The 72,089-nt window shown below is 51.0% G+C and overlaps 2 protein-coding genes across 5 annotated transcripts in view; both read right to left on the reverse strand.

Annotated features, from left to right (window-relative positions):
• Positions 1–18,646: 18,646 nt before the first annotated feature.
• On the reverse strand, positions 18,647–43,049 carry SLC7A5 (solute carrier family 7 member 5). Its single transcript, XM_073554924.1, has 10 exons — positions 42,278–43,049; positions 36,893–37,018; positions 30,801–30,906; positions 30,675–30,719; positions 30,439–30,562; positions 30,099–30,202; positions 25,625–25,721; positions 24,538–24,687; positions 21,605–21,782; positions 18,647–21,161 (listed from the first exon to the last, which is right to left on the reverse strand). Exons 1-10 carry the CDS (start codon positions 42,795–42,797, stop codon positions 21,106–21,108), a joined length of 1,506 nt encoding a protein of 501 aa, XP_073411025.1. The 5' UTR covers positions 42,798–43,049; the 3' UTR covers positions 18,647–21,105.
• Positions 43,050–54,025: 10,976 nt separating this feature from the next.
• Positions 54,026–72,089, reverse strand: part of CA5A (carbonic anhydrase 5A) — a 42,373-nt gene continuing 24,309 nt past the window's right edge. The window contains exons 1-7 of one of the 4 annotated variants that reach the window (XM_073554925.1): positions 71,881–72,089; positions 68,509–68,706; positions 59,514–59,632; positions 59,217–59,312; positions 59,077–59,139; positions 58,269–58,424; positions 54,026–57,022 (exon numbers count right to left, since the gene is read on the reverse strand). The exon at positions 71,881–72,089 is cut by the window's right edge and continues 56 nt beyond it. In XM_073554925.1, the coding sequence (XP_073411026.1) occupies positions 56,855–57,022; positions 58,269–58,424; positions 59,077–59,139; positions 59,217–59,312; positions 59,514–59,632; positions 68,509–68,706; positions 71,881–72,049 (969 nt within the window). In that variant the 5' untranslated portion in view covers positions 72,050–72,089 and the 3' untranslated portion in view covers positions 54,026–56,854. Of the gene's footprint in view, positions 57,023–58,268; positions 58,425–59,076; positions 59,140–59,216; positions 59,313–59,513; positions 59,633–68,508; positions 68,707–69,296; positions 69,692–71,880 lie in introns of those variants that run through there. The other 3 variants (XM_073554926.1, XM_073554928.1, XM_073554927.1) reach the window with 3 other exon arrangements.

Below are 72,089 nucleotides of genomic sequence, written 5' to 3' on the forward strand. Positions count from 1 at the left end.
TACTACCGGTGGGAGGAGGGTGTGTGCCCCTTCACCGCCGCCGGGAAGAGGGTGTGTGCCCCTTTACTACCGGTGGGAGGAGGGTGTGTGCCCCTTCACCGCCGCCGGGAAGAGGGTGTGTGCCCCTTTACTACTGGTGGGAGGAGGGTGTGTGCCCCTTCACCGCCGCCGGGAGGAGGGTGTGTGCCCCTTCACCGCCGACGGCAGGAGGGTATGTGCCCCTTCGCCGCTGCCGGGAGGCGGGTGTGTGTCCCTTCGCCGCCGCCGGGTGGAGGGTAAGCGCCCCTTCACTGCCGGTGAGAGGAGGGTGAGCGCCCCTTCGCCGCTGCTGAGTGGAGGGTAAGCGCCCCTTCGCTGCCGGTGGGAGGAGGGTGTGTGCCCTTTCATCGATGCTGGGAGGAGGGTGAGCCCCCTTCACCGATGCCTGGTGGAGGGTAAGCGCCCCTTCACTGCCAGTGGGAGGAGGGTAAGCGCCCTTTCATCGATGCTGGGAGGAGGGTGAGCCCCCTTCACCGATGCTGGGAGGAGGGTGAGCGCCCGTTCAATGCCGGTGGGATGAGGCTAAGCGCCCCATTCATCACTGCTGGGAGGAGGGTGAGTGCCCCTTCACTGCCACCAGGAGGAAGGTGAGCACCCCTTCACGTTCCCCGGGAGGAGGGTGTGCACCCCTTCACTGCCAGCGGGAGGAGGGTGAAGGCCCCTTCACTACCGCCGAGAGGAGGGTGAGCGTCCCTTTACCACCGCCGAGAGAAGGGTAAGCACCCCTTCACCGCTGCTGACAGGAGGGTGAGAGCCCCTTCACGTTCCCCGGGAGGAGGGTGTGTGCCCCTTTATCGCCGCCGGGAGGAAGGTGTGTGCCCCTTCATCGTGGCTGGGAGGAGTGTAAGTGCCCCTTCACCTCCGCTGAAAGGAGAGTATGCATACCTTCGCCGCCAGGAGGAGGGTGTGTGGTGCTTCGTTGCCACCGGGAGAAGGTTGTGTGCCCCTTCACTGCCGCCGGGAGGAGGGTGAGCACCCCTTGACCGCCGCCGGGAGGAGGGTGAGCGCCACTTCACCACCAACGTGAGGCGGGTGAGTGCCATTTCACCACCACCGGGAGGAGGGTGAGTGCCCCTTGACCGCCGCCAGGAGGAGGGTGTGTGCCCCTTTATCGCCGCCGGAAGAGGTGTGCCCCTTCATCGCGGCTGGGAGGAGTGTAAGTGCCCCTTCACCTCCGCTGAAAGGAGAGTATGCATACCTTCGCCGCCGGGAGGAGGGTGAGCGTCACTTCACCACCACCGGGAGGAGGGTGTGTGCCCCTTCACCGCTGCTAGGAGGAGGGTGTGTGCCCCTTCACCGCCGCCGCGTATCACAGTCCTAAACTGACTTGAGGAATCATCCTACTGACGCATCTGGTGTAAAACACATCAGCGCACACTGAGGGAGGGTTATGGAAAGAGGTACAAAATTGTGTAAACCTATTAAATTGGCCAAATTGTTGTGAATCTGGAGAAGCGATCTTTTAATATGTTTTCATAGGGGCTTCTGAGGAGATTGTGACATGTCATGGAGAAAATAAATCCATGCACCCTCATCCGTGACATTTCATTGTGCAGACAGGAGGTCATCCTGAAAGAACACATCTGCTGCAAAAGCACAACACGTGAACATAACTTGCAGTATATATACACAGGGTATCAGGATTATTCCTAGGAACGCTCGATTCACCATTATCTTGCCGTCTAATCAGTCTGCTGATCACCAGATGAACAAGCGAAACGCTCGGTCATCAGCTGAGTGGATCTTTTTAGTTTTCCCATAATATTGTTGTCTGCAGCGCCTCATCCTATGTAAGCATGTGCTGCCGAGAACTATGTTAGCCTGTAATCACTGAACCATCAATTACAGATCTGAAGCCTGGTCATCCTATCAGGGCCGGCGTCAACACCCAGTCAAGTGTCGGGGCCCACTCGCCGTCCAGGACACCGGTGCACTGTGGGGGCCCGGATCCCCCATGCTTACTTAGGGCCCCGATGCTTGCCATACTTACCTCTCCCCGTTTCTCCACTGTGGCATCTTCTGACAGTGATGTTGCAGGTCAGAGGACGCGATGACGTGACTAGTCTTCACTCTGCCTGAGCGATCACAGTTCAGAGAGCCTGAAAACAGCGATGCTGAGGAGTCTGGAGCAGAGCAGCGGCCGCGAGGAGAGGTGAGTATTTCATTTTTTTAATGTTTGGAGCATCATATGGGGCTTATTATATACTGGAGCACAATATATGGGGCCCATCATACACTGGAGAATCACATGGGACCCATTAGATATGTAGCGTTATATGGTGATTATATATTGGGCCCGTTCTGTTTGGGGAAATATTTGGGGCTCATTATTCTGTATGGAGAAATATATGGGACCCATCATATACTATATGGAGCAATATATGTGGCTCATTATTCTGTATGAAGCAATATATAAGGCTTATAATTCTGTATGGAGCATTATATTGGGCTCATTATTCTGTATGGACGACTATTTGGTGCCCATAATAATATATTGAGCATTATATGGGGCCCATTATACTGTATGGAGCAGTATATGGGGCTCATTATTCTGTATGGAGCAATATATTGGGCTCATTATTCTGCATGCAGCAATATATAAGGGCTCATTATTCTGTATGGAGCACTATGTGGTGCCCATAATACTGTATGGAGCAATATATGGGGGCACATTATACTGTATGGAGCATTATATGAGGCCCATTATACTGTATGGAGCATTATATGGGGCTCATTATTCTGTATAGAGCATTATATGGGGCTCATTATTCTGTATAAAGCAATATATAGGGCTCATTATTGTATATGGAGCATTATATGGGGTCCATTATTTTGTATGAAGCAATATATAGGGCTCATTATACTGTATGGAGCATTATATGGGGTCCATTATTTTGTATGGAGCAATATATGGGGCTTATTCTGTATGGAGCAATGTGTGGTGCCCATAATACTGTATAGAGCATTATATAGAGCTCATTATAGTATATGGAACCCTATGTGGTGCCCACAATACTGTATTGCACATTATATGGGGCTCATTATTCTGTATGGGGCATTATATGGGGCTCATTATTCTGTATGGATGACTATGCGGTGCCCATAATAATATATGGAGCATTATATGGGGCCCATTGTACTGTATGGCGCAATATATGGGGCTCATTATACTGTATGGAGCATTATAGGGGGCTCATTATTCTGTATGGAACATTACAGGGGGCTCATTATTCTGTATGGAGCATTAGAGGGGGCTCATTATTCTGTATTGAGCAATATATATTAGGCTCATTATTCTGTATGGAGCAAAATATGAGGCCCATTATACTGTATGGGGCATTATAGGGACTCAGTATTCTGTATGAAGCAATATATGGGGCTCATTATACTGTATGAAGCAATATATGGGGCTCATTATTCTGTATGGAGCATTATATGGGGCTTAGTATACTGTATGGAGCATTATATGGGGCTCATTATTCTGTATGGAGCATTATATGGGGCTTAGTATGCTGTATAGAGCATTATATGGGGTCCATTATTCTGTATGGAGCAATATATGGGGCTCATTATTCTGTATGGAGCATTATATGGGGTCCATTATACTGTATGGAAGACTATACTATCCAGGGTTTTTTTTACCTATTTTATAATGTACAATAGATATCACTCTTGTAATGTAAGAAGTGAAATCTTTGCATTGTACTATACCTAGATTTCTTTGCCGTATCTGTCCATCAGGAATTGTGGTATGTGTTGAAGGGGCCCAGTGAGACTTTTGTCTGGGGCCCATGAAAACCTGTAGTCGGCCCTGTATGCCATACTCAATGAACGATAACAGATCTGAAGTCGGGTCATCCTATGTAAATGTGCTGCCGAGAAGTGTGGTAACCTATACTCATTGAACCATCGATTAGAGAGCTGCAGTGCCTTATCCCATGTAAGCATGTGCTGGCGAGGACTATGGTAGCCTATGCATACTAAATCAACGATCTGAAGCCGGATCGTCCTGTGTAGACAGGCCATTGAACAAAGCCGGACTCTATAAATGCACTTCAAGCGTCACTAGATAAAAGCGGATCTTCTGCACATGGCATTCATTTATTATACAATCATCTCATTAGCGCCTCCAGGTGGAATGTGGCGCTTATCTGTCAGAAATGTGCAAGAATGTGACCCAGAATTATTACCGTCAGCTCTGGAAGCCATCAGCACTTTACATGGGTGTAAACAGTGAGCAAAATCTGCTGTGTGCAGCTATGAGGGAAGCGATGTTGGAGGCAGCGGGTGATAAGAGGTGCAGGGAGGCAGAGATGCTGGGGTGCAGGGGTTGCAGTTCATAGAGCCCTTAGTGCTAAAGTTGAGCAAAAAAATTTGAAGGATCTTGAGTCCAGCGGCTACAAACTATCTTGTGTCAGGAATGGCGCTGTGGCAGCCACAGGTATTAGGAAGTTTGCAGTCCTGTGATTTGGCAGCCACTGACTACTGATGTTGCTGGGGCCACAGTGAGCAACTTGTGTAGGCTAAACCTGTTCTCGTGGCTGCAGCGTCTTCAGATTTGTCTCCACTGAGCACATCGGCGACGTCATTGGTCGGTGATTACACAGGAGCTGCCGGCAGCGTCTCCAGTCTTGTCTCCATTGTTGACGCTATTGGGTCATTGCTTAGTGAGTACACAGAAGTTGTGTCAGTGTCTCCGGACTTGTTTCCATTAGGTCATTGGTCGATGATTACACAGGAGCTGCCGTCAGCGTCTCCGGTCTTGTCTCCATTGTTGACACCATTGGGTCATTGCTCAGTGAGTACACAGGAGCTGCGGCAGCGTCTCCGGACTTGTTTCCATTAGGTCATTGGTCAGTGAGTACACAGGAGCTGCGGCAGCGTCTCCGGACTTGTTTCCATTAGGTCATTGGTCAGTGAGTACACAGGAGCTGCGGCAGCGTCTCCGGACTTGTTTCCATTAGGTCATTGGTCAGTGAGTACACAGGAGCTGCGGCAGCGTCTCCGGACTTGTTTCCATTAGGTCATTGGTCAGTGAGTACATAGGAGCTGCAGCAGCCTCTCTGAACTTGTCTCCATTGGGGACGTCATTGGTCGGTGATTACACAGGAGCTGCCGTCAGCATCTCCGGTCTTGTCTCCATTGTTGACACCATTAGGTCATTGGTCAGTGAGTACACAGGAGCTGCGGCAGCCTCTCCAGGACTTGTCTCCATTGGGGACGTCATTGGTCGATGATTACACAGGAGCCGCTGGCATTGGATTTAGATGATTTGCCCAAGTGCATTCAGCAGCAGACGACCATTAATTACTGCACTGACTGCAGCCAAGGCCGGAGATGCCGGGATGTCTCCATCCGGTGATTTCCAGAATTGCACGACTTTTCCTTTTTGTTGTTGCAATTTCATTAGTGAGAAATGTAAACGGTGACTGCGAGAGTGGGAAGGGGCAGAGCGCACAGTGCTACAGAGCATTGCTCTCTGGAGACCAGTGCTGCGAGGTTGTGCTGTGCCATACAGACTGCTGGGCCGTACAGACTGCTGGGCCGTACAGACTGCTCTGAAGTGATGAATGTGCAATAGTCACAGGTGTAATGTCTGTTTCTATATAGGAGAAGTTGGCGCCATATAAATAAAGATGATTATATCCCTGTGTGCGGATGCCCCCGGCCAGTGACACATATGTGACTCATGGTGCTGTCTCTGGGTGCAGACACCTGTACAGGTAGGTCATGGAAGTGCTGCTCGTACACGGCTGGTGTGGCGGCATCAGACTTCTGCTATAATACTGCAGTAACATTGGGAAATAATCTGTCCTACAAGAAATTAGACGTGGGGACAGATCCCCCGGCTCCTCACCCCTGACCGGAGATCTCTGGATTCTTTGTGAGCCGCTGATGGCAGAGACTGCGCCAGTTCAGGCCATCATCTCGCAGCACTGAGTATCCCGCAGATATCACACCCAGCATATCCATACTACTGTCCCCATCATCTGGCAGCACCGTCCACTGTCTCCTCAGCAGAATTTACATTGTTTGGTCACAGATGTCACTTTTCAGCCATTTCTACTACAGGTAAAACATCTTGCAACATTCAGGTTGTACCATTGTATCCCAGGAATCTCACACCTTGCAACAAATTATTCCGGGCCAGTAAGTCTGTGTTCATACGTTGCATTTTTGCTGCAGGTTTTTTTTTTTTCATGCAAAGTTTAAGCTGCTTACAAAAAGTAGGTTTTGCTGTTTTTCTTAGTTTTTGGTGCGTTTTTAATGCTGCCTTTTTGTCGGGCTAGATTAGTCTCTTGTGCATGCTGATAAAAAAAACAAATCTCATTCAACTTCATCAAGTTTTTGGCACCAAAAACGCCCCAAAACCTGACACCTGGGTTTTTTGCATAGTTTCTGCAGCGTTCATAGCCAAAGCGCCCTTATACTGCTCTTGCGCAGGGGCCCTTCTCTGTCTGTGACCGTCTCCACCTGACCAGTGGCCATCCCACGAGTTCTATATCCACGTCCCTGACACCGCTGTATCCCTTGGTGGTTACTTGTGACCTAAGGCTGTCTCGCTAATTTACCGTCACCACACCCCATCTTCAAGTCTCAGCCCGGACACTAATCTCTCCTGTTACTGAATTCAAGGATTTAATAAAAGATGGGAACTTTATAATGTAAGGATTAAAGGACCATAAACTATAACCACAGGGCGTAAAGATGCTGCAGCTACAAGGCTCGTTCTGTCTGCGGCTCCAGTCACAACTGGAAATACATTCCTGGTATTAATGAGCACTAATCGCACTGGTGACACTGCCGGAGACATGGGGGAAAGCGTCACTGGCTGTGTGATGTGTGGGATTATGCCAGAACTGTGAATATGTCAGTCTCTACATACTTTATAGACTACATATACAGCAGAAATACAGTCACCATTACAGTCTATGGCCCACCATTCTTACACTGCTTGTCACCCTGAAAACATCATCCACACCATCACACATAGTGGTGACAGCATCATGCTGTGGGGAGACTTGTCTTCAGCAGGGGCAGGGAAGATGGCCAGAGTTGATGGGAAGATGGACGGATTTAAATGCAGGGCAATCCTGGAGGAAAACCTGTAAGAGTATGTGCCCACGATTAGGAAGACGCTGCATTCTACATTAGAAGCAGCGAGTGGCGGTGGTGTATCGTCCTCCCGGCCCCTCCCATCAGTTCCTGGATCATTTTGCCACTTGGCTTCCACATTTTCTCTCCTGTGACATCCCTACCCTCATCATGGGTGATTTCAACATCCCCATTGCTCTTCCCCTCTCACCATCTGCCACTCACCTTTTATCTCTAACCTCCTCATTTGGCCTTTCGCAGCTTACTAATTCTCCAACGCATGAAGACGGGAACTCCCTCGACTTGGTCTTCTCTCGGCTTTGTGCAGTGGATGATTTTGCAAACTCCCCTCTCCCGCTCTCTGACCACAATCTTCTTTCATTCTCTATCAAGAACTGCCAGGCTGCTCAGGTCACCCCCACTGTCCAGACTTATAGAAACATACAGGCCATTAACACCCAGAAACTTATGAAGAACTTGCAGTCTTCATTGGCCCCTATCTCCTCCCTCTCCTGTCCTGATTCTGCATTGAAGCATTACAATGAAACACTTCAAAGTGCCCTGGATGAATTTGCACCCCCTATAAATAGAACACCACAACGCAGACGGCGACAACCCTGGCACACGGTGCAAACACGTTTCCTGCAGCGGTGCTCCAGGTGCGCCGAACGTCTGTGGAGAAAATCCAATCTACCCGAAGATTTCATCCATTTTAAGTTTATGCTTAGAACATACAACACTGCCCTTCACCTCTCCAAACAAACCTATTTCAACACCCTCATCACCTCACTGTCCAATAACCCGAAACGTCTCTTTGACACTTTTCATTCTCTACTTAATCCAAGAGTACAGGCCCCAACCACGGAGCTCCGAGCTGACGATCTGGCCAATTACTTCAAAGAAAAAATTGACCAGATCCGACAGGAAATTATCTCCCAATCCCCTCATACCATGCACTGTCCTCCCTCCCCCACTGCATCTAACTCACTCTCTGATTTTGAACCAGTCACAGAAGTAGTAAGCAGGCTCCTTGCATCTTCTCGCCCAACTACTTGCACCAGTGACCCATTTCCGTCACAGCTCCTTCAGTCCCTTTCCCCTGCTGTCACCCCTCACCTAACTAAAATATTTAACCTCTCTCTCTCTTCTGGTATTTTTCCCTTCTCATTTAAGCATGCCATCATACATCCACTACTTAAAAAACCATCCCTCGACCAAAACTGTGCCGCTAACTATAGACCTGTCTCTAATCTTCCCTTCATCTCTAAACTCCTGGAACGCCTGGTCCACTCCCGTCTTATCCGCTATCTCAGAAAACTCTCTTCTCGACCCTCTCCAATCCGGTTTCCGCTCTTTACACTCCACTGAAACTGCCCTCACTAAAGTCTCTAATGATCTGCTAACAGCTAAATCAAATGGTCATTACTCCATGCTAATTCTCTTGGATCTCTCTGCAGCATTCGACACTGTGGATCATCAGCTCCTTCTCACTATGCTCCGTTCCATTGGCCTCAAGGTCACTGTTCTCTCCTGGTTCTCCTATCTCTCCGACCGCTCCTTTACTGTATCTTTTGCCAGTTCCTCCTCCTCTCATCTTCCCCTTACTGTTGGGGTCCCCCAAGGATCGGTTCTAGGCCCCCTCCTCTTCTCCTTGTACACTGCCCCTATTGGTCAAACAATCAGTAGATTTGGTTTCCAGTCCCATCTCTATGCTGATGACACCCAATTATACGCTTCTTCTCCTGACATCACGCCAGCCTTTCTAGAAAACACCGGCGATTGTCTAAACGCTGTGTCTAATATCATGTCCTCACTATATCTGAAACTGAACCTGTCAAAGACTGAACTCCTGGTGTTTCCTCCCTCTACTAATGTACCTATACCCGACATTGCCATTTCTGTGTGTGGTTCCACTATTACTCCCCAGCAACAGGCCCGCTGTCTTGGGGTCATACTTGATTCCGAGCTTTCCTTTGCCCCCCACATTCGATCACTGGCTCGCTCCTGTCATCTGCACCTCAAAAACATTTCTAGAATTCGACCTTTTCTTACCTTTGACTCTGCAAAAACTCTTACTGTTTCTCTTATTCATTCTCGTCTCGACTATTGTAACTCTCTTCTAATCGGTCTCCCTCTTACCAAACTCTCCCCTCTCCAATCTGTCTTGAATGCTGCAGCCAGGATCATATTCCTCACCAATCGTTACACCGATGCCTCTACCTTGTGCCAGTCATTACACTGGCTACCCATCCACTCCAGAATTCAGTATAAACTTATTACCCTCACCCACAAAGCCCTCCATAGCTCAGCACCACCCTACATCTCCTCCCTTGTTTCAGTATACCACCCTACCCGCGCCCTCCGTTCTGCTGATGACCTGAGGTTAGCATCCTCAATAGTCAGAACCTCCCACTCCCGTCTCCAAGACTTTACACGTGCCGCGCCAATTCTTTGGAATGCACTTCCCAGGTCAATACGATTAGTCCCCAGTCCCCACAATTTTAAGCGTGTCCTGAAAACGCATTTATTCAGACTGGCCTACCGCCTCAACACATTAACCTAATCTATCCCTGGGTGGCACAGCCAAAAGTTTTACCATAACCAGATTTCCCGCATCATGTTCCCACATGCTTTATGCATCCATTAGCCCTCTGTGTCTGTACTGTTACACACTTAACATTATGACTGGTCCATACAATCAGGGCAACTGTTACCACCCACCTTTCGTGTCTCCCTCTTTCCTCATAGACTGTAAGCTTGCGAGCAGGGCCCTCATTCCTCTTGTTATTTGTTATAATCTACTGTATGTGATTATTGTTATGCTGTAATGTCTATTGTCTGTACAAATCCCCTCTGAAATGTAAAGTGCTGCGGAATATGTCGGCGCTATAAAAATAAAATTTATTATTATTATTATTAGAAGCACAGTGGATTGGATTTATAGAGATCCTGTGCACACTGTGCTTTCATTTACCGCTGTGTAAACTCTCCCGCCGTGCAGGCGTACGACCCGCAGCATGTCAGTTATCTGCAAATGGTGAAGAAGGTGGAAAGAAAGCCATCTAATGATACTGAATCTGAGCCACGTGCAGACATCCCCGCACTCATCAATGAGGTTATTAATGGTCGTCTGAGGACGGTTCTGCCGCTGATTGCTCTCATACTCCATATCATTTCTTGACAATCTTGTGTCCATTTTTTCAGCATTTGCAGATCAGTAACCCGTCTCCCTCCGGTCATCTCCAGAACTGCACGACTTTTCCTTCTTGCAGTTACAATCTGAGTGTTGAGGAGTGCAGACATAGAATAAGGAGGCGATCTGGTTACGCCTGAGATCGCGCTTCTATTTTTATGTTATTATCCAGCTCTGAGGAAACAGCAGTCCCACAATACGGCAATGTTAGCGCGGTCGGATGTCCCTGTAGTCGAGGAAAACCTCCCGCACATGAAAGCCTCGGATCGTTCCAGCAGCGCGGAGGTTCTAAAGAATCAACGTTTTCATCTTTCCAGAATCATTTGGTTTCCTGTAATTTCATGATGAAAGTTTCTGCTCTTTTCCTGTGTCTTTCTTTTTTTGTATATATATATTATTCATTTTCAGCTGTTACAGAATTGGCAGAAATTTCCGCAGATATTTGTGGTTACGACGAAATGCGCAACAGCTACGAAGAACGAATATTCCCGGGACGATGATGAGATGTGATACAATCCAGACTGCTGTTGTGTAACATCGCTGTCAGGCTTGTGCTCCTGGGCCCCAATATCTGCCAGGGGCCCCAGCTACACTGTAACACTGGTCATTGGACCCTGCCATGCTTAGGGCCCCGGTGTGACTTCTGTCTCTGCCTCCTCTATATCAGTTCTCCCCTGCTGGGACTTCTGCAGAACCATTAAATGCCTTTTCTGAGCAAACATCCCGGAGTCATCGGGCGTCTAGACCCGCCATTCCTGCCCTTCTCAGTTCCATATCTTGCTGCAGACAATCACTACGGCTGCTATTAGATTGTCAAAATACTAAACCCAGCAGAAGTGCACAGTTTGTTACATTGTATCAGTAAAATGCATCAATCTGGGGTCCAGGATGATAACTTCATGGAGGATTTGTCTGGACTGGATACATTGTAATAAAACTTGACCTGTGAGGCACATAAGGATTAGTGGGGTATTCGACCCCTGGATAAGAGCAATCATTTTCCAATTTTAAGGTCTGCAAGCAGAGAACTTGAAAATGGTGGAAACAAAGTTGCTAAACTTTTGCACAAACCTCCAGCAATCAAATGTGATCTGCACAGAACCAGGCAGCGACTCTTCTTCGGCAGGAGCACTGCACGTCTCCTGAAGAGTCTGTAGACTATGGGGAATATTTTGGGATAAAATCTGCTTGAAATTTTGCAGCATTTTTGTGCAACTTTTGAGCAGACGTTTTGTGCCTATTTAAGTCTTTATGCCGGTCTTGGCCGGCTCCGACAACTGTTTGAAAAAAGTCAAGAGAGGGCAAAATTTATCAGAATTTGCATCACAAAAGTGACGTGCAAACCTCCAGAGCCAATGTCTTTGGAAAGGTGCATTTAGACGAGCAGCTTATGAGCCACGATTGCACCTTGGAGACTGATTACACGGGCCGATAGTCGTGATGAGCGTTCCGATGCACGTGATTTTGGCGATTATCGGTCAGTCTTCATGCACTGAAGCACAAGTACATGCTGATCCCTCCGAGGGAGAGACTTCTCCTATTATATGATAGTCCCTATAATGGTACTTGGTATTGATTTCTCAAACCAGACCACCCCTTTAAGCTTTCTTTATATGGCTGAGCTCCCATTGATGGACTGACGATTATCCACAGATCAGATGTGACAGGTGACATCTGCATGGGGCACAATGATGGGCCCGATGGAGGAATCTGCTCTGAGCTCCGCACACAGCGGCCATGTTTCGTCCACTACAATATGGTTATCGATCATGGTTACATTGGTCACTGCAAATTCTTGTGTTCCTATTGATAGGACAGGGGGTGTTCTTGAGCAGGGCTTCTGATTGGTGGAGGGCTTGGGGTGGGTTTCATTCAGTCCATGTGTGGAGGGGAATCTGCTAGTCAATTGTATCCAGATGCCCCCGGCCCATGTTTTTCATATTATATTTGCTGGGAGGAAAGGACAATAAAAGTCTTATTTGTTTTCTCCAAAGTCATGTAAATTCACAGAGAACTGGCTCAAGCCAGCTCCTCACCAAGGATGACTAAGGAAAACCGCGAAACCCGAGCCCACATTTAATATACACATTATATTTTCCCAATGAATTCAAATGAAAAATGCCCAGAAACAAAATGTATCTAAGCCTATGCATCTAATCCTATTATGTGTGATACAGACTGCTGAGCCGTTATATGTAATAATAATGTGATGTCTACAGTGAAGCACAGCGGGGGCTCGGTGATGTTTACAGTGAAGCACGGAGGGGGCTCGATGATGTCTACAGTGAAGCACTGAGGGGGCTCGGTGATGTCTACAGCGAAGCACGGCGGGGGCTCGGTGATGTCTACAGTGAAGCATGGCGGAGGCTCGGCGATGTCTACAGTGAAGCACGGCGGGGGCTCGGCGATGTCTACAGTGAAGCACGGCGGGGGCTCGGTGATGTCTACAGTGAAGCACGGCGGGGGCTCGGTGATGTCTACAGTGAAGCACGGCGGAGGTTCGGTGATGTCTACAGTGAAGCACGGCGGGGGCTCGGTGACGTCTACAGTGAAGCACGGTGGGGGCTCGGTGACGTCTACAGTGAAGCACGGCGGGGGCTCGGTGACATCTACAGTGAAGCACGGCGGGGGCTCGGTGACGTCTACAGTGAAGCACGGCGGAGGCTCGGTGATGTCTACAGTGAAGCACGGCGGGGGGCTCGATGATGTCTACAGTGAAGCACTGTGGGGGCTCGGTGATGTCTACAGTGAAGCACGGCGGGGGCTCAGTGATGTCTACAGTGAAGCACGGCGGAGGCTCGGTGATGTCTACAGTGAAACACGGCGAGGGCTCGGTGAGGTCTACAGTGAAGCACGGCGGGGGCTCGGTGATGTCTTCAGTGAAGCATTGCATGGGTTGATGTCTACAGTGAAGCACGGTGGGGGCTCAGTGAAGTCTACAGTAAAAACGGTCTCGGCAATATCTATAGTGAAGCACTGTGGAGGCTCGGTGATGACTACAGTGAAGCACGGCAGGGACTTGATCTCTACAGTGAAGCACAGCAGGGGCTTAGTGATGTCTACAGTGAAGCATGATGGGGTTTTGAGGATATCAATAGCGAAGCACGGTGGAGGCTCGGTGATGTGTATAGTAAAGCACGGCGGAGGCTTGGCGATGTGTATAGTGGAGCATAGCAGGTGCTTGGCGATATCTACAGTAGAGCACGATGGGGCTCAGCGATGTCTACAGTGGAGCATGGCAGAGGCTTGATGATGTATACAGTGAAGCATGACGGGCTCGGTAATGACTACAGTGAAGAATGATGGGGGCTTGATGACTACAGTGAAGCATGGCGGGGCTCGGTGATGTCTACAGTGAAGCACGGAGGAGGCTTTGATGTAACATAGTTTTGAAGGCTGAAGGAAGACCTTATGTCCATCTAGTTCAGCCTATTTTTAGTGCAGCTGTTCTGCATTGTTGATCCTGGGGAAGGCAAAAAACCCACAGAGTAGAAGCCAATTTTCTCCACAGGGAAAAAAATTCCTTCCCCTAAGCTGGGTCAACCATCTACCTATAATATTCTATTATTCGAAACCTTCTATACTGTTACTCACAAGAAAAGCCTCTATTCCTTTCTTACATTCATTCAGTGAGTTGGCCATCACCACTTCCTCAGGAAGAGGATTCCAGAGCCTCACTGCTCTTATCGTGAAGAACCCTCTTCTATGCTGGTGCCGAAATTGTCTTTCCTCCAAACGAAGAGAATGCCCCCTTGTTCTTGTCACAGGCCTTGGTACAAACAGTTCATTGGAGAGATCTCTGTATTGCCCTCTGATATACTTGTACAGTACATATATATTAAGTCTCCCCTAAGTCTTCTCTTTTCTAGAGTAAATAGACCTAATTTTGATAACCTTTCTGGGTATTGTAATGAACCAACTCCATTTATCATTTTAGTAGCCCGCCTTTGAACCCTTTCAAGTTCCGTAATGTCTTTCTTGAGCACCGGCGTCCAAAATTGCACACAATACTCCCAAGTGTGGTCTGACGAGTGATTTGTACATAGGGAGAATTATGTTTTCATCTCGTGTCCCCAGACCTCTTCTAATGCATCCCATGACCCTATTTGCTTTGGTGGCAGCTGCCTGACACTGGGCACTCCAATTTAGCTTCTTATTGACTAAGATGCCTAAGTCTTTTTCTATGTCTGATTTCCCCAGCAGTTTCCCATTTAGTAAGTAATTGTAGCCTCTGTTTCTCCTTCCCATGTGCATAACCTTACACTTATCTGGGTTAAACCTCATTTGCCATTTTTCAGCCCAATTCTCCAATTTACTCAAATCTGTCTGTAGTTGCAAACTGTCCTCCTTTGTGTTAACTACCTTACATAGTTTTGTATCATCTGCAAATACTGATATGTTACTGTGTAAGCCATCCACTAGATCATTAATATATTAAATAGTAGGGGGCCCAATACAGACCCCTGTGGTCCCCCACTAGTAACCCTGGCCCAATCTGAGGATGCCTCATTAATAACCACTCTTTGTTTTCTATCACTAAGCCAGCTACCTACCCATCTACACACATTTTCCCCGAGCCCAAGCTTTCTCATCTTACCAATCTTTTATGTGGGACAGTGTCACATAGAGAAGTCGTGATAAATGACATGCAATGATTCTCCTTGGTCCATTTGAGAGCTTACATCCTCATAGAAGCTGATCAGGTTAGTCTGACAGGAGCGATCCTTCATAAATCCATGTTGATATGGAGTTAAACATTTATTAACATTGAGATATTCCATAATGGTATCCCTTAGAAACCCTTCAAAAATTTTACCCACAACAGATGTTAAGCTTACCGGCCTATAGTTTCCAGGTTCCCTTTTACACCCCTTTTTGAATATTGGTACCACATTTGCTTGCCGCCAATCAAAAGGAACAGACCCTGTTTCTATAGAGTCTTTAAATATAAGGAATAGAGGCCTGTCTATCACATTACTTAACTCCCTTAATGCCCGAGGGTGAATGCCATCAGGGCCTGGTGATTTGTCCATTTTCATCTTACTAAGGCGGTTCTGCACTTCTTCCTGGGTTAGGCCGGTAATAATGGGGAGTTTACATTATCACTCTGCATTTCCCCGGGCAAATCCTTTTCCTGTGTGAAAACTGTTGAGAAAAAAGTATTTAAAACATTTGCTTTTCCCACATCGCTCTCTATGATTTCACCCTCATTGTTCTTTAAAGGGCCGACACCATCAATTTTAATCTTTTTACTGTTTATATAATTAAAGAATAGTTTGGGGTTTGTTTTACTTTCCTTAGCAATGAGCTCAGTTTCCACTTTTGCTAAATGTCTACAGTGGAGTATGGCGGGGGCTCGGTGATGTCTACAGTGAAGCACGGAGGAGGCTTTGATGTCTACAGTGGAGTATGGTGGGGGCTTGATGTCTACAGTGAAGCATGGTTGGGGGATCAGTGATGTCTACAGTAAAGCATGATGGGGGCTCAGTGATGTCTATACTGTAGCACGGTAAGGGCTCGGTGATGACTACAGTGAAGCACAGTGGGGGCTTGATGATGTCTACAGTGAAGCACTGCGGGGGCTTGATGATGTCTACAGTGAAGCACTGCGGGGGCTCGATGATGTCTACAGTGAAGCACAACAGGGGCTCAGTGATGGCTACAATGATGCACGACGGGGGCTCATTGATGACTACAGTAAAGCATGGCGGGGATTAATGATAACTGCAGTGAAGCATGGCGAGGGCTCGGTGATGTTTACAGTAAAGCACGACAGGGCCTTGGTGATGATTACAATGATGCACTACGGGGGCTCGTTGATTACTACAGTGAAGCATGGCAGGGGTTGATGATGACTGCAGTGAAGCATGGCGGGGGCTTGATGTCAACAGTGAAGCACTGCAAAGGCTTGTTGATGCCTACAGTGAAGCATCGCAAGGGGCTCGCTGATAACTACAGTGAAGCACGGAGGGGATTGATGATGTCTACAGTGACGCACTGCAAGCACTTGTTAATGCTTACAGTGAAGAATGGCAGAAGCCCCTGATGTCTACCGTTAAGCATGATGGGGTTTTGTGGATGTCTGCATTGAAACACGGCGATGTCTATAGTGGAGCACGGCAGAGGCTCGATGATGTCTACCCTGGAGCATAGCTGGGGCTCAGTGATGACTACGGTGAAGCATGATGGGAGCTCATTGGTGACTACAGTGAAGTATGACGGGGGCTCAGTGGTGCCTACAGTGAAGCATGATGGGGGCTCAGTGATGCCTACAGTGAAGCATGACAGGGGCTCGGTGATGAATATAGTAAAGCACAACAGGGGCTTGTTGTCTACAGTGAAGCATGGCAGGTGCTCGGTGAATAAGGGCAGACAAAGGACCAGGTCCCGAATTTTATGGCCAAATTTAACATACATTTATATGCTGCATGTGTACCAACTTAAACCAAGCTCAATTTTTGTGTTATTTGTATTTTTGAATTTTGTGAAGCCGGGGCGTAGCCTCCCTTCCTTGAGCTGGAAATTACATTTAAATAGCTTCCCCAGGCTGGTGTCCAATGTTCGGGACCTGGTCTTTTTGTCTGCCCTTATTCACACACTGAGGTCAACTCTGACACATGGAAAAGTTTTTAATATTAAACAGTGTAGGACCGTCCCCATCAGGGTCATCTTGTCGACGGTGGGACGGCTTTTTTGCTCAAAACAGTATTACTAAGAACCCAATGTTATTTGAATGTAATTTTGCTTTTTACTTATTTAGTAGCAGCCGGGTTTGTGCTCATGTTCCTCCTTGTAGGTTATGTAGTGAAATGTTATTGTAATATTTTGTGACAATTACTATATGGAATGTATAGATTATAACACATTAAATACAGATTTCTGTCGGTTCTAGTACCTTGGTTCTGGGTCACGTGGTGTGCAGCGTCTTAAGGATCTATCGAGGCCGAGCCCCCGACGTGCGGAGCTGACACTAATTTCTGACCATCCAAACCAAGAAAGGTGGCGCTCACATTGTTTCTGCTTCAAAGGTAAGTCCCCGCTGTTTAATGGCCGCTGAGGAGTTCATGTCTATACTGTGATGTGTGATATGACGGGTCACATGCAGGAAGATATGGAGATGCCCTTACGAGAGCACCGACTTCTTTCTCACTTCCCCTTCCAAGCTGCAGAACAATGGGCCAGACTCAATAACTTTTCCTAGCCAAGAGGGGGCCCAAATAACAGGAAGTGTGCCCAATCTGAAAATAAGACCCCAATACAGGAATCCCAGAAATTGTAGCCCCTGTCATGCTGAACAGTACAATCAAGGCTTCTTCATGCATTATTGTTAGGGTTTGGGCATCAGCATGTGACCCTCGTAACATTCAGGAGACATCGTGACTTGTTTTGTACTACTCGGTCATGGGGACAGTCAGCCGGACGCTGTACTTTATCATTTTTTTTTTGCTAATCATTGCTTTAGTCTATACTGTGAGGATGGTGCAGGAAAGCCGCCTGTAACGTCAAGATGGTTGCGGGAAAGCCACCTCTAGCATCAGGATGGCGCAGGAAAGCCGCCTGTCACGTCAGGATGTCGAGCACTCAGACCATCCTCATGGAGTCGGTTTCTAACCCTTTGTGCAGACACATGGACATTTGTGGCCTGCTGGAGGTCATTTTGTAGGGCTCTGGCAGTGCTCCTCCTTGCACAGAGGCGGAGGTAGCGGTCCTACAGCCCCCTCCACGTCTCCTGGTAGCACCTCAGGATGCTACGCTGACAGACACAGGAAACCTTGCCACAGCTCGCATTGATGTGCCATCCTGGATGAGCTGCACTACCTGAGCCACTTATGTGGGTTGTAGAGTCCGTCACATGCTACCACGAGTGTGAAAGCACAGCCAACATTCAAAAGTGACCAACACATCAACCAGAAAGCATTGGTACTGAGATGTGGTCTGTGGTCCCCACCTGCAGAACCACTCCTTTATTGAGGGGGTCTGGATTATTGCCAATAATTTCCATCTGTTGTCTATTCCATTTGCACAACAGCATGTGACATTGTCAGTCAGTACTGCTTCCTAAGTGGACAGTTTGATCTCACAGAAGTTTCATTTTCTTGGAGTTATATTCTGTTATTTAAGTGTTTCCTTTATTTTTTTGAGCAGTGTAGTCATAGCCACCCCCCCCCCAACTTGTTGTGCGCAGTGCTGCCCCCCAGCACCGCGTCTTCTTACATTTCCATGGTGTTTGCTGGCGCAGAACTTCTTCTATATGTAATATAATCTCTATCATAGGAAGAACGAAACTGTCCCCCAGATACAAGACACGGACATTAGGAATTCATTCTAGTGGTCAACTTTATTCAAGGGAACAGAAAAGAATAAAAACAAAATGAAAAAAGCCAAAAAGAAAAAAAAAAAAAAATATATAATCTCATGTCACTCTACGTCCAGCTCTAATGAGAATACTGCAAAGGCCTCAAATAGGATTTAACCCTACAAAACACCTAACACCGTTTAATCTAGGTACAAACTAGAACACGAGCGCCAGGACTTTACATCTAATGGACCGAACAAAACAAAGAAAAGCGTAAAAAACACGATTGTAAAAAACAAGAGAATGGTCCCAAAAAACGGATAAAAGGGTAGGAATACCCTGACTGTATCAAAATGTGGGATTGGCTACAAGGGGAAGAGCATGACTGGCACCCCTTTGGGGTCCAACCCCTTTAAATTAAAGGAGTACTTTATAAAAAAGACAGGTCACTTGTATCATGCGAGATGTCATCTATATTACTATTGTAGACAACTCCGCAGGGGTGGGATTAGGAAAAGTAGGCGGAGAAGGGGCTGACCATACAGATCTCTGGATATTGTTAAGCTCCTCCCACTAATCCGCTAAATACATTAATAAGACAATCACAATGTTCTAACCAGTGATGGTAGAGACCGGTCAGTGTCTGCCAGCGTCGTGTGTATCGTGATAGATCACAACATGAACTGTCATTGGCACATAATAGTGTTAAAAAAAAAAAGATACAAAAAAGTTGTGTCTATGGGCCCGGAGACTGAGAGAAGAGACGGCGCGCGGCCACTGCACGGGGTGGGAGAGACGTCGCGCAGCCACTGCACGGGGTGGAGGTTTACCTTCATTTGTAACTAAAATATCAGATCCATCAACAGCAGCTTGTTGATCGTTTCCAGCTAACATACAATGATCGACAGCCTCATCAATCACTCATGGGACAATAACGTACACAGAAGAGCAGTGGCCAGTTGGACTATAGGAAATAGAGGTCACTGGCCCTTTAAATAATACAATGAGAGCGGGGGGGGGCGCTACAAAAACAAAAGGACATAAAAAAAAAAAAGCAAAATAGGAAGTCTTTTAAGTTATTAACAAGAAGTAAAATAAACTGATATAATAAGACAATGTGAACAACAAATTAGATTCTCGCCATGGACACGTGACGTCGCTAGGAAACTCCTACAATGGGTTAATTCAAGTTATAAAAGTCAAGTGTCCGGAATACTAGAACCTGGAGTGTAGTGATGGTGCAAAATCCTGTGCCCCCCAGTGTCATGCCACAATAACCGAGGGGGGCCCGTGAAGGGTGCTGCAAATATCTGCACTGATCTGAGGTCTGCTGCTCCATTCACACCCAGAGCTGCAGCGACACTTCCCTGCACTGCATTCTGGGATTGTTAAAAAAAAAAAAAAAACTCCTGATGTAAACACTACATCTCCCACAATGCACCACAGCTGAGCATACTTTACAGGCATTGGTCCTAGCAGAACTGTAAATGCAGCTCTTGATGTGAGCAGAGCATGAGAGATCAGGCTCAGAGGCGGAGTTGCCCTGTAACACACCTGCAGAGTCAATGGGATCTAATATTACAGAAACATATAAATCGCTACTGGAATAAATTAAATACATTTTCTAAAAAGTAAATAAATTTAAATTAGTATCTAAATAATAAAATATAAAAGTAAAACTCTAAACACAAGACTGTACGGCATGTCGGGGGCTGCAGCCGAATGGGTCTCTTCAAGGGGGACGTCACCTGGAAAACTAGAGGAACGCTACGGGATTTTCGGGAATAAAAGGAGACACTCCAGGCGGTGGGTTCGGGGCCCGGGTTCCGGTCACTTCCAGCGACGCCGGACATTAAGTGCTAGAACTACAGAGATTGTTATTCTCTAAGCAACAAAGTCTAAAAATCTTTAGCGAAAAAAATATATATATACACTTGTGACTTTGTATCAGTGGAGAGGACAGTCCAGCCTGTGAGGGGCGCTAGAGGCCGCCCGTCCTGTGTACGGGGCGTCCGGCGACCAGGCAGTGCGCTAACAGTATAAAACATGGAATCAGTTCTGGTTTTCAAGGAAAAAAAAAAACCAATGTAGTTTTCCGTCGGCGGATTCAGTGGTTCTGGTCCAGAGAGTCCAAGGTATAATGAGCCAGAAGAGAGTCTGCAGGAGAGCAGCACTAGCGGTCAGCTTTTTGGGGGGCCTTTGCGGCCTTTTTCCTTCCGAGGTAAGCAAGTTTTAGTTATAAAAAGAGGGAAAAAAAAAAAAAAAAAAAAATGGATGACCCCCCCCAAATAGCGGCAAGGTCAGAGGTCAAGGGGTTAGGTTGGCTAAGAAGCTGCATATACCATGGGGGTGGGATAGAAGGGGGCAGAGTCTGGATTGGGGGGGGGGGATCTCGGCCCCAGTAAGAGACTGGGGTGAGGGCTCCGTTATGTGCTGCCGCCTTCTTTGTGCGTGATCGCAGAGACCGGGGGGCGCGGAGGGTCTAGGATTCATTAGGGACGACCTCCATCATTTTCTGTAACAAGACCGTCGAGGAATCTACAGGGAAAAATAGAAAAGGTCATTAGTCTGAAGCTGCCGAGACGGATTTATAGCCCAGGATGGAATCGGCTTCTGCAGGGTTCTAGTACTCGGTGCCTCTGCTTGCTGTCAGTACACGGGAACATTTTACTGGGTATGGGGGGGGGGGGGAATCCCACAGCTGAGGGTTTGTTACAGGAGTCTAGACACAGACTGATACATTCTAAAAGTCACTGATACTTTGTTGCAAATGACAGATTTCTGAGGCGAGACCCCCGCTGTGAGGCGTTATGTAGGTGGTGGTGGTGGTGGTGGTGGGGGGGGGGGGGGGGGGGTTTTCAGCCGCTGGGTATGAAGATAAAGGCAGCGGCTCCCACTCACTGACAGCAAGCGGAGAGTTACAAATAACAAGTCACGAAGAATCGAACACGAAAGACTACAATACAGAACGGGACACTTACGTATCGACTGCTGTAACCAGTCAGGCTTGCTCTGCCACCAGACCCCAAAGTAGTAAACAGGGACCCCCGATAATATGATGACGAAGCCGATCCCACATTCAACGGGGGTCATGTAAAAAGACACAACGATGAGGAAGACACAGGCGAGGATGAAGAAGATGGGAAGTGAGAGATTCAGCTACAACGGGAAGAAAAGACAACGCGTTAGATTAGGTCTGATCAGGGGGACCTGCACCCGGGGGCGAGCCAAAAGTCAGGACACCCCCAGATGTCAGCTCCGAGCATTGTGTATACAGAAAGAATCTACATTAACAGCCTGCAATATACTACAGCAGAATAGTGAGTGCAGCTCTGGGGTATAATACAGGATGTAACTCAGGATCAGTAATGTAATGTATGTACACAGTGACTGCACCAGCAGAATAGTGAGTGCAGCTCTGGGGTATAATACAGGATGTAACTCAGGATCAGTAATGTAATGTATGTACACAGTGACTGCACCAGCAGAATAGTGAGTGCAGCTCTGGGGTATAATACAGGAGGTAACTCAGGATCAGTAATGTAATGTATGTACACAGTGACTGCACCAGCAGAATAGTGAGTGCAGCTCTGGGGTATAATACAGGATGTAACTCAGGATCAGTAATGTAATGTATGTACACAGTGACTGCACCAGCAGAATAGTGAGTGCAGCTCTGGGGTATAATACAGGATGTAACTCAGGATCAGTAATGTAATGTATGTACACAGTGACTGCACCAGCAGAATAGTGAGTGCAGCTCTGGGGTATAATACAGGATGTAACTCAGGATCAGTAATGTAATGTATGTACACAGTGACTGCACCAGTAGAATAGTGAGTGCAGCTCTGGGGTATAATACAGGATGTAACTCAGGATCAGTAATGTAATGTATGTACACAGTGACTGCACCAGCAGAATAGTGAGTGCAGCTCTGGGGTATAATACAGGATGTAACTCAGGATCAGTAATGTAATGTATGTACACAGTGACTGCACCAGCAGAATAGTGAGTGCAGCTCTGGGGTATGATACAGGATTAGTAACGTATAGTTGTGTCGCTGTCCTATTCCTGATCGGTGTTTTCAGGCTTCATGCTGTGTGTGAACAGCCTCTGTCCTCAGCAGGCGAATTTCCCCAGGAAATTTAACAATAAGCAAAACAGAAAAAAAATAAAAATAAAAAATAAGTGCGGAAGAGGAGTCATATTCAGAACTAACCCCTGCATCCGTCTCAACTAATTGATAACACTAATAAGGGGCGGCAGGAAAAGTCGACTCTTAAACTGGATCCAGCTGAGATGAAAGTAGCGCAGCGAGTCCGGTGAGTTCAGAGACTTTATAGAGGCCATTGTACCCGTCTGCGGCCTCAGGGGACACTTCACCCTCCGCGGCCGGACTGCTCTCTGCCCACTGGTATTTCATTATTACATTCCAGAATTTTATTAAAAGATTATATTAGGGAATCGCTATATAACAAGTCCATAAATATCCTGAGACTATGGAAAGAGATTATCAGCAGATGACACTGATCTGGCATCGCTCCTGCAGCCAACAGGTGCCGTGCCCATAACAATGTTATTAGTGATCACCTATATATAGCATAATGCGGACGAGGGTCCGCCGCAGCCCCCCCGAGTGCACGGACTGCTGTACATGGCAGCCAGCGTTCCGCTTAGTCGCTGCACAACGAGTTTGGGTCACATCATTGCATTTGTTTATTTTCCAACTAGAACCATTTTATTCTTTGCGCCAATGTTAGATTGTTATAGATCATTCGCTTTTTTGCTGTAAAGGAGTAGAAGGGGTTAATATGCTATCTGCAGCAGGTACCAGGGGTACAGGTCACTGCCGGCAGGCGTCACTTGTCTCGCCATTATTAGATGGATGGATCTGGCACGGTCAGAGCGCCGTTCCCCCGCAGCGCCTGCATTACCCAGGCCGTGGATATAAAACCTGCCTCCTGGCCACAGTATTGTCTGCAGGAGGATGAGGAATTCCCGAGGTTTAACGGGATTTAACGGCTTCACTTCACCTTTTATAGACTTAATTGTACAGAAGCGCTCAGGTGCCTACAGGCTGCGCACCCCCTCCCCCGCTAGCCGCTGACTGCCAGACATACCGCCTGCCATTAGCTTCATGGGAGTGACTGGTAATTGCACCGACTTAACGAATGCTACCTGCAAGTACAGACAGCGGGTAGAAGACATCCGCCGTGACCAGGGCTCCCCTGCACTTCTCCTACAATGGTAAATCATCCTGAAGTACAGGTCATAAGTTACTGGGCCCCCCGGCAATCCCGAGATCTGGGGTGACCCTGCTAGAATAAAGTGGTGGCCATGTTTGCACCTTTGCTAGTCTGGTCTATGGGACTGTTATAGATATCCTGGTACAGAGCTCAACCATCTCTGGCAGTCTCAGACAATGGATGGAGCAGCGTCCAAGGCATTTTAGAGTGGGGGGGGGGGGGGGTCCCATTGGTGTGACCCTCAGTAATGAAAAAGACATCACTGATCCTGTGAACAGCAAAATCTGACAGCACCCAAAGGCTGGTGTAAGAAACCGAAATACCGCCATATAGACCAAAACTTCTACAATGGAGATTCTTAGTGCACAGACTGGCAGACTCGGGGGTCCCATCGGCTACAACATGACGACTAACTGATAGAAATGGTTAGGGTCCCGTCAAGGAAAGGTTGTCATGTCGTAGTGTATGGACACCAGAATTGGCCAAATTGTGCGCAAAGTATCTAAATTGTATAAGTATAGTCTATATGGCGGTATTACAGTAGAATCACCACATTCAGTGTTTGCAGACACCCTGGCGCACACAATGACACTTATTGATATGATATCCTGACGGGACAACCCACAATTTATTACTTCTGCCCCTTTAAATAGTTTTTGGTTCCTTACCTTGATGGGTCGCTCCAGTTCTGGCTTCTTGTATCTGAGCCACATCATGCCGATGATCGCCAACGCCACACACAGCCAGTTAAAGAAGCTGAAGAAATTGATGACGGAAAAGATGTCGTTGGAGAAGGCGTAGAGCAGCGTCATGGCGCACTGCGGGGAGAGAGGAACGGGATGAAGCGGGGAGAGAGGAACGGGACGATGCGGGGAGAGAGAAGACTTACCAGATTCTGGTCTGGCACCCTGGTCAGAACTTCATTACAGCCAGAGCAGTGAACGTTCTCAACCCAAACTAATACCCGGCGCCTGCAGAGTAACCATGTGGACAGTGGACCAGGGTCCTGCAGATGTCAGTATACATAACGAAGGATGAACAGAATGCCGGCGCTGCAGTGAGGACTGACACGTGCACAGCAGTGGCAGAGGGAGAAATAATAATGTAGGGTTATGTGGTGTTCAGGGGCTGTGGAAAGCTGGGGCCGTTTGTGATTGTGGACAAGCATCTGTTACCGGACAGAGAAGGACTCGGACTTCTAATTCCAGATTTTTAGGGCGTCCCTCTCATATCGGACATCTGCCAAACAGTGAGATCATATGTTCCCCGCAGCCGACGGCCCCGTGCCGAGGACACAATGTCCACACCGGCCTCATCCCTCATGGATCACATCAGAAGAACGGAGCAGACACCCCAAGATCTGTACCCCGACTTGTAATGAGAAGTTCTGCAACATTCTAATACACTGGATTTCACCATGTTAAAGATCTCTGCTGACCGTCAGATCAGGAGATCACAATCGAACCCACACAGATCTAATCCTGCTCCCAGCTGAGGGTTTGGTACAATTGTATCCAGTGGAGAAAATCATCTGCAAGATCAATGCAAATCTCTCTATAGTCCTGACCGTAGCAACAATGTATCAGTGTGAAGTGCGGAACGTCTGGATCACACTGGATACAATGTAACTAATGGCAGAGAAATCCAAACCATGAAGCCAGAGCAGCGCTTCTGCCCTCCATCTCCAGAGGATTTAGGAATCTCAATACGATATCAAATCTTACAAAGCAAAAGGATAAATGCAGAAGAACGCACCGTGAAGATGAGCGACGGCATCGGGGTGAGCAGCCGGGGGTGGATCATGGACAGGAGGGAGGGGAGATGTCCTTCTCTGGCTCCAACAAAGAACAACCTGGGGAGAGAAATGGACACAAGGCGATGGATTGCGGCTTCTCCAGCACTCGCACTTCGTTTAACCCCTTCACAACAGTGTTCTCTTCTTCCTCCCCGGCTGTCATAGCGACCCATGTGGGTGAGCAGATCGGCACATAGAATGACCCCCACCCCCTGATGGCACGTGTTATATGCCGCTGTCAGGGCATGACCAACTCCACCCGCCATTGTTAGAGGGTAAACACAGCCATCACTTGCAAAGTATGGGACGAGCTCACGCTGTAGGGCCCGCTCGCAACTTGTACAGTGCATGACACGAAGGGGTTAAATAGCGGGTGTAGTCAGTGTGGTTAGACGGGCAAATAGGGATTAAAGCCGACTTGTGAATGGCAACTGTTAAAGTCGAATAGTTCATGATGAATTGTACAGTCCGGGGCGGTCCGGAGGGCATTGGGTTTTGTTTGAGCCTCGATAATCAGGTCAGTTTCTCTTTGATTTGACAGAACGAGATCTCTTCAGGTCACGTTTCATCAATGTATTAAGCAGTTGTGGATCCGCGGTCACGTTACATCAATGTATTAAGCAGTTGTGGATCCGCAGTCACGTTACAGCAATGTATTAAGCAGTTGTGGATCCGCAGTCACGTTACATCAATGTATTAAGCAGTTGTGGATCCGCAGTCACGTTACATCAATGTATTAATCAGTTGTGGATCCGCGGTCACGTTACAGCAATGTATTAATCAGTTGTGGATCCGCGGTCACGTTACGTCAATGTATTAAGCAGTTGTGGATCCGCGGTCACGTTACAGCAATGTATTAATCAGTTGTGGATCCGCGGTCACGTTACGTCAATGTATTAAGCAGTTGTGGATCCGCAGTCACGTTACAGCAATGTATTAAGCAGTTGTGGATCCGCAGTCACGTTTCATCAATGTATTAAGCAGTTGTGGATCCGCAGTCACGTTACAGCAATGTATTAAGCAGTTGTGGATCCGCAGTCACGTTACATCAATGTATTAATCAGTTGTGGATCCGCGGTCACGTTACGTCAATGTATTAAGCAGTTGTGGATCCGCAGTCACGTTACAGCAATGTATTAATCAGTTGTGGATCCGCAGTCACGTTTCATCAATGTATTAAGCAGTTGTGGATCCGCAGTCACGTTTCATCAATGTATTAAGCAGTTGTGGATCCGCAGTCACGTTACAGCAATGTATTAAGCAGTTGTGGATCCGCAGTCACGTTACATCAATGTATTAATCAGTTGTGGATCCGCGGTCACGTTACGTCAATGTATTAAGCAGTTGTGGATCCGCAGTCACGTTACAGCAATGTATTAAGCAGTTGTGGATCCGCAGTCACGTTACATCAATGTATTAATCAGTTGTGGATCGGCGGTCACGTTACGTCAATGTATTAAGCAGTTGTGGATCCGCAGTCACGTTACAGCAATGTATTAATCAGTTGTGGATCCGCAGTCACGTTACATCAATGTATTAATCAGTTGTGGATCGGCGGTCACGTTACGTCAATGTATTAAGCAGTTGTGGATCCGCAGTCACGTTACAGCAATGTATTAATCAGTTGTGGATCCGCAGTCACGTTACGTCAATGTATTAAGCAGTTGTGGATCCGCAGTCACGTTACATCAATGTATTAAGCAGTTGTGGATCCGCAGTCACGTTACATCAATGTATTAAGCAGTTGTGGATCCGCAGTCACGTTACATCAGTGTATTAAGCAGATGTGGATCCGCAGTCACGTTACAGCAATGTATTAAGCAGTTGTGGATCCGCAGTCACGTTACATCAATGTATTAAGCAGTTGTGGATCCGCAGTCACGTTACATCAGTGTATTAAGCAGATGTGGATCCGCAGTCACGTTACAGCAATGTATTAAGCAGTTGTGGATCCGCAGTCACGTTACATCAATGTATTAATCAGTTGTGGATCCGCAGTCACGTTTCATCAATGTATTAAGCAGTTGTGGATCCGCAGTCACGTTACAGCAATGTATTAAGCAGTTGTGGATCCGCAGTCACGTTACATCAATGTATTAATCAGTTGTGGATCCGCGGTCACGTTACGTCAATGTATTAAGCAGTTGTGGATCCGCAGTCACGTTACAGCAATGTATTAAGCAGTTGTGGATCCGCAGTCACGTTACAGCAATGTATTAAGCAGTTGTGGATCGGCGGTCACGTTACGTCAATGTATTAAGCAGTTGTGGATCCGCAGTCACGTTACAGCAATGTATTAATCAGTTGTGGATCCGCAGTCACGTTACGTCAATGTATTAAGCAGTTGTGGATCCGCAGTCACGTTACATCAATGTATTAAGCAGTTGTGGATCCGCAGTCACGTTACATCAGTGTATTAAGCAGATGTGGATCCGCAGTCACGTTACAGCAATGTATTAAGCAGTTGTGGATCCGCAGTCACGTTACAGCAATGTATTAAGCAGTTGTGGATCCGCAGTCACGTTACATCAGTGTATTAAGCAGATGTGGATCCGCAGTCACGTTACAGCAATGTATTAAGCAGTTGTGGATCCGCAGTCACGTTACATCAATGTATTAAGCAGTTGTGGATCCGCAGTCACGTTACATCAGTGTATTAAGCAGATGTGGATCCGCAGTCACGTTACAGCAATGTATTAAGCAGTTGTAGATCCGCGGTCACGTTACATCAATGTATTAAGCAGATGTGGATCCGCAGTCACGTTACAGCAATGTATTAATCAGTTGTGGATCCGCAGTCACGTTACAGCAATGTATTAAGCAGTTGTAGATCCGCGGTCACGTTACATCAATGTATTAAGCAGATGTGGATCCACAGTCACATTACATCAATGTATTAAGCAGTTGTGGATCCGCAGTCACGTTACATCAATGTATTAAGCAGTTGTAGATCCGCGGTCACGTTACATCAGTGTATTAAGCAGATGTGGATCCGCAGTCACGTTACGTCAATGTATTAAAGCAGTTGTGGATCCGCGGTCACGTTACAGCAATGTATTAAGCAGTTGTGGATCCGCAGTCACGTTACAGCAATGTATTAAGCAGTTATGGATCCGCAGTCACGTTACGTCAATGTATTAAGCAGTTGTGGATCCGCAGTCACGTTACGTCAATGTATTAATCAGTTGTGGATCCGCGGTCATGTTACGTCAATGTATTAAGCAGTTGTGGATCCGCAGTCACGTTACGTCAATGTATTAAAGCAGTTGTGGATCCGCAGTCACGTTACAGCAATGTATTAAGCAGATGTGAATCCGCAGTCACGTTACAGCAATGTATTAAGCAGTTATGGATCCGCAGTCACGTTACGTCAATGTATTAAGCAGTTGTGGATCCGCAGTCACGTTACGTCAATGTATTAATCAGTTGTGGATCCGCGGTCATGTTACGTCAATGTATTAAGCAGTTGTGGATCCGCGGTCACGTTACGTCAATGTATTAATCAGTTGTGGATCCGCGGTCATGTTACGTCAATGTATTAAGCAGTTGTGGATCCGCGGTCACGTTACATCAATGTATTAATCAGTTGTGGATCCGCGGTCATGTTACGTCAATGTATTAAGCAGTTGTGGATCCGCGGTCATGTTACGTCAATGTATTAAGCAGTTGTGAATCCGCAGTCACGTTACAGCAATGTATTAAGCAGTTATGGATCCGCAGTCACGTTACGTCAATGTATTAAGCAGTTGTGGATCCGCAGTCACGTTACGTCAATGTATTAATCAGTTGTGGATCCGCGGTCATGTTACGTCAATGTATTAAGCAGTTGTGGATCCGCGGTCACGTTACATCAATGTATTAATCAGTTGTGGATCCGCGGTCATGTTACGTCAATGTATTAAGCAGTTGTGGATCCGCGGTCATGTTACGTCAATGTATTAAGCAGTTGTGAATCCGCAGTCACGTTACAGCAATGTATTAAGCAGTTGTGAATCCGCAGTCACGTTACGTCAATGTATTAATCAGTTGTGGATCCGCGGTCATGTTACGTCAATGTATTAAGCAGTTGTGGATCCGCAGTCACGTTACGTCAATGTATTAATCAGTTGTGGATCCGCGGTCACGTTACGTCAATGTATTAATCAGTTGTGGATCCGCGGTCATGTTACGTCAATGTATTAAGCAGTTGTGGATCCGCGGTCATGTTACGTCAATGTATTAAGCAGTTGTGGATCCGCGGTCATGTTACGTCAATGTATTAAGCAGTTGTGAATCCGCAGTCACGTTACAGCAATGTATTAAGCAGTTGTGGATCCGCAGTCACGTTACAGCAATGTATTAAGCAGTTGTGGATCCGCGGTCACGTTACGTCAATGTATTAAGCAGTTGTGGATCCGGGGTCACATTGAGTTTCATCCTCAGAACTTTTATTACCTGGAAGATGTGAACAGAGACCCGTTCACAGATCCAAAGCAAGACAAGCCCACAAAGACGGGAATGATCCAGGCCATGACTCCCAGGTGGTAGTTCCCAAAATCCTGGAGAAAATACAAAGTGATAATGTAACAGAAGCACGAGACTTTGTAACAATATAGTATCAGCTGCAAGTACAAGACCCCGATAGTCGGGTGGGTGGTAACTGGTCGGGGAAAATAAAAGTGTAAATGCCACCGAGACTTGTCTGGAAAAGTAATTTCTGCTGCAAAATATCATGGTCCTATATTCAAGAAATACGTCTGTAGGCGTCCAGACTTCTGCAGTCGCAGTCACGTACCACGGCCACGGCCTCTGAGGTCAACATCTGCTCCGGCGTCAGAGTGGTGAAGTACGCCAGGTTGGTGAGGACGTAAACCAAGGTGACGATGGGCAGAGAAATGATGATGGCGCGAGGTAGGTTCCTGCAAACACAAGACACTTCTCTAAGCTGCGGCTTCAAATGACGAGAAAAGGAAGCGATGAACAATGTGAGACTTGTCACAGGAGGCGGCGAGAGCCGAGGGGGGCACTTACTTGTACGGTTCTATCATTTCTTCTGTGACAAAGTTCAAGTAATTCCTGCAGGGAGAATAAAAGGAAACAGTCAGCAATGAATCAATCACTGATGTGACCGGATCATGATAGTATCAGTCTACTTACCATCCCCCATAAGCGAAAAGCCCGCTGTACAACGCCAGCACCCATTTACCAACATCCTGGCTGGTGTTATCGAAGGCATGTTCAGGGTCCAGATTACTGATGTCTCCTAGAAGGAAAGAAAGACGTAGTAACGAAAAGGAGAAAAAAAAAAATAACAGAAACCCATGAGGCTCCCCCAATATCCACACACACAGCCCTGCGATATACCACATCCCCACCATTAAATGGGGACCGTGGTGGCGATGTTCATGTAAGACCCCAACGGTTGGCACAGCCCCAGTCCTGGGTGTGGAGCAGCAGACTGGCCGATGGGCAAACTGTGCGCAGCGTCCCGGCCCAATCCACTGCCTGAGCGGTCACAGGGGCCCCGCAGGCCAAATATCATCTACACGCAGGGACAGGGGAAGCCCCTGAATGGCTCAATATGGGTATAAAATGTCGTCCCTGTCCTCCAGGCACAGATATTAATACAGAGAGATTTGCCCCCCACATCCACCTCCATAGACAGTAATGTAGGGGGCGCTCTTCTGCAGATATAACGGCTCCTGCCTTTCTTGGTAAGACCCCGACATTGGGGGCCTCACAGTCTCCACTATAGGTGTTGAGGTCTGGGTTCTGTGTGGCCCAACATTAGGTGATGAGAGTAGGAGATACATGCGGAACGCGGGGAGGCCCCGGCTGTGCACAAAGCATCTCTGTAACATGGGAGCCTGCTCCAACATGTGGGCGACAGATAAGATGTCCGAGGAGCTGAGGGTGCAGACGGCACGCTGGATAAGGGGCCACACGGCTTCCTCCGCGGCCCTGTCCTCAGTGTGCAGAGCAGCAGGGTAATGGTGGCCACCTCCGGTAACTTCATTGTGCTATAGCTGAATTCCCCAACTACAGTTTGTTTTCCCATTGCTCCCCAGTCACAACTACAACTCCCAGCATGCAAGAACGTGCTTGGTGTCCCCTCCCTATAGATATTAGGAGATTGGCTCCTACTAATAATCCAGGCATCATCCACACTCTTCACAGAAATGCGAGATATGAAAAATCTGATTAATAAAAGCAGCAAGAGACTGAAATAAGTCACTGGGGAGGACGGACGTCTCCAACAGTCTATTCTAGGCCTACAGCCGGGACAGAGGCGCTGCCTGACACCACAGACCGTGGCTGACACACGAGTCAGCCGTCTCCCCCAGGTCTAGGAATCAGATTTAGTTATTTTCAACCATCATGGTTATCGACCCTCCCTCCTTATACCGGTGCTGGGGCGGCGCTACAGTCAGGACGCCGTTGGCTCTTCGCCATCTAATCTATATAAACCGGTTTGTCATCTGTTTCCAGCTCCACAATGCAAATAGCCCAGTTTCAGCCACTTTGAGGTTTGTGAGTCAAATCTACAAGTTCTGAGATGAGCTCTGCAGCTCCACGACCTAGTCCTGCACTCCCCGGACAGGAGGAGTCCTGTGCTCCGAGGCCTTCACTGTGCCCCCCCCCCCCACCAATATATCGGGACCATCAACTAAGAGGGGTCCTGTGCGCCAAAGCCATCACCATGTCCCTCCTGTAAATCAGGACCATCAACTAAGAGGAGTTCTGTGACCTTCGCCGTACCCCCCCCCCCCCCATATATCAAGACCATCAACTAAGAGGAGTTCTGTGTGGCGAGGCCTTCACCGTGCCCCCCCCCCCCAATATATCAGGACCATCAACTAAGAGGAGTCCTGTGCTCCGAGACCTTCGCCGTGCCCCCCCCCCATATATCAAGACCATCAACTAAGAGGAGTCCTGTGCTCCGAGACCTTCACCGTGCCCCCCCCCCCCCATATATCAAGACCATCAACTAAGAGGAGTTCTGTGTGCCGAGGCCTTCACCGTGCCCCCCCCCCATATATCAAGACCATCGACTAAGAGGAGTTCTGTGTGCCGAGGCCTTCACCGTGCCCCCCCCATATATCAAGACCATCGACCAAGAGGAGTCCTGTGTGCCGAGGCCTTCACCGTGCCCCCCCCCCCCCCCCCCATATATCAAGACCATCGACTAAGAGGAGTTCTGTGTGCCGAGGCCTTCACCGTGCCCCCCCCCCCCATATATCAGGACCATCAACCAAGAGGAGTCCTGTGTGCCGAGGCCTTCACCGTGCCCCCCCCCCATATATCAGGACCATCAACTAAGAGGAGTCCTGTGTGCTGAGGCCTTCACCGTGCCCCCCCCCCATATATCAGGACCATCAACTAAGAGGAGTCCTGTGCTCCGAGACCTTCACCGTGCCCCCCCCAATATATCGGGACCATCAACTAAGAGGAGTCCTGTGTGCCGAGGCCTTCACCGTGGAGCCTGGGCACACACAGATGCCACTTTGTTTTTTATTGCGCCAAATTCGTTTTGCGCCTAATTTTGAAATCTATTTTCTACTTGCTCGTCACTGTATCGGCCAAGTCCCATGTGGCGCCCCTCCTCCGCCCAGCACAGGGTGCAGTATAGAGGGATACACTTTCCTCCCGGGGACCGGACGCCGCCGAGCGAAGACCAATTAGATAAACATTCAGTCAGAGTGTAAGCAGCGGGTACAACGCCCGGGCAGACAGAAGACAGGCCGCTATACGTACAAAGCCCGAGAAAGGAGTGGGATTTGGCGGTAATCCTCTTAGGGTGAGATTTTCTGATGAGGCAAGCAGCGGCCTTATCATATTAATGCCAGAAGTTCTACTGTAGAGAAGTTCTAACACGGAGGGGGAGGCGAGACCCATGACAGCCACCGCGCCAATCATCATAATGCCTGCAAAACTAATCACAGGCTAATCTCCATTATACTTCCTGTACTTCCAGACAGCCTACATTACAGCTGGAAACAGTCAGCATGCTTGTGGAGAAATCAGAATAGTGAGTGCAGCTCTGGGGTATAATACAGGATGTAACTCAGGATCAGTAATGTAATGTATGTACACAGTGACTGCACCAGCAGAATAGTGAGTGCAGCTCTTGGGTATAATACAGGATGTAACTCAGGATCAGTAATGTATGTACACAGTGACTGCACCAGCAGAATAGTGAGTGCAGCTCTGGAGTATAATACAGGAGGCAACTCAGGATCAGTAATATAATGTATGTACACAGTGACTGCACCAGCAGAATAGTGAGTGCAGCTCTGGAGTATAATACAGGAGGTAACTCAGGATCAGTAATGTAATGTACACAGTGACTGCACCAGCAGAATAGTGAGTGCAGCTCTGGAGTATAATACAGGATGTAACTCAGGATCAGTAATGTAATGTATGTACACAGTGACTGCACCAGCAGAATAGTGAGTGCAGCCCTGGAGTATAATACAGGAGGTAACTCAGGATCAGTAATGTATGTACACAGTGACTGCACCAGCAGAATAGTGAGTGCAGCTCTGGAGTATAATACAGGAGGTAACTCAGGATCAGTAATGTAATGTACACAGTGACTGCACCAGCAGAATAGTGAGTGCAGCTCTGGGGTATAATACAGAATGTAACTCAGGATCAGTAATGTATGTACACAGTGACTGCACCAGCAGAATAGTGAGTGCAGCTCTGGAGTATAATACAGAATGTAACTCAGGATCAGTAATGTATGTACACAGTGACTGCACCAGCAGAATAGTGAGTGCAGCTCTGGAGTATAACACAGGATGTAACTCAGGATTAGTAATGTAATGTATGTACACAGTGACTGCACCAGCAGAATAGTGATCGCAGCTCTGGGGTATAATACAGGAGGTAACTCAGGATCGGTAATGTAATGTATGTACACAGTGACTGCACCAGCAGAATAGTGAGTGCAGCTCTGGAGTATAATACAGGATGTAACTCAGGATAAGTAATGTATGTACACAGTGACTGCACCAGCAGAATAGTGAGTGCAGCTCTGGGGTATAATACAGGAGGTAACTCAGGATCGGTAATGTAATGTATGTACACAGTGACTGCACCAGTAGAATACTGAGTGCAGCTCTGGAGTATAATACAGGAGGTAACTCAGGATTAGTAATGTAATGTATGTACACAGTGACTGCACCAGCAGAATAGTGATCGCAGCTCTGGGGTATAATACAGGAGGTAACTCAGGATCGGTAATGTAATGTATGTACACAGTGACTGCACCAGCAGAATAGTGAGTGCAGCTCTGGAGTATAATACAGGATGTAACTCAGGATAAGTAATGTATGTACACAGTGACTGCACCAGCAGAATAGTGAGTGCAGCTCTGGGGTATAATACAGGAGGTAACTCAGGATCGGTAATGTAATGTATGTACACAGTGACTGCACCAGTAGAATACTGAGTGCAGCTCTGGAGTATAATACAGGAGGTAACTCAGGATCAGTAATGTAATGTATGTACACAGTGACTGCACCAGCAGAATAGTGAGTGCAGCTCTGGAGTATAACACAGGAGGTAACTCAGGATCAGTAATGTAATGTATGTACACAGTGACTGCACCAGCAGAATAGTGAGTGCAGCTCTGGGGTATAATACAGGATGTAACTCAGGATCAGTAATGTAATGTATGTACACAGTGACTGCACCAGCAGAATAGTGAGTGCAGCTCTGGAGTATAATACAGGAGGTAACTCAGGATCAGTAATGTATGTACACAGTGACTGCACCAGCAGAATAGTGAGTGCAGCTCTGGAGTATAATACAGGAGGTAACTCAGGATCAGTAATGTAATGTACACAGTGAGTGCAGCTCTGGAGTATAATACAGGATGTAACTCAGGATCAGTAATGTAATGTATGTACACAGTGACTGCACCAGCAGAATAGTGAGTGCAGCTCTGGAGTATAATACAGAATGTAACTCAGGATCAGTAATGTATGTACACAGTGACTGCACCAGCAGAATAGTGAGTGCAGCTCTGGGGTATAATACAGGATGTAACTCAGGATTAGTAATGTAATGTATGTACACAGTGACTGCACCAGCAGAATAGTGAGTGCAGCTCTGGAGTATAACACAGGATGTAACTCAGGATTAGTAATGTAATGTATGTACACAGTGACTGCACCAGCAGAATAGTGAGTGCAGCTCTGGGGTATAATACAGGATGTAACTCAGGATTAGTAATGTAATGTATGTACACAATGACTGCACCAGCAGAATAGTGAGTGCAGCTCTGGAGTATAATACAGGATGTAACTCAGGATCAGTAATGTATGTACACAGTGACTGCACCAGCAGAATAGTGAGTGCAGCTCTGGGGTATAATACAGGAGGTAACTCAGGATCAGTAATGTAATGTATGTACACAGTGACTGCACCAGCAGAATAGTGAGTGCAGCTCTGGAGTATAATACAGAATGTAACTCAGGATCAGTAATGTATGTACACAGTGACTGCACCAGCAGAATAGTGAGTGCAGCTCTGGGGTATAATACAGGATGTAACTCAGGATTAGTAATGTAATGTATGTACACAGTGACTGCACCAGCAGAATAGTGAGTGCAGCTCTGGAGTATAACACAGGATGTAACTCAGGATTAGTAATGTAATGTATGTACACAGTGACTGCACCAGCAGAATAGTGAGTGCAGCTCTGGGGTATAATACAGGATGTAACTCAGGATTAGTAATGTAATGTATGTACACAATGACTGCACCAGCAGAATAGTGAGTGCAGCTCTGGAGTATAATACAGGATGTAACTCAGGATCAGTAATGTATGTACACAGTGACTGCACCAGCAGAATAGTGAGTGCAGCTCTGGGGTATAATACAGGAGGTAACTCAGGATCGGTAATGTAATGTATGTACACAGTGACTGCACCAGTAGAATACTGAGTGCAGCTCTGGAGTATAATACAGGAGGTAACTCAGGATCAGTAATGTAATGTATGTACACAGTGACTGCACCAGCAGAATAGTGAGTGCAGCTCTGGGGTATAATACAGGATGTAACTCAGGATCAGTAATGTAATGTATGTACACAGTGACTGCACCAGCAGAATAGTGAGTGCAGCTCTGGAGTATAATACAGGAGGTAACTCAGGATCAGTAATGTATGTACATAGTATAATAAAGTAATTTGTGTAATTATGGGGCGAGTGTAATACCCCAGTAAAAAACCCGCTCACCTCTGCCCAGCTGTATGAACCCCAGGATGATGATCAGACACAGGGCGAGCAGCTTTGCGGCAGCGAATGCGTCTTGCACCCTCGTAGCCGCTTTCACACTGTAGCAGTTGATCGCTGTCAGCAGCACTGAAATACAGAAGAGGACAGTCAGCATTGCACGTGGTGGGAACATCTCGGAAGCAGGAAGTCACTGGGTAACACGATGCTGCGGGGCTGGAAGCGATGCGTCACTGATGCAACATTACATGTGCTCCTGTACAATGCAACATATTAATCTGGGAGGATACAGCCGATCCTTCATATGTACCAGTGTATATACATTATAGCACATCGCACAACCTGCACTATACAGAAGGCCTGCAGGAGGGGGATGACCGGCGATTAAAGGGGTAGCGTACGGGTGAGCAGAACAAGCACCTGGGAGGTCCGAGCTTTCTGCTAAAGGGGATGTGATCTGTACAATTGTTTTTCTGTAGCACATGTCCCTCGGCAATGAAGTAGTGAATCCGGATTACCGTCCGTTTCTATAGCTGGACCCGCCAGAGACTTAATCAGATCACACACATAATAATTTGACTCATTGTATGGCGGTCGCCCCCAGCTCACACCATAAGACTCTGGCATCAGATGCCCTGAAACCCGCTGATCGTCCTCGGCTCTTGTAGGGGCCACTAATAACGCCACTCTCCAGCGCCCCACCACGCGGCCTCCAGTTTTCTGCCTCCGCCATGCTAAGTCATGGGGTCCATCTATTCAATGGGATCAGGACAATGGTCCCGTTGTGTTATCTGGCAGGTTATCAGCAATTAGTGAGAGGCGCTCAGCGACTTCCCCACGGTGGCGGAAAATGAACCTGTGCACAATGGGAAAGTCAGACGGCGCCCCTGCAACTACAATACCCATTATGCCCCGCAGGATGGGCGCAAAGCATTGAGCTCGGTCCTATCCTGCCGCCCACACTGACGACACGATCAACTCCGATATTCCCAAATATACATCAGTCACTCCCCCATTCTAGAAGTCAGGCTCCAGCCATCCTTCTCCGCCTTGCTTTATAATGTAACCTTGCTCTATTACAGCACAGGCTTGATTGTTGATTACTGGCTTAACCGCATTATCCGGGTCATTCTAAAGGATCACAAAATCCAGTTACAGCTGCAGTTCCTCCATGCTTTACACTGCAGCTCTGCCTGCCATGTACAAGTTTTGCAGGAATGGCAAAGAATAGGAATACAGTAAGTGGTGATAAACTGCTGAAAAGACAGAAGGGAGGGGCCAAAACAAGGGGGAGGAGCTTGGTTGTCTAAAAGGGGGAATCCAGTTTCATAAATAAATGTTCCAAATTAAGCAGAAGGCAGAGTAACATTAGGGCAGTGTTTATAGCAGCTACAGTAGAATACCGCCCTCCCTGGAAATCGGGACTGAGGCCAAGAATGCGGGGGTTCTGGTCCTACATCTCCCACTATGGAGTGTGGGGACCAGTGACCCCTCAGATTACTGGCCGAGATCCCCTACACGGGGTGTTGTGGGGTCGCTGGGGTTTGGGCTGCGGCTCGTTCTCAGATCCTGCATCCGGGATCACTGGGATCTGCCGCTCCGCTCCTTGTGTCAATACCGAGGAGCCGCACGGTCTGGAATGTATGACGGGGGCGGCGGAGAGAAGGGCGGCTTTATCTGACAGTCCCTGGACAGCGCCGTGTCCTGAACACGGGAAAGAGACCGCCGCGCCACTGAGAGCCAAGGTGACCGAGGCTGCAAACAAAGCCCAGCATGGAACGCCGACAACTAACCCTTCATTCCGACTCATCATTTGCTGGTTTTTCCTTCAGGTCACTTGGCTTTTTTTGGGGTGGGGGTCTTGTAATATTTGTTGCAGGGTTTTGGCCACATTGTTCAAAATTGCACATGTGGTTCATGAATTTTTCGTAAAAGTCAAATATATATAGTTTCTCATTTTTTTGTGTCTTTTTAGAGCAGAAAATTACATGTTCTGCCAAAAAGAAAAAAGTAATGCCTTACCCCCAAAATTTTTGGGAGACTGAGGTGCAATTGTGCTAAAATATATACATATATTTTTTTTTTTAAAGTTGCAATTGATGAATCTGTTGTAATCGCCTGGAAAAGAAAAAATGTTGCCAACAATGACGAAAAAAACCCCGACAAAACAAGTGATTAGAAAAATCAAAAACAGGTAAAAAAAAAAGTGCAAATGCAACAATGAGTGAGCCCATAGTTTCCATTTCCCCAAATCACTGCTTGCTGTCAGTGAATGAAGACATTACTGTGTAACTATAACCAACATGTCTCCCATCCGGATGGTTCTGTTACAATGTGTCAGGGCAGGTAACACGTCTGGGGTCCTAGAGCTGCAGAGATCTAGACATTAAAGGTTTCCATTCATTGCCAGCAAGTAGGGAGGAGAAGCTACAGAATAAGATAGCGAGTGGATTTTAGCGACATAAGTGAAGTCTCTCAGGTAGGAGGAGGCGATATAACCTCCCCAAGGTCCACTCTCTAGGAAAGATGACATCCCCCAAGAATCACAGTGTACCAGACCCTCTGCTCCTGCGGGAGAGAAAGAAGCAGCGGCAAATGCGCATTAAAAAGCTATATGTCTGGAGAACTGGGGGGACCTGGACCCCCATTTCGGGCAGAGGGTCCACATGTGAATAGGATAAGCCCTTATGTCTAAGGAATGAAAACCCCACACCCCGACCTCCGGGAAAACGGGAACCGGCTCCCGACATGGAATCCTCTGAAGTTCTGGAAATATCGGATTTTGATCCATCTCGAATGTGATCAGCGGCGCAGATTCCAATATGGCCGCCCCGTGCGGCACACGCAGCTTCACACTTGCTGACGGTCTCCTTTCTAGGAATATTCCAGATTAGGCACAAACAGACCTCACCAGATGACGCAGGCAAAGCCTTTATATGTCACACGGAAACCTGGCATGCAGGTTGTCAGGAAACCGCTGCGGTGCCAGATGTTAACCCTTCACGTGCGGAACTACAAGACCCATCCTCCGTACTCATTTTTCTCTCTAGACACAGATCTGGTCTCGGCGCCCCCCTTCCTGCAGTCGGTCACAGGAGCGGCTCCACAGACCCGATTATCTGACACTTTGCCCTCAGGCTCCCGGCAGAACTTGTTCTTCACTGAACGTTGCAATAATGTTCAACCCCCTCCTCCCCGTTTACTGTACGCAGCACTGAGCATGTGCACAGGAGCCATCTGTTTACATAGGGATTACTACAACACCGGCATATGGCATCTATGGGGTCCACGGCGGGGGCTCTGGGCACAGCAGGTCAGCTTTATAGCAAAGAAATATATCAGGAGAATAAACAGGGCTGCCTTCAGGGTGGACGTGCCCTTTAAGGCATAGGGGGAGCAGTGCAAGTGTTCTCCGGACATTAATAATGCACGCTGGCTGGAACGCTGCAGAGCCGAAAATGAGCATTTCTTCTCATTTCTGACCCCAGCCCCATTATAGAGCCTTTACAAATAGAAGACAGTGACCCCAGGAGTAATGTGCGGTATATAAGAGGCCGCTGCGTGTGACTGCCAGGTGCAGCATGATGCAACGCGGGGAGTACAGGAATGAATGGAGGGCGGAACCTCAGCCGCCATGTGCTAGAGCAGCGAGTCGGGAAATGATGCAAACTATGCAGTGTGATCGGCCTGTATGTGCCACCGTGCAAGGATGTTATATCTACGGGAGGCGTAGACAGTCCTACAGGTCACATTATCTCTACGGGAGGCGTAGACAGTCCTACAGGTCACATTGTCTCTACGGGAGGCGTAGACAGTCCTACAGGTCACATTGTCTCTACGGGAGGCGTAGACGGTCCTACAGGTCACATTGTCTCTACGGGAGGCGTAGACGGTCCTACAGGTCACATTGTCTCTACGGGAGGCGTAGACGGTCCTACAGGTCACATTGTCTCTACGGGAGGCGTAGACGGTCCTACAGGTCACATTGTCTCTACGGGAGGCGTAGACGGTCCTACAGGTCACATTGTCTCTACGGGAGGCGTAGACGGTCCTACAGGTCACATTGTCTCTACGGGAGGCGTAGACGGTCCTACAGGTCACATTGTCTCTACGGGAGGCGTAGACGGTCCTACAGGTCACATTGTCTCTACGGGAGGCGTAGACGGTCCTACAGGTCACATTGTCTCTACGGGAGGCGTAGACGGTCCTACAGGTCACATTGTCTCTACGGGAGGCGTAGACGGTCCTACAGGTCACATTGTCTCTACGGGAGGCGTAGACGGTCCTACAGGTCACATTGTCTCTACGGGAGGCGTAGACGGTCCTACAGGTCACATTGTCTCTACGGGAGGCGTAGACGGTCCTACAGGTCACATTGTCTCTACGGGAGGCGTAGACGGTCCTACAGGTCACATTGTCTCTACGGGAGGCGTAGACGGTCCTACAGGTCACATTGTCTCTACGGGAGGCGTAGACGGTCCTACAGGTCACATTGTCTCTACGGGAGGCGTAGACAGTCCTACAGTTCCCTCCCGTCACCCCCTCGAGTCTCAGGCGGGATACAGGCCCCCTCTCGTCACCCCCCCCCCCCCGAGTCTCAGGCGGGATACAGGCCCCCTCTCGTCACCCCCCCCCCCCCCCCGAGTCTCAGGCGGGATACAGGCCCCCTCTCGTCACCCCCCCCCCCGTCTCAGGCGGGATACAGGCCCCCTCCCGTCACCCCCCGAGTCTCAGGCGGGATACAGGCCCCCTCCCGTCACCCCCCGAGTCTCAGGCGGGATACAGGCCCCCTCCCGTCACCCCCCGAGTCTCAGGCGGGATACAGGCCCCCTCCCGTCACCCCCCGAGTCTCAGGCGGGATACAGGCCCCCTCCCGTCACCCCCCGAGTCTCAGGCGGGATACAGGCCCCCTCCCGTCACCCCCCCCCGAGTCTCAGGCGGGATACAGGCCCCCTCCCGTCACCCCCCCCCGAGTCTCAGGCGGGATACAGGCCCCCTCCCGTCACCCCCCCCCCCGAGTCTCAGGCGGGATACAGGCCCCCTCCCGTCACCCCCCAGTCTCAGGTGGGATACAGACCCCCCCTCCCGTCACCCCGAGTCTCAGGCGGGATACAGGCCCCCTCCCGTCACCCCCCCCCGAGTCTCAGGCGGGATACAGGCCCCCTCCCGTCACCCCCCAGTCTCAGGTGGGATACAGACCCCCCCTCCCGTCACCCCCCCGAGTCTCAGGCGGGATACAGGCCCCCTCCCGTCACCCCCCCGAGTCTCAGGCGGGATACAGGCCCCCTCCCGTCACCCCCCAGTCTCAGGTGGGATACAGGCCCCCCCTCCCTCCCGTCACCCCGAGTCTCAGGCGGGAAACGGGCCCCCATGGACCCCGGTACTCACGGACACACAGGCAGGCCACCAGCTTGGCGGCGTCGTCGGGCACCGGGCAGGTGGGGAAGACGGGCTTCAGCAGGTAGGTGGCGAACACCAGGGCCACGATGTACTGGGACGACGGGCGGATGATGAGCAGCTCCACCCAGAGCTTCAGGAAGGCGGGCAGCGGCCCGTACACCTCCAGCACGTAGGCGTAGTCCCCCCCGGACTTGGAGATGGTGGTGCCCAGCTCCGCATAGCACAGCGCGCCCACGATGGAGAAGAGGCCGCACACGGCCCAGACCAAGAGCGACAGCCCGGGGGAGCCCGCCTCCCGCAGCACGCCGGTCGGGGTGACGAAGATGCCGGAGCCGATGATGGTGCCCACGATGATGGCCACGCCGTTCACCAGGGTGATGGAGCGCTGCAGCTCCACCGCCGCCTGCGGGGCCGCGGCGCCGTTCTCCCGGAGCATCTTCTCACTCGCCTCCTCCTCCTGCGGCCCCGAGGAGCCCGACTGGCGGCGCTTCAGGCTGCCGGCCGACATGTCCGCTCCCTCAGGACCCTCAGGACCCTCAGCCGCTGCTTCCTGCACGTGTCCCGCGGCTGCTCCTGGTGCCGGCTCCCCGTGCGCTGCACACTCGCCCTCTGCTCGCCGCCTCTCCCGCCGCCCGGCTTTATCCCCGCTGCTCACCGACGTCACGAGGGATCGCGATTATCCGTGATGGAGATGAGGGGCCCCCTGCTGGCGGAGTGCGGCATTACACGGGAGAGCGCCGGCAGGTGACGGGACCACACCGGCAACCGGGAGAAACCCGGAGAGGAGAACCGGAGGAGCCAGAAACCCGGAGAGGAGCCGAGGAGAACCGGAGGAGCCAGAAACCCGGAGAGGAGCAGAGGAGAACCAAGGAGCCAGAAACCCGGAGAGGAACCGGAGGAGCCAGAAACCCGGAGAGGAGCCGAGGAGAACCGGAGGAGCCAGAAACCCGGAGAGGAGCAGAGGAGAACCGGAGGAGCCAGAAACCCGGAGAGGAGCCGAGGAGAACCGGAGGAGCCAGAAACCCGAAGAGGAGCAGAGAAGAACCGGAGGAGCCAGAAACCCGGAGAGGAGCAGAGGAGAACCGGAGGAGCCAGAAACCCGGAGAGGAGCAGAGGAGAACCGGAGGAGCCAGAAACCCGGAGAGGAGCAGAGGAGAACCGGAGGAGCCAGAAACCCGGAGAGGAGCAGAGGAGAACCGGAGGAGCCAGAAACCCGAAGAGGAGCAGAGGAGAACCGGAGGAGCCAGAGACCCGGAGAGAAACCGGAGGAGCCAGAAACCGGGAGAGGAGCCGAGGAGAACCGGAGGAGCCAGAAACCCGGAGAGGAGCAGAGGAGAACCGGAGGAGCCAGAAACCCGGAGAGGAGCAGAGGAGAACCGGAGGAGCCAGAAACCCGGAGAGGAGCAGAGGAGAACCGGAGGAGCCAGAAACCCGAAGAGGAGCAGAGGAGAACCGGAGGAGCCAGAGACCCGGAGAGAAACCGGAGGAGCCAGAAACCGGGAGAGGAGCCGAGGAGAACCGGAGGAGCCAGAAACCCGGAGAGGAGCCGAGGAGAACCGGAGGAGCCAGAAACCCGGAGAGGAGCAGAGGAGAACCGGAGGAGCCAGAGACCCGGAGAGGAGCCGAGGAGAACCGGAGGAGCCAGAAAGCCGGAGAGGAACCGGAGGAGCCAGAAACCGGGAGAGGAGCAGAGGAGAACCGGAGGAGCCAGAAACCCGGAGAGGAGCAGAGGAGAACCGGAGGAGCCAGAAACCCGGAGAGGAGCAGAGGAGAAACCGGAGGAGCCAGAAACCCGGAGAGGAGCAGAGGAGAACCGGAGGAGCCAGAAACCCGGAGAGGAGCAGAGGAGAACCGGAGGAGCCAGAAACCCGGAGAGGAGCAGAGGAGAACCGGAGGAGCCAGAAACCCGGGGAGGAGCCAGAAACCCGGAGAGAAGCAGAGGAGAACCGGAGGAGCCAGAAACCCGGAGAGGAGCAGAGGAGAACCGGAGGAGCCAGAAACCCGGAGAGGAACCGGAGGAGCCAGAAACCCGGAGAGGAGCCGAGGAGAACCGAAGGAGCCAGAAACCCGGAGAGGAGCAGAGGAGAACCGGAGGAGCCAGAAACCCGAAGAGAAACCGGAGGAGCCAGAAACCTGGAGAGGAGCAGAGGAGAACCGGAGGAGCCAGAAACCCGGAGAGGAGAACCGGAGGAGCCAGAAACCCGGAGAGGAACCGGAGGAGCCAGAAACCCAGAGAGGAGCAGAGGAGAAACCGGAGGAGCCAGAAACCCGGAAAGGAGCAGAGGAGAACCGAGGCGCCAGAAACCCGGAGAGGAGAACCGGAGGAGCCAGAAACCCGGAGAGGAGCAGAGGAGAACCGGAGGAGCCAGAGACCCGGAGAGGAGCAGAGGAGAACCGAGGAGCCAGAAACCCGGAGAGAAGCAGAGAACTGGAGGAGCCAGAAACCCGGAGAGGAGCAGAGGAGAACCGGAGGAGCCAGAAACCCGGAGAGGAGCAGAGGAGAACCGGAGGAGCCAGAAACCCGGAGAGAAACCGGAGGAGCCAGAAACCTGGAGAGGAGCAGAGGAGAACCGGAGGAGCCAGAAACCCGGAGAGGAGAACCGGAGGAGCCAGAAACCCGGAGAGGAACCGGAGGAGCCAGAAACCCAGAGAGGAGCAGAGGAGAACCGGAGGAGCCAGAGGAGAACCGGAGGAGCCAGAAAGCCGGAGAGGAACCGGAGGAGCCAGAAACCAGAGAGGAGCCGAGGAGAACCGGAGGAGCCAGAAAGCCGGAGAGGAACCGGAGGAGCCAGAAACCGGGAGAGGAGCAGAGGAGAACCGGAGGAGCCAGAAACCCAGAGAGGAGCAGAGGAGAACCGGAGGAGCCGAGGAGAACCGGAGGAGCCAGAAAGCCGGAGAGGAACCGGAGGAGCCAGAAACCGGGAGAGGAGCAGAGGAGAACCGGAGGAGCCAGAAACCCAGAGAGGAGCAGAGGAGAACCGGAGGAGCCAGAAACCCGGAGAGGAGCAGAGGAGAACCGGAGGAGCCAGAAACCCGAAGAGGAGCAGAGGAGAACCGGAGGAGCCAGAGACCCGGAGAGAAACCGGAGGAGCCAGAAACCGGGAGAGGAGCCGAGGAGAACCGGAGGAGCCAGAAACCCGGAGAGGAGCCGAGGAGAACCGGAGGAGCCAGAAACCCGAAGAGGAGCAGAGGAGAACCGGAGGAGCCAGAAACCCGGAGAGGAGCAGAGGAGAACCGGAGGAGCCAGAAACCCGGAGAGAAACCGGAGGAGCCAGAAACCTGGAGAGGAGCAGAGGAGAACCGGAGGAGCCAGAAACCCAGAGAGGAGAACCGGAGGAGCCAGAAACCCGGAGAGGAACCGGAGGAGCCAGAAACCCAGAGAGGAGCAGAGGAGAACCGGAGGAGCCAGAAACCCGGAGAGGAGCAGAGGAGAACCGGAGGAGCCAGAAACCCGGAAAGGAGCAGAGGAGAACCGAGGCGCCAGAAACCCGGAGAGGAGAACCGGAGGAGCCAGAAACCCGGAGAGGAGCAGAGGAGAACCGGAGGAGCCAGAGACCCGGAGAGGAGCAGAGGAGAACCGAGGAGCCAGAAACCCGGAGAGAAGCAGAGAACTGGAGGAGCCAGAAACCCGGAGAGGAGCAGAGGAGAACCGGAGGAGCCAGAAACCCGGAGAGGAGCAGAGGAGAAACCGGAGGAGCCAGAAACACGGAGAGAAACCGGAGGAGCCAGAAACCCGGAGAGGAGCAGAGGAGAACCGGAGGAGCCAGGAACCCGGAGAGGAGAACCGGAGGAGCCAGAAACCCGGAGAGGAGTAGAGGAGAACCGAGGAGCCAGAAACCCGGAGAGGAGCCGAGGAGAACCGGAGGTGCCAGAAACCCGGAGAGGAACCGGAGGAGCCAGAAACCCGGAGAGGAGCCGAGGAGAACCGGAGGTGCCAGAAACCCGGAGAGGAGCAGAGGAGAACCGGAGGAGCCAGAAACCCAGAGAGGAACCGGAGGAGCCAGAAACCCGGAGAGGAGCCGAGGAGAACCGGAGGAGCCAGAAACCCGGAGAGGAGCAGAGGAGAACCGGAGGAGCCAGAAACCCGGAGAGGAGCAGAGGAGAACCGGAGGAGCCAAAAACCCGGAGAGAAGCAGAGGAGCCAGGAACAGGAGGAGCCAGAAACCCGGAGAGAAGCAGAGGAGAACCGGAGGAGCCAGAAACCCGGAGAGGAGCAGAGGAGAACCGGAGGAGCCAGAAACCCGGAGAGGAGCAGAGGAGAACCGGAGGAGCCAAAAACCCGGAGAGAAGCAGAGGAGCCAGGAACCGGAGGAGCCAGAAACCCGGAGAGAAGCAGAGGAGAACCGGAGGAGCCATAAACCCGGAGAGGAGCAGAGGAGAACCGGAGGAACCAGAAACCCGGAGAGGAGCCAAGGAGAACCGGAGGAGCCAGAAAGCCGGAGAGGAACCGGAGGAGCCAGAAACCCGGAGAGGAGCCGAGGAGAACCGGAGGAGCCCGAAACCCGGAGAGAAAACGGAGGAGCCAGAAACCCGGAGAGGAGCAGAGGAGAACTGGAGGAGCCAGAAACCAGGAGAGGAGTAGAGGAGATCCGGAGGAGCCAGAAACCCGGAGAGAAACCGGAGGAGCCAGAAACCCGGAGAGGAGCAGAGGAGAACCGGAGGAGCCAGGAACCCTGAGAGGAGAACCGGAGGAGCCAGAAACCCGGAGAGGAGCAGAGGAGAACCGGAGGAGCCAGAAACCCGGAGAGAAGCAGAGGAGCCAGAAACCCGGAGAGGAACCGGAGGAGCCAGAAACCCGGAGAGAAGCAGAGGAGAACCGGAGGAGCCAGAAACCCGAAGAGGAGCAGAGGAGAACCGGAGGAACCAGAAACCCGGAGAGGAGCCGAGGAGAACCGGAGGAGCCAGAAAGCCAGAGAGGAACCGGAGGAGCCATAAACCCGGAGAGGAGCAGAGGAGAACCGGAGGAGCCAGAAACCCGGAGAGAAGCAGAGAAGAAGCGGAGGAGCCAGAAACTCGGAGAGCAACCGGAGGAGCCAGAAACCCGGAGAGGAGCAGAGGAGAACCAGAAGAGCCAGAAACCCGGAGAGCAACCGGAGGAGCCAGAAACCCCGAGAGCAACCGGAGGAGCCATAAACCCGGAGAGCAACTGGAGGAGCCAGAAACCCGGAAAGGAACCGGAGGAGCCAGAAACCCGGAGAGGAACAGAGGAGAACTGGATGAGCCAGAAACCCGGAGAGGAACCGGAGGAGCCAGAAACCCGGAGAGTAACAGGAGGAGCCAGAAACCCGGAGAGGAGCAGAGGAGCCAGAAACCCAGAGAGGAGCCGAGGAGAACCGGAGGAGCCAGAAACCCGGAGAGGAGCAGAGGAGAACCGGAGGAGCCAGAGACCCGGAAAGGAACCGCAGGAGCCAGAAACCCGGAGAGGAACCTGAGGAGCCAGAAACCCGGAGAGGAGCCAAGGAGAACCGGAGGAGCCAGAAACCCGGAGAGGAGCAGAGGAGAATCGGAGGAGCCACAAACCCGGAGAGGAGCAGAGGAGAACCGGAGGAGCCAGAAACCCGGGGAGGAGCCAGAAACCCGGAGAGAAGCAGAGGAGAACCGGAGGAGTCAAACCCGGAGAGGAACCGAAGGAGCCAGAAACCCAGAGAGGAGAACTGGAGGAGCCAGAAACCCGGAGAGAAGCAGAGAAGAACCGGAGGAGCCAGAAACCCGGAGAGGAGCCGAGAAGAACCGGAGGAGCCAGAAACCCAGAGAGGAGCAGAGGAGAACCGGAGGAGCCAGAAACCCGGAGAGAAGCAGAGGAGCCAGAAACCCGGAGAGGAACCGGAGGAGCCAGAAACCCGGAGAGAAGCAGAGGAGAACCGGAGGAGCCAGAAACCCGGAGAGGAGCAGAGGAGAACCGGAGGAACCAGAAACCCGGAGAGGAGCCGAGGAGAACCGGAGGAGCCAGAAAGCCAGAGAGGAACCGGAGGAGCCATAAACCCGGAGAGGAGCAGAGGAGAACCGGAGGAGCCAGAAACCCGGAGAGAAGCAGAGAAGAACCGGAGGAGCCAGAAACCCGGAGAGCAACCGGAGGAGCCAGAAACCCGGAGAGGAGCAGAGGAGAACCGGAAGAGCCAGAAACCCGGAGAGCAACCGGAGGAGCCAGAAACCCGGAGAGCAACCGGAGGAGCCAGAAACCCGGAGAGCAACCGGAGGAGCCAGAAACCCGGAGAGCAACCGGAGGAGCCAGAAACCCAGAGAGGAACAGAGGAGAACCGGAGGAGCCAGAAACCCGGAGAGGAACAGGAGGAGCCAGAAACCCGGAGAGGAGCAGAGGAGCCAGAAACCCAGAGAGGAGCCGAGGAGAACCGGAGGAGCCAGAAACCCGGAGAGGAGCAGAGGAGAACCGGAGGAGCCAGAGACCCGGAAAGGAACCGCAGGAGCCAGAAACCCGGAGAGGAACCTGAGGAGCCAGAAACCCGGAGAGGAGCCAAGGAGAACCGGAGGAGCCAGAAACCCGGAGAGGAGCAGAGGAAAACCGAAGGAGCCAGAAACCCGGAGAGGAGCAGAGGAGAATCGGAGGAGCCAGAAACCCGGAGAGGAGCAGAGGAGAACCGGAGGAGCCAGAAACCCGGAGAGGAACCGGAGGAGCCAGAAACCCGGAGAGAAGCAGAGGAGAACCGGAGGAGTCAAACCCGGAGAGGAACCGGAGGAGCCAGAAACCCAGAGAGGAGCAGAGGAGAACTGGAGGAGCCAGAAACCCGGAGAGAAGCAGAGAAGAACCGGAGGAGCCAGAAACCCGGAGAGGAGCCGAGAAGAACCGGAGGAGCCAGAAACCCGGAGAGGAGCAGAGGAGAACCGGAGGAGCCGGGCCTGTGATCTGGAGACAGCCTGATGCTGGCGGAAAACACGTGTGTGAATAAGGCTCAACCAAACAACGACTATAGGAGTGCACCTGCCAACCGGGGGCTCTGGTTGGGTGTCCCCGGTATACGGAGGGTCTTGTGGGGTGTTCCCGGTATATGGCAGGTCTTGTGGGGTGTTCCCGGTATACGGAGGGTCTTGTGGGGTGTTCCCGGTATGCGGCAGGTCTTGTGGGGTGTTCGCGATATACAGCGGGTCTTGTGGAGTGTTCCCGGTATACGGCAGGTCTTGTGGGGTGTTCCCGGTATACGGCAGGTCTTGTGGGGTGTTCCTGGTATACAGCAGGTCTTGTGTGGTGTTCCCGGTGTACAGCAGGTCTTGTGGGGTGTTCCCGGTATACGGAGGGTCTTGTGGGGTGTTCCTGGTATACGGCGGGTCTTGTGGAGTGTTCCCGGTATACGGCGGGTCTTGTGGAGTGTTCCCGGTATACGGCAGGTCTTGCGGGGTGTTCCCGGTATACGGAGGGTCTTGTGGGGTGTTCCCGGTATACGGCGGGTCTTGCGGGGTGTTCCCGGTATACGGAGGGTCTTGTGGGATGTTCCCGGTATACAGCAAGTCTTGTGGGGTGTTCCCGGTATACGGCGGGTTTTGTGGGGTGTTCCCGGCATACAGCAGATCTTGTGGGGTGTTCCCGGTATACTGCGGGTCTTGTGGGGTGTTTCCGGTATATGGCAGGTCTCGGGTGTTCCCGGTATACGGAGGGTCTCGCGGGGTGTTCCCGGTATATGGCAGGTTTTGTAGGGTGTTCCCGGTATACGGAGGGTACAGAAGAGTGCCTGTACCCCACATTACTGATACATGGGCTGCTGGCTGTGAGAGAAGGTTGTCGGGGGTCACATAAGTTGTCGCAGGTTTGATTCTATCTTTCTCCCTCCGGTATACACAGCAGTGTGATCTCTGCAGCTCCTGTGGGACATCAGGGGTTAATCGTCGGGCTGTGGGTGACGTTCACACTGATTGTACAGGGGACTTTATATAAATAATCGTATCGTAATAAGCTGCAATGACGTCCGGGCGCAGAGCAGATCGTGTATGGAGCGCCCCCTGCAGGGGAGCAGCCAGGAACTTAAAATTTAACAAAAACTTAGATAAAAAGGTGATAAAATATTAAAAGGACCTTTACTTAGCTGTTAATTTCCTTGTGCTGCTGTCCCGGCTACACACGTGACCGCTGCAGGCGATCACTGACCTCCCTCATCTGCATCCGTTACTGCACAGGCACAAACTATGACTTCCTATATCTGTGAATGCGGGGCCGGGGGTCTGCTCCTAGCGCACCCAGGGAAATGAGCTAGCGGGGGCCCACTCGCAGTCAGGGACACCGGCACACTATGGGCCCCCGTGCTTTAACCCCTTCACAACCAGAGGTATTTTCGTTTTTTGCCCCCCCTTCACAGAGCCATAACTTTTTTATTTTTCCGTCAATATGGCCATGTGAGGGCTTATATTTTGCGGGACGACCTGTACTTTTGAACATCATCATTGATTTTAACATATTATTTATTATTATAGCGCCATTTATTCCATGGCGCTTTACATGTGAGGAGGGGTGTGCATAATACATACAAGTACAGTAATCTTTAAACAATACAAGTCACGACTGGTACAGGATGAGAGAGGACCCTGCCTGCGAGGGCTCACAGTCTACAGGGGATGGGTGAGGATAGATCGGGTCGTGCAGCGGTTTGGTGGATCGGTGGTTACTGCAGGTTGTAGGCTTGTCGGAAGAGGTCGGTCTTCAGGTTCTTTTTGAAGGTTTCGATGGTAGGTGAGAGTCTGATATGCTGTGGTAGAGAGTTCCAGAGTAGAGGGGAAGCACGGGAGAAGTCTTGTATGCGATTGTGGGAAGAGGAGATAAGAGGGGAGTAGAGAAGGAGATCTTGTGAGGATGGGAGGTTTCGTGCAGGTAAGTACCAGGAGACGAGGTCACAGATGTACGGAGGACTCACGTTGTGGATGGCTTTGTATGTCATGGTTAGGGATTTGAACTGGAGTCTCTGGGTAATGGGGAGCCAGTGAAGGGATTGACAGAGGGGAGAGGCCGGGGAATAGCGGGGGGACAGGTGGATTAGTCGGGCAGCAGAGTTAAGAATAGATTGGAGGGGTGCGAGAGTGTTAGAGGGGAGGCCACAGAGCAGGAGGTTGCAGTAGTCAAGGCGGGAGATGATGAGGGCATGGACTAGGGTTTTTGCAGATTCTTGGTTGAGGAATGTGCGGATCCGTGAAATATTTTTGAGTTGAAGTCAGCAGGAAGCAGATAGGGCTTGGATATGTACAGGAAAAAAATTCCAAGTGCGGGTAATTTGCAAAAAAAAAGTGCAATCCCACACTTGTTTTTTGTTTGGCTTTTTTGCTAGGTTCGCTAAATGCTAAAACTGCCCTGCCATTATGATTCTCCAGGTCATTACGAGTTCATAGACACCAAACATGTCCAGGATCTTTGTTACCAAGTGGTGAAAAAAATCCAAGGTTTGGTTATGAAAAAAGATGCCATTTTCAGAGACCCATAGCGTCTCCATTTTTCGTGATGTCGGGTCGGGTGAGGGCTTATTTTTTGCGTGCCGAGCTGACGCTTTTAATGATACCATTTTGGTGCAGATACGATGTTTTGATCGCCCGTTATTGCATTTTAATGCAATGTTGCGGCAACCGAAAAAACGTAATTCCGACTTTAAATTTTTTTCATGTTAGTCCGGTTTCACATTTGTGTTAAAGGCGCAGCGTCGTCCTGCGCACGGCCGCCGCTAAGCCCCGCCCCCTGTGGCGCGTCCGCCGGTAGCTCCGCCTCCGGGCGCATGATGCTGCATGCGTCCGCTATCTTTATCATTCAGATTTGCCCAATCTAGCAATATAAAAAAGGATTAACCCGATCGCTGAACTGCTTAAGGCCGGTTTCACATTTGCGTTAAAGGCCGCAGCGTCGTCCTGCGCACGGCCGCCGCTAACCCCCGCCCCGCCTCCGCCGGTAGCTCCGCCTCCGGGCGCATGACGCTGCATGCATTCCCTATCTTTATCACTGAGGACGCAGGCCATGCGCAGTATGCATTTTGGCGGTGCCTGCGTCCTTTTGACGGTGCGCCGAGCGCAACCAAATTGCAACAGGTTTTGGAGCAAAACGGGGGCAATTTGAACTTATTATTTTTTAATATTTGTAAAAACATTTTCTTTTTACTTTTGGCATGCTTGAGTAGTTTCCATGGGGGGCGAGAAGCTGCCATTACCCAATCGGCTCTGCTACATAGAGGCAATGATCAGATCACCTGAATGTAGCAGAATTGCTCACTTGCTATGAGCACCAACCACCGGGATTAGTGACGCGCTTCCGGTATGCCCAAGTTAAATGCCGCTGTCAGAAACGGACAGTTGAATTTAACTAGTTAACAGCCGAGGGTGGATCACAATTCCACCCAAGGCTCTTACGGGCACAAGTCAGCTGTATAGATCAGCTGACATGTGCCTGGAAAGGCGCATACTCTGCGCTGGAGCCTGCACCAAACGGGGTCCAACATTGGCATACTGTTATGCCCAATGTCAGTAAGGGGTTAAACTGTTTGAAATACTCACCTCTCCTCGTTCCCCAATGGCCACAGATCCAGTCTCTTTCGCGTCTTTTGACTGGAGTCTCAGGGCAGAGGGTGCTGAGCAGTGCAGAGGCTGAAGACACCAGAGCTGAGGGGACCGAAGCTGCCCGCAGGGAACTAGGAGAGCTGTTTGTGATTTTTATGTATGTAGCATTATATGGGGCCCATTATACTGAATGGAGCATTATAAGGGGGCTCATTATTCTGTATGGAGCAATATATGGGGTCATTATACTATATGGAGCACTATATGGGGCTCAGTATACTGTATGGAGCATTTTATTGGGTCCATTATACTGTATGGAGCATTATAGGGGGGCTCATTATTCTGTATGGAGCAATATATGGGGTCATTATACTATATGGAGCATTATATGGGGCCCAATATAGTGTATGGAGCATTTTATGGGGTCCATTATACTGTATGGAGCAATATATGGGGCTCATACTGTATGGAGCATTATATGGGGCTCATTAATTTGTATGTAGCAATATATGGGGCTCATTATTCTGTGTGAAGCAATATATGGGGCTCATTCTGTATGGAGCATTATAGGGGGCTCATTATTCTGTATGGAGCATTATAGGGGGCTCGTTCTGTTTGGAGCAATATATGGGGCTCATTATTCTGTATGGAGCATTATATGGGGCTCATTATACTGTATGGATGACTATACTGTCCGGTTTCTGAGCCATTGTAGAATTTACAATAGATATCACTCATGTAATGTAAGAAGTGAATCATGTTAAAGGGGCCAGTGAGACTCTTTCGCCCGTTGTCCAGGAAAGCCAGGATCCAGCCCTGCGTGCAAGTACAGAACGTGACCCATTATCGCTCAGCGCAGGAATGGATGCAGCCAAGAAAGTAAACTGGGTGGCCGCCGCCATCTTTGGTCGGACGCAAGACTACTTACAGCCCATCCGCAGTCGGCGGGGTCTTCAGCCATAGAGCCATGTGGCTATTATTATTTGGTCGCCCCTTTAACGTGTTCCTCCTTCCTTTAGGGTCCAGACATGACGCTGAGCGTTACTTCTTTTGGCGCAGGGATAATACTTGTCTGTTATATGGAATGTGAGCGACTACTTCAAAGCCCCGCGTGCACGACGGCCCCTGGGAAACTCCAACCACAAGATTCCCTCATAAAGAATGATGAAATAATCCGACTGTCTCCATGAGGGATAGCAGTGGCACCACAGTCACTCGTACCCACACGTGGGGGGAGCGAGACAGACGCAGCGGACACCACCATCTCAGAACATAAAGTTTATTTCCGAATGTTAGACAGAATTCACATTTATATCATCTTAAAAATCATTACACAGAGAACAGCAGACACGGGAAGGTGCAGAAAACACGAAAATCCTGCAGAACCGGGAACAAAAGCTCCAGAGACAAAGGCAAAAGGTTACAAAGTGGCAGCTATGTCTTAAAGGGAAATCGCACCAAAAACAACTCCGCAGCCCTCCGCTGGTCAGATCCTCCGTCTCTGCTGTGACTCCATAGACCCGAGTGCAGAAGTCCCAGTATCCGGCGGGGCGAGAGCTTCACTGAGCTCCATGGTCCCTGCACCAGCAGACCCCAACCAAAAGGAATGGGAAGGACGAGGCGCGTTGGAGATAAGGAGCATCCCACGTGTCAGCAGCCCCTGATCCCGTCACTGAAGCAGCAGTTATTTTATGGGGACGGATGGCTGTAGCCTCCAGCAGACGAAGGGTTAACCGTGGTCAGAATTACGGGAGGAGGTGACTGTCCCCCCCCCCGCTGGCATCCTGCAGGAGGGTCCCCGTGACCGCTGTTCACATTCAGGTCTCACACAGGGCGATAATTAGAATAATAATGTCGCGCCTACGCCGGACCCCAGGAACAGGCGACCCTTTATGGCCGTCACATGGGAACCTGCTGCAGGACAGATTGTGATCGGCGAGGTTCGGCCGCAGGAATGTCCAGCTCGGTCAGCACATCAGGACGGGCCGGACAATGCCCACTGTGACGCCCCCGTGTGTCCGAGTCCGGCAAGGACGCTTTATGGCTGCTGTAGGGTCGGACCCTAATGTTCCCAGACTTCTGAACGCATACCTTGCTCCAAAACGGCAAGAGGCTCTGCAGCAGCTGTGCCAGCAGCCGCAGCGCGCTGGGACTTGTTGTGTAGTGACAACCGCCAAGTATTACCACTCTCTTCTGATGGGAATGTGGAGGGGGTCCCACCAGGTCATTAACCCCGATCTCACCAGAAATAACTTTATTTATAATCTGCATTAACCCCTCACTCCCTGGTCCGTCCATGAAATAACGACCCCGCTGATTGGCTCCTAAGTGACTGGATTCCGGGGTCGCCCCATAGATCCTGCAGCCGCGGCGGCTCCATCGTCCCCTCTAATTATCTCCTTGTGAAACAGAAGCCGGAGGAAGCGGCTAATCCTCGCCGGGAACACTGAATGGCCGAATTGTTACAAGGGAACAAACGGGCCGGATTGTGTGGTGTATGGGAACCGGGGGCCGCGCCTCGTGGGATTGGGAACGGAAAGATCTACTTAAAGGGACGGCACCTGCTCTATGGAGGACAAGCGCATATCCGATGCCACGTGACCGCCACGTCTCCTGATGGCGCCACTCCAGTGCCGTTCTCAAGCTATAGCAAAACCACGGCGTCTCTTGCCTAGAAATAACCGATAGCAGGGAGCAATAGTATGAGCCCCCCCGTCCTACTGTCCAAATATGTGTCCTGTGCCTTTAAGAAAACAGAGAAATGTACTACTACAACACCCAGCGGACAACAAGCTGGTCAGGATGATGGCAGCATGGCTGCTCCAGCGACGAGCACGGCACACAGTGAAAGCCGCAAGACGCGGTATTACGCCCAACGCGTGCGATATGTAAATCTAACATGGCGGCACGACGCGGTCCAGGGGTGCGGGCTCATGGGCGACACCATGACCAAACACGACAGAAAATAGTCCGCACCCCAAGTGCTAGGTAGCGTCAGTCGCATGCCACGGCGCCCCCCACAGGCTGCAGCCGCCCAATGTTATTCTAAGGTCACATGACCGGACACAGCGCCCCCCGCAGGCTGCAGCCGTCCAATGTTATTCTAAGGTCACATGACCGGACACAGCGCCGCAGGCTGCAGCCGCCCAATGTTATTCTAAGGTCACATGACCGGACACGGCGCCCCCCGCAGGCTGCAGCCGTCCAATGTTATTCTAAGGTCACATGACCGGACACAGCGCCCCCCGCAGGCTGCAGCCGCCCAATGTTATTCTAAGGTCACATGACCGGACACGGCGCCCCCCGCAGGCTGCAGCCGTCCAATGTTATTCTAAGGTCACATGACCGGACACGGCGCCCCCCACAGGCTGCAGCCGCCCAATGTTATTCTAAGGTCACATGACCGGACACAGCGCCCCCCCACAACCTGCAGCCGCCCAATGTTATTCTAAGGTCACATGACCGGACACGGCGCCCCCCACAGGCTGCAGCCACCCAATGTTACTCTAAGGTCACATGACCGGACATGGCGCCCCCCCGCAGGCTGCAGACGCCCAATGTTATTCTAAAGTCACATGACTGGACACGGCGCCCCCCACAGGCTGCAGCCGCCCAATGTTACTCTAAGGTCACATGACCGGACATGGCGCCCCCCGCAGGCTGCAGCCGCCCAATGTTATTCTTAAGTCACATAACCGGACACGGCGCCCCCCACAGGCTGCAGCCGCCCAATGTTTCTCTAAGGTCACATGACCGGACACGGCGCCCCCCACAGGCTGCAGCCGCCCAATGTTACTCTAAGGTCACATGACCGGACACGGCGCCCCCCGCAGGCTGCAGCCGCCCAATGTTATTGTAAGGTCACAATCAATCATATTTTCACTTTAAAAACTAAAAAAACAGAGAATATAAAATAAGGCCCCGATGTTCAGCTGTGAAGTTTTGGTTAAAGGTAACGGAGACCGAGAAAATGGTGGAAAACAAAAGTATAAAAACAGGATCAGAGGCAGAATCTGGTCTATGGCAGAAATCATCACTACGTCGTGCGCAGCCGGAGGGACCCGCGTCATCAGCTCCACGGGGGTCCGCGCTTCACCCGGCCTGAACATCGGCCTTTTTCAAGTCAGACATTTTCAGCGCTGGTTGGAAGGTGGAATGGACGGTGCGATTCATGAGAGGCTGAAGAGGACGGAAGTTATCCACCATGTTCTTCTCTTCTTCACCCACCGCAGAGTACAGCAGACTGCGAAATACGGCCAGCTGCAAGGGGGACGAGAGTGTTACTGGGGGCAAAATGTACAGCACCGGATAATATATACAAGTATCAATACACATACAGTATATATCACCTCTGATCACTAATATACTAAATAGTCATTGTACAATACCTGTCCACATTATACCCCAGAGCTGCACTCACTATTCTGCAGGTGCACTCACTGTGTACATACATTACTGATCCTGAGTTACATCCTGTATTATACTCCAGAGCTGCACTCACTATTCTGCTGGTGCAGTCACTGTGTACATACATTACATTACTGATCCTGAGTTACATCCTGTATTATACTCCAGAGCTGCACTTACTATTCTGCTGGTGCAGTCACTGTGTACATACATTACATTACTGATCCTGAGTTACACCCTGTATTATACCCCAGAGCTGCACTCACTATTCTGCTGGTGCAATCACTGTGTACATACATTACTGATCCTGAGTTACCTCCTGTATTATACTCCAGAGCTGCACTCACTATTCTGCTGGTGCAGTCACTGTGTACATACATTACATTACTGATCCTGAGTTACATCCTGTATTATACCCCAGAGCTGCACTCACTATTCTGCTGGTGCAGTCACTGTGTACATACATTACATTACTGATCCTGAGTTACCTCCTGTATTATACTCCAGAGCTGCACTCACTATTCTGCTGGTGCAGTCACTGTGTACATACATTACATTACTGATCCTGAGTTACATCCTGTATTATTCTCCAGAGCTGCACTCACTATTCTGCAGGTGCACTCACTGTGTACATACATTACATTACTGATCCTGAGATACCTCCTGTATTATACTCCAGAGCTGCGCTCACTATTCTGCTGGTGCAGTCACTGTGTACATTACATTACTGATCCTGAGTTACCTCCTGTATTATACTCCAGAGCTGCACTCACTATTCTGCTGGTGCAGTCACTGTGTACATACATTACATTACTGATCCTGAGTTACCTCCTGTATTATACTCCAGAGCTGCACTCACTATTCTGCTGGTGCAGTCACTGTGTACATACATTACTGATCCGGAGTTACCTCCTGTATTATACCCCAGAGCTGCACTCACTATTCTGCAGACGATGTGGCTGCACTGAGGATCGTGAATGTGAGAACACAAAGTGCCGTTTTCAGACAATGAGGTCACATTTCTGGGGGTCAGAGGTCAGGTCATCGGGTCGCACCATGGAATTTAACTAAATAAAACAGAACAATAGCGAGTGATCACCTGACTGTGGTCGACTTCAATCGGCTTCTTCATTATGATCCAAGTCACGGACTCGGTCAGCGGCGGGGTAGTCAGCGAGCCGGAGTACGTCCAGTAATCACTGCAGGTCGGCAGAAGGCAGGAGGGGTCGAAATAATTAAACTCCGTCAGAGCGTCCTAAAAAGAAAGAAAATAAATGTATAGAAATTATATAGAGAACAATCCGATAAATCTGCTCTCAGGACAGAAATTACAGAAACGGAGCTCCACCTGGTGGTAGCAGCGAGGAACTACAACCTACAAAATATTCTAAACTGAAAAACAATAAAATTACTGAAAAAAATAATAGTTATTATTACATGTTAAGCTGCAATTTGTATTTCGTATTCATTCTGCATATTATACTTTACACACATTATATAGTGTTACGCTGCCTCCTTGTGGCCAGTCAACAGATTACACTCAGGTATAATGTATAGAATACCAATTAACCCCTTTGTGATGCAAAATTTTCCTTTTTTTCTCCTCCCAGTTTCCTGAAAATATTGTAACTTAAAAAAAAAATAAACTTAGTTTATGAGGCCAGGTATTTTTTTTTTATTATTTTTTATTTTAGAAAGCAGAAAAAAAACTATTTAAACAAAAATCTAAAAAAAAACTTTTACCATTTCAAAAAGTATCAATTTCTCTTAAATTTTTAATAGCCACTAGTGGGCTTGAACGTGCATTTGATTCCTTCTTCAATATAAGAAATACAATCCTCCCCCCGGAGCAGATCCACAGGAGGACCAAGATGGCTGCGATTACTGTATGACACCCGGCTCCGTACCTTATACCTGACGGAAGGCAAGATGTCCACCAGCTTCTGCAGCTTCTCATTGTGCCTCCCGAGCTGTGGAGAGAGAACATCGGCATCAGGATGGGGGGGAAGTAAAGAGACGTTTTCCCACAGGGACGAGGGATTACTACCTTCAGGAATATGCCGATAACCGCCAAGCCGTTGTCCTCCATGATGGCCTCCTCGAACGTCCGGTACCGGGTGCAGTTCCAGTGCACTAGGTGGAGCTGAAATCATAAAGGGACCCGGAGTCATTATACGGGGACTATGGGCGCTGGAGATGGAAAAACCCTTTAAGTGCATTTTACCCTTCTGCAGAAACCAATTAGAAGAAGGGGGGGGATGTTTATTTCTGTGAATGAGCCCCCCCCCAATATGATAGTAACCACCAAGGACCCCTGGTGACGGCACTGGGTGGGGACTCTCACCTCTGCTGGAAACACCTTGCTGTCCACCGTGTGCTCCGAGCCCCAGTTATTATCGGCCCCCCAGTGGAAATGGAACTGCTTGAGTCTAAAGGGGTTCTCCAGGGGTCCGCCGCTCACCACTGTGACCAAAGACAAAGAGAGAGGGGTCAGAAATCTGCAGAACAAAGGAGACGGAGCAAATTCTCAAGGCGACTGTGCACCGAAATGGCTAGCGTCCTGCACCTCCTCCGATCACAATGAAATAAGGGGCTCCGGTGCCATAGATCTGCACACAGGCCAATCACTGAGCGCTGCACATCACAGTGCCATAGATCTGCACACAGGCCAATCACTGAGTGCTGCACATCACAGTGCCATAGATCTGCACACAGGCCAATCACTGAGCGCTGCACATCACAGTGCCATAGATCTGCACACAGGCCAATCACTGAGCGCTGCACATCACGGTGCCATAGATCTGCACACAGGCCGATCACTGAGCGCTGCACATCACAGTGCCATAGATCTGCACACAGGCCGATCACTGAGCGCTGCACATCACAGTGCCATAGATCTGCACACAGGCCGATCACTGAGCGCTGCACATCACAGTGCCAGAGATCTGCACACAGGCCGATCACTGAGCGCTGCACATCACAGTGCCAGAGATCTGCACACAGGCCGATCACTGAGCGCTGCACATCACAGTGCCAGAGATCTGCACACAGGCCGATCACTCAGCGCTGCACATCACAGTGCCATAGATCTGCACACAGGCCGATCACTGAGCGCTGCACATCACAGTGCCAGAGATCTGCACACAGGCCGATCACTGAGCGCTGCACATCACAGTGCCAGAGATCTGCACACAGGCCGATCACTGAGCGCTGCACATCACAGTGCCATAGATCTGCACACAGGCCGATCACTGAGCGCTGCACATCACAGTGCCATAGATCTGCACACAGGCCGATCACTGAGCGCTGCACATCACAGTGCCATAGATCTGCACACAGGCCGATCACTGAGCGCTGCACATCACGGTGCCATAGATCTGCACACAGGCCGATCACTGAGCGCTGCACATCACGGTGCCATAGATCTGCACACAGGCCGATCACTGAGCGCTGCACATCACGGTGCCATAGATCTGCACACAGGCCGATCACTGAGCGCTGCACATCACAGTGCCATAGATCTGCACACAGGCCGATCACTGAGTGCTGCACATCACAGTGCCATATATCTGCACACAGGCCGATGACTGAGCGCTGCACATCACGGTGCCATAGATCTGCACACAGGCCAATCACTGAGCGCTGCACATCACAGTGCCATAGATCTGCACACAGGCCAATCACTGAGCGCTGCACATCACGGTGCCATAGATCTGCACACAGGCCGTTCATTTAACGCTGCACATCACGGTGCCATAGATCTGCACACAGGCCGATCACTGAGCGCTGCACATCACAGTGCCATAGATCTGCACACAGGCCAATCACTGAGCGCTGCACATCACAGTGGCATAGATCTGCAAACAAGCCAATCACTGAGCGCTGCACATCACAGTGCCATAGATCTGCACACAGGCCGATCACTGAGCGCTGCACATCACAGTGCCATAGATCTGCACACAGGCCAATCACTGAGCGCTGCACATCACAGTGGCATAGATCTGCAAACAAGCCAATCACTGAGCGCTGCACATCACAGTGCCATAGATCTGCACACAGGCCGATCACTGAGCGCTGCACATCACAGTGCCATAGATCTGCACACAGGCCGATCACTGAGCGCTGCACATCACAGTGCCATAGATCTGCACACAGGCCGTTCATTTAACGCTGCACATCACGGTGCCATAGATCTGCACACAGGCCGATCACTGAGCGCTGCACATCACAGTGCCATAGATCTGCACACAGGCCGATCACTGAGAGCTGCACATCACAGTGGCATAGATCTGCAAACAAACCAATCACTGAGCGCTGCACATCACAGTGCCATAGATCTGCAAACAAGCCAATCACTGAGCGCTGCACATCACAGTGCCATAGATCTGCACACAGGCCGATCACTGAGCGCTGCACATCACAGTGGCATAGATCTGCACACAGGCCGATCACTGAGCGCTGCACATCACAGTGCCATAGATCTGCAAACAAGCCAATCACTGAGCGCTGCACATCACCGTGCCATAGATCTGCACACAAGCCAATCACTGAGCGCTGCACATCACCGTGCCATAGATCTGCACACAGGCCGATCACTGAGCAGCTGCACATCACCGTGCCATAGATCTGCACACAGGCCAATCACTGAGCGCTGCACATCACAGTGCCATAGATCTGCACACAGGCCGATCACTGAGCGCTGCACATCACAGTGCCATAGATCTGCACACAGGCCGATCACTGAGTGCTGCACATCACGGTGCCATAGATCTGCACACACCCGTTCATTGAACGCTGCACATCACGGTGCCAGAGATCTGCACACAGGCCGATCACTGAGCGCTGCACATCACAGTGCCATAGATCTGCACACAGGCCGATCACTGAGCGCTGCACATCACAGTGCCATAGATCTGCACACAGGCCGATCACTGAGCGCTGCACATCACCGTGCCATAGATCTGCACACAGGCCAATCACTGAGCACTGCACATCACCGTGCCATAGATCTGCACACAAGCCGATCACTGAGCAGCTGCACATCACAGTGGCATAGATCTGCAAAGAAGCCAATCACTGAGCGTTGCACATCACCGTGCCATAGATCTGCACACAGGCCAATCACTGAGCGCTGCACATCACAGTGCCATAGATCTGCACACAGGCCGATCACTGAGCGCTGCACATCACAGTGCCAGAGATCTGCACACAGGCCGATCACTGAGCGCTGCACATCACAGTGCCAGAGATCTGCACACAGGCCGATCACTGAGTGCTGCACATCACGGTGCCATAGATCTGCAAAGAAGCCAATCACTGAGCGTTGCACATCACCGTGCCATAGATCTGCACACAGGCCAATCACTGAGCGCTGCACATCACTGTGCCATAGATCTGCACACAGGCCAATCACTGAGCGCTGCACATCACTGTGCCATAGATCTGCACACAGGCCAATCACTGAGCGCTGCACATCACGGTGCCATAGATCTGCACACAGGCCGATCACTGAGCGCTGCACATCACTGTGCCAGAGATCTGCACACAAGCCGATCACTGAGCAGCTGCACATCACAGTGGCATAGATCTGCACACAAGCCGATCACTGAGCAGCTGCACATCACAGTGGCATAGATCTGCAAACAAGCCAATCACTGAGCGCTGCACATCACCGTGCCATAGATCTGCACACAGGCCGATCACTGAGCGCTGCACATCACAGTGCCAGAGATCTGCACCCAAGCCGATCACTGAGCGCTGCACATCACTGTGCCATAGATCTGCACACAGGCCAATCACTGAGCGCTGCACATCACTGTGCCATAGATCTGCACACAGGCCAATCACTGAGCGCTGCACATCACGGTGCCATAGATCTGCACACAGGCCAATCACTGAGCGCTGCACATCACGGTGCCATAGATCTGCACACAGGCCAATCACTGAGCGCTGCACATCACTGTGCCATAGATCTGCACACAGGCCAATCACTGAGCGCTGCACATCACAGTGTCATAGATCTGCACACAAGCCGATCACTGAGCAGCTGCACATCACAGTGGCATAGATCTGCAAACAAGCCAATCACTGAGCGCTGCACATCACCGTGCCATAGATCTGCACACAGGCCGATCACTGAGCGCTGCACATCACAGTGCCAGAGATCTGCACCCAAGCCGATCACTGAGCGCTGCACATCACTGTGCCATAGATCTGCACACAGGCCAATCACTGAGCGCTGCACATCACTGTGCCATAGATCTGCACACAGGCCAATCACTGAGCGCTGCACATCACGGTGCCATAGATCTGCACACAGGCCAATCACTGAGCGCTGCACATCACTGTGCCATAGATCTGCACACAGGCCAATCACTGAGCGCTGCACATCACAGTGTCATAGATCTGCACACAAGCCGATCACTGAGCAGCTGCACATCACAGTGGCATAGATCTGCAAACAAGCCAATCACTGAGCGCTGCACATCACCGTGCCATAGATCTGCACACAGGCCGATCACTGAGCGCTGCACATCACAGTGCCAGAGATCTGCACCCAAGCCGATCACTGAGCGCTGCACATCACCGTGCCATAGATCTGCACGCTCACAAGCGGCGACTGCACCCAAAAGAGGGGCAATGAGGCGAGCCCCTTACAGCAGGTAGAGAGGCAGCATTCCCAAGTCCGCCGTGTGTACAGACATCCGGATGTATAGGATCTAACGTCTCCGCCAGCGCCGGCCGCCGCCATTCACAACTTGTCAGTTCCCATGAAATTCCACATTATACAAAGCCCCTCATTAGAGATCCTGTTCCGCACAGATGGAGCGGAATGTAGTGGCCACAAGCCAAAAGGAAAAGCCGCTGATTAGACCCGAAAATCACAGAATAAAAGCAAAACAATTAATCCAGATGTAAATGCTGGATGGAGAACGTCAGCAAGGAGGCGAGAGCGACTGGGAAATACTGCAGGATAAGGAATGGAGATACACAATCGTCCCCCCAATAATCAGTGATAAACGGGTGGAGAGAGGTGACAATCTATTACTCCCTGTTATCAGCCATGTTAGAGACTGTTATTATTATTATTATTATTATTTATTGTTATAGCGCCATTTATTCCATGGCGCTTTACATGTGAGGAGGGGTATACATAAAAACAAGTACAATAATCTTAAACAATACAAGTCATGACTGGTCCAGGAGGAGAGAGGACCCTGCCCGCGAGGGCTCACAATCTTCAAGGGATGGGTGATAATACAGTAGGCGAGGGTAGAGCTGGTCGTGCAGCGGTTTGGTCGATCGGTGGTTACTGCAGGTTATAGGCTTGTCGGAAGAAGTGGGTCTTCAGGCTCTTTTTGAAGGTTTCGATGGTAGGCGAGAGTCTGATATGTTGTGGTAGAGAGTTCCAGAGTAGGGGGGATGCGCAGGAGAAATCTTGTATGCGATTGTGGGAAGAGGAGATAAGAGGGGAGTAGAGAAGGAGATCTTGTGAGGATCGGAGGTTGCGTGCAGGAAAGTACCGGGAGACGAGGTCACAGATGTATGGAGGAGACAGGTTGTGGATGGCTTTGTATGTCATGGTTAGGGTTTTGTACTGGAGTCTCTGGGCAATTGGGAGCCAGTGAAGGGATTGACAGAGGGGAGAAGCTGGGGAATAGCGGGGGGACAGGTGGATTAGTCGGGCAGCAGAGTTTAGAATAGATTGGAGGGGTGCGAGAGTGTTTGAGGGGAGGCCACAGAGCATGAGGTTGCAGTAGTCAAGGCGAGAGATAATGAGGGCATGGACTAGGGTTTTTGCAGATTCTTGGGTGAGGAATGAACGGATGCGTGAAATATTTTTGAGTTGAAGTCGGCAGGAAGTGGAAAGGGTTTGGATATGTGGTTTGAAGGAGAGATCAGCGTCAAGGATTACTCCGAGGCAGCGAGCTTGTGGGACTGGGGAGAGTGGGCAGTCATTTACTGTAATTGATAGGTTCGTAGGGGGGGTCACGTGAGATGGGGGAAAGATGATGAATTCTGTTTTGTCCATGTTGAGTTTCAGAAATCTAGCAGAGAAGAAGGATGAAATAGTGGACAGACATTGAGGGATTCTGGTTAGTAGGGAGGTGATATCTGGTCCAGAGATGTAGATCTGTGTGTCATCAGCATAAAGATGATACTGAAAGCCATGAGATTCTATGAGCTGTCCCAGGCCAAAGGTGTAAATAGAGAACAGCAGGGGCCCAAGGACTGAACCTTGTGGGACTCCGACAGATAGGGGGCGAGGTGAGGAGGTGGTGTGTGAGTGGGAGACGCTGAATGTCCGGTCTGTTAGGTATGATGAGATCCAGGAGAGGGCCAAGTCTGTGATGCCGAGGGATGAGAGGGTCTGTAATAATAGGGAATGGTCCACTGTGTCAAAGGCAGCCGACAGGTCCAGGAGGAGGAGGACAGAGTAGTGTCGCTTGCTCTTGGCAGTTAAGAGGTCATTGGTGACCTTAGTAAGGGCTGTTTCAGTGGAGTGGTGTGACCGGAAGCCAGATTGTAAGCGGTCGAAGAGGGAGCAAGAAGAGAGATGGGAGGACAGTTCAAGGTAGACGTGTTGTTCCAGTAGCTTGGAGGCGTATGGGAGAAGTGATATAGGGCGATAGCTAGATACAGAGGATGGGTCAAGAGAGGGCTTTTTGAGGATAGGTGTGATGGAGGCATGTTTAAAGCTTGAGGGGAAAACACCAGTTGTTAGTGATAGGTTGAAGAGATGGGTTAGGGTTGGGATGAAGACTGTGGTGAGGTTTGGGATGAAGTGGGATGGGATCGGGTCGAGTGCACAGGTGGTGAGATGTGATCTTGAGAGTAGAGTGGAGAGTCGATCTTCTGTAATGGTGGAGAAGTTGGTTTTGAAGGTGGAGGGCTGGGAAGTCGGGAGGAAGGGCTCTGGGGGTTGTTGACCAAAACTGTCCCTGATGTTATCAATTTTCTGCTTGAAAAATGAGGCAAAGTCTTCAGCTGAGATGAGTGGGGAGGGAGGAGGTGCTGGGGGGCGGAGGAGAGAATTGAAGGTGTTGAATAACTGTTTAGGGTTGCGAGACAGGGAGGATATGAGAGATGAGAAGTAGGTTTGTTTAGCTGTGGCGAGTGTGGTCTTGAAAGTAGTGAGGGACTGTTTGAATGCGATGAAGTGCTCGTTGGAGTGGGATCTTTTCCATCTGCGCTCAGCAGCCCTGGAAGCTCGCCTCAGCTCTTTGGTCAGGCTGGTGTGCCAGGGCTGTCTGTTGATTTTGCGAGTTTTGGTATGTGTAAGTGGGGCAGCGGATTCCAAAGCTACAGCTATTGTGGTGTTATATAGAGCGGCAGCGTCATCCGCATTGTGTAAGGAACTTATATCTGTAAGAGGGAGGGGGGATTCAGAGAATGAGTGTAGGTCAAGGTGTTTAAGATTCCTGCGAGGGTGTGAAAGTTTGTGGGGTGAGGATTGTAGACATGGAGTGAAGAGGGAAGAGAATGTGAGCAGGTTGTGGTCAGAGAGAGGGAGAGGTGAGTTAGAGAGGTTAGATAGGGAGCAGAGGCGGGTGAAGATGAGGTCCAGTGTGTGGCCATCTTTATGGGTGGATGTAGAAGACCATTGAGTGAGGCCGAAGGAGGAAGTGAGAGATAGAAGTTTAGTGGCAGCTGAGAGGGAAGTGTCAATGGGGATGTTGAAGTCGCCCATGATGATGGTAGGGATGTCAGCGGAAAGGAAATGAAGTAACCAGGTGGTGAAGTGGTCAAAGAAGGTGGTGGCTGGCCCTGGGGGGCGGTAGATGACAGCCAGTTGGAGGTTGGAGGGGGAGTAGATGCGCACAGAGTGCACCTCAAAGGAAGGGAGGGTAACAGAGGGTGGCAGTGGGATTGGGGTGAAGGAGCAGGTATCTGACAGGAGAAAACCAACTCCTCCACCATGTTTGCTGCTGGGGCGGGGGGTGTGAGAAAGGTGGAAGCCACCATACGAAAGTGCAGCAGGAGAGGCTGTGTCAGAAGGGGTGAGCCAGGTTTCGGTGATGGCGAGGAAGGAGAGTTTGGTAGTAACAAAAAGATCATGGATGTAGGAAAGCTTGTTGCAGACAGAGCGAGCGTTCCACAGAGCTCCTGTTAGTGGGACTGGGGAAGCGGGGGCTGGGTGAATGGGTATAAGGTTGGAGAGGTTACGGAAGGTTGTGATAGAGCGTGGATGGGAGGTAGAAATGACTGTGGGAATGTGGTGAGGAGGACCAGGATTTGGAGAGATATCACCAGCAGTGAGAAGGAGCAGAGAAAGTGTTAGCAGGTGGGAGCAGGAGAGGGCATGAGGGGGCTGTCTGTGTTTGGAGACAGAGGATTGTATGTTAAGGAACAGTTTTGAGGCGGAGGTGAGGTGGATGGGGAGGATTGAAGAAGAGATGAACAGTTCCTTACTAGGAGTAGGGATTAGGGGAATTAGCAGAAAGTGAAGGATTATTGGGGTGAAAGTGAAAACAAACAGAAACATTGTTTACAGTGACTGTCCAGTTACCTTCAGTTCCCTTCTGGTTCCCTTCTGGTTTTAATTCTTAAATTAATCTTCACACTTCTAGCACACACTTATAGCAATCACAATGCAGACTGAAGTCTATGCAGACTTGTGCTCTGCAATATATGTACAACTAAGTGCAGTCAGGTGTGAAGCAGAGAGGAGTGGTCTCTGCTCATCTTGGCCAGACAATTAAGAGTGGACCAGATGTATATGATCAAGCCAGAGTAAACAAGGTCATAAATAACTCTGGGGTAAGCTGGGGTTAGCTGAAAGGCATACCATGTGAATGCTAGGTGCAGAGGCAAGTCTATGTGCAAAGCTGGGTGACGCACTGTGTGTCCTTCATAGACAGCAGGAGAGCTGGGTGGATGGACATACCTGTCGGAAGAATAGACTGTTGCGGTACACCAGTGACGCTCAGTGACCGCCCCACCTATAACGCTTCTGCACTGATATAAGCAATCACGTTACTGTCCCTTTAATTACTCAGACTTGTGCAAATCTTTACTTTGCTGCTGGATATGGACCAATGTTTCTGAAGGGCATTTTGTGGAGGACACAGGAGTGAAATGTGGAGACCTTGGTGGCTCCATATTAAGCACAAGTCCTACCCCAGAGCCATCTTTACTCCACCCACAGTGGGGGTCCCAGCAGCGCAGCCCCTCATTATACCCCACTAGGGGCCGCCATCTATTACATGGATGCCATTTATCTGGATTGCTACTTGTCCCGTATAGAAGCCACACAAGCACAGCGCCACACACTGCAGTGGCCATTCTTGGGTACTGCAGCTCAGATCACATTCACTTCAATGGGAGTCGCCTCTCACCGGATTTGTTGGTGGAGTCGTCGTACTCCACCAGGAAGGCGTATCCATTGTTCCAAATGTGAAGACACGTGTTGGGGTCATACTGCGTAGAGATAGGAGCGAGATCCGGGTGAAAAACGCTGTCGCGCACACGAATGTCGATAGGGGACTGGCGGGATCCCCCGGGGATGTCTAAAGGTCCTTTCCACAGAGGGTGCACTGCAAAAAAAGAGGAAAGCTGAAATTAATTCCTGGATGTAGCGAATACAGGACATATATCACATTGTTGTAGTAAGGGTGATAGAAGCTGGGCACATTGTAACAGACCCTCAGCTGCGAGAAGTGACGTCAGGACATTGTAACTTAGACAGACACAGAGAACAGATCGGAGATACAACGCAGACGAGTTAGACGAGATCCCCCACATGAGTCACCCGCCGCCCCCGGGGGTCACCCGGCAGGTAAAACCTGACGTTTTATGGAAGATGTGGTGGTGCAGCCCTGAGGCCGCGGAATCAGCAGCAGCCGGAGAACAATGGTGTTTACATCAGAAGCCGCAAATCTCTGCAGATTATCTCAGCGTCCCCGGAGCCGCCGGCGCTCTGCACGAAGGCTTACTATAGGTGTCAGGGACGTCACAGCCGGCAATCATCCCCGGGGGCGATCGCCGGCCAGAAATCAACAGGAAGTGGGGCGAGCGCACGAGGACCAGACCCCGGCCCAACAGGCACAAGCCTCGGTGCATGTGTGGACCCCCGGGGACAGGATGTAACCAACACCTGAAGACTACAGGAAAATGCTGCACCTACCGGGTCTCACGCTGGTTCTGTTTAGGCGTCTTCTACAATGGGTCTTGTAGCCAATGCCCGTCACCGGCGCCGGACTAGGAGGGGGGGGGGGTTCACACGGCGCCTTACTCAGGGTGACATACATAATGTGAATTCTCTGCACACAAAACCTGGGACCTTTCAGCTACAGACCCAGTGACGGCTGTGCTACTATAGACGTGCACGGGAATCATCTCAGCTGTCGGCTCCGTTTGTCTACAGCACTTTTTTGTTACATAGTTATTGGCTGTGTGTTCTGAAGGGGTTAAACCCACCAGGTACCACTGGTTACGTCACCGTCCGTCCTAGGATCATACAGTCAGGAGGTGATAAACACTAAACTGCACACACAACAAGCCAGTCACCATCACCAGGAATAGCGGCCATTTCTGGATGGAGAGACCCCTCTACAGGATCACCATACGGGGCGACCCCCCCCTACAGGATCACCATACGGGGCGACCCCCCCCTACAGGATCACCATACGGGGCGACCCCCCCTACAGGATCACCATACGGGGCGACCCCCCCTACAGGATCACCATACGGGGCGACCCCCCCTACAGGATCACCATACGGGGAGACCCCCCCTACAGAATCACCATACGGGGAGACCCCCCCTACAGGATCACCATACGGGGCGACCCCCCCTACAGGATCACCATACGGGGCGACCCCCCCTACAGGATCACCATACGGGGCGACCCCCCCCTACAGGATCATCATACGGGGCGACCCCCCCTACAGAATCATCATACGGGGCGACCCCCCCTACAGAATCATCATACGGGGCGACCCCCCCTACAGAATCATCATACGGGGCGACCCCCCCTACAGAATCATCATACGGGGCGACCCCCCCTACAGAATCATCATACGGGGCGACCCCCCCTACAGAATCATCATACGGGGCGACCCCCCCTACAGAATCATCATACGGGGCGACCCCCCCTACAGAATCATCATACGGGGCGACCCCCCCTACAGAATCATCATACGGGGCGACCCCCCCTACAGGATCATCATACGGGGCGACCCCCCCTACAGAATCATCATACGGGGCGACCCCCCCTACAGGATCACCATACGGGGCGACCCCCCCCTACAGGATCACCATACGGGGCGACCCCCCCCTACAGGATCACCATACGGGGCGACCCCCCCCTACAGGATCACCATACGGGGCGACGCCCCCCTACAGGATCACCATACGGGGCGACCCCCCCCTACAGGATCACCATACGGGGCGACCCCCCCCTACAGGATCACCATACGGGGCGACCCCCCCCTACAGGATCACCATACGGGGCGACCCCCCCCTACAGGATCACCATACGGGGCGACCCCCCCCTACAGGATCACCATACGGGGCGACCCCCCCCTACAGGATCACCATACGGGGCGACCCCCCCCTACAGGATCACCATACGGGGCGACCCCCCCTACAGGATCATCATACGGGGCGACCCCCCCTACAGAATCATCATACGGGGCGACCCCCCCTACAGAATCATCATACGGGGCGACCCCCCCTACAGAATCATCATACGGGGCGACCCCCCCTACAGAATCATCATACGGGGCGACCCCCCCTACAGGATCATCATACGGGGCGACCCCCCTACAGGATCATCATACGGGGCGACCCCCCCTACAGGATCATCATACGGGGCGACCCCCCTACAGGATCATCATACGGGGCGACCCCCCCTACAGGATCATCATACGGGGCGACCCCCCCCTACAGGATCATCATACAGGGCGACCCCCCCCGCGGATCATCATCCAGATACATCACTGACTGCACTGTGTCGGAGGTCGGAGCTGCGCCCCTATTTCTACGCCGGGCGAGGCAGGGCTGTGGGGAGAGGGACGCTCGGGTCCTTTACATTTATGGGGTTTTCGCAGTGTGGACAGGATTGTGGTTTGTTCTTGCAGTGGTGACGAGATTCCGCCTGGACCCTCATCAGGGGTGAAGCCCCCCGCTAGTGATACATTGTAACGAGAGCTCTCAGGACCCCCAACCCTGCCGGCGGGGACCACCGCTCCCTGCAGACCCCTGGGATCCGGTGCAATGTGTCAGTGCAGGGAGAAGTCACCAGGACCGGGGAACAGTGGGGCCGGGCGTCACACTCAGGCCACAGAGCACGGCCGCGGCCCTAGCCCGGGACATGGAGCTGTGGACGGTCCGTGCTCAGAGCGATCGGCGCTGGCGAGTGACCCCCAGTCAGCGACTGCACCCCGTCCACCACCAGGGGCCGCTGTCACCATAAATCCATGGCCTGGAGGCTATGCCTGCACTTGGAGCTGGGGACTACTCCGCCTGTCCAGGCTCTCGGCTTCCTGCAGGGTGAGAGGAGCACAGAGACCTCCACACAGGAGACGACGCTCTCCTAGTGGAGCTCACTGATGGCTCCCCAGTTAGCTCCCTCTGCGGCACAGCGGCCCTAGGAGGCAAACGGGGCGACATTAGTAATTACATCCAATTGCAAAAATTATTGTTAGCCAGAAATACATTAATTTATGCCAAAAAAAAAAAAGGAAACCAACCCCTCCAATACACGCACCGTCCCCACCCTGCAGCTGCCACTCACAGTCCACATTCCTCAGCTTGTAGGAGCAGGCCGAGATGTTGCACGCCCTGGAGGGCAGCTGGCCGCTCAGTCCGGGGGCCCTTCCCGTCCGGCCAGGGGCCAGCAGCCGGGCCAGGAGCCTCCTGCAGCCGCGAGCCGCCATCTCAGCCTCCCGCGGGACACTGGAGCCGCCAGCAACCACA

This window comes from Dendrobates tinctorius, unplaced genomic scaffold (assembly GCF_039654945.1).
Source record: "Dendrobates tinctorius isolate UK_male_01 unplaced genomic scaffold, ASM3965494v1 ptg000214l, whole genome shotgun sequence".
Lineage (NCBI taxonomy): Eukaryota > Metazoa > Chordata > Amphibia > Anura > Dendrobatidae > Dendrobates > Dendrobates tinctorius.

Coding starts and splice junctions, on each gene's coding strand:
- SLC7A5 (XM_073554924.1), bottom strand. CDS start 42,797: ATGTCGGCCGGCAGCCTGAAGCGCCGCCAGTCGGGCTCCTCGGGGCCG. Junction 30,563..30,674: donor GAAATGATAGAACCGTACAA/GTAAGTGCCCCC, acceptor TTGTGTTTGCAG/GAACCTACCTCGCGCCATCA. Junction 21,162..21,604: donor CTGGTTACAGCAGTCGATAC/GTAAGTGTCCCG, acceptor TTTTCCCTGTAG/ATTCCTCGACGGTCTTGTTA.